The sequence below is a fragment of the Neltuma alba genome, unplaced genomic scaffold, assembly GCF_004799145.2.
Source record: "Neltuma alba isolate B1F8T4 unplaced genomic scaffold, ASM479914v2 tig00012074_pilon, whole genome shotgun sequence".
In the NCBI taxonomy this organism is placed as follows: domain Eukaryota; kingdom Viridiplantae; phylum Streptophyta; class Magnoliopsida; order Fabales; family Fabaceae; genus Neltuma; species Neltuma alba.
Window position 1 is genome coordinate 361,415 of NW_021636635.1, and position 65,330 is coordinate 426,744.

The 65,330-nt window shown below is 35.1% G+C and overlaps 4 protein-coding genes across 6 annotated transcripts; 2 read left to right on the forward strand and 2 right to left on the reverse strand.

Moving 5' to 3' along the window:
- The first annotated feature begins 4,105 nt into the window (after window positions 1-4,105).
- On the forward strand, window positions 4,106-4,815 carry LOC114721919 (oleosin 1). Its single transcript, XM_028907813.1, has one exon. The coding sequence runs from the start codon at window positions 4,106-4,108 to the stop codon at window positions 4,592-4,594; it is 489 nt and encodes a 162-aa protein (XP_028763646.1). The 3' UTR covers window positions 4,595-4,815.
- A 1,606-nt stretch (window positions 4,816-6,421) lies between these two features.
- Window positions 6,422-32,960, reverse strand: LOC114721912 (uncharacterized). The gene is made up of 14 exons (XM_028907806.1): window positions 32,689-32,960; window positions 30,524-30,614; window positions 30,194-30,278; window positions 29,515-29,599; window positions 28,640-28,709; window positions 27,375-27,444; window positions 26,719-26,764; window positions 26,391-26,640; window positions 26,110-26,315; window positions 25,902-25,976; window positions 24,687-24,756; window positions 12,837-12,917; window positions 7,627-7,706; window positions 6,422-6,799 (listed from the first exon to the last, which is right to left on the reverse strand). Exons 1-14 carry the CDS (start codon window positions 32,814-32,816, stop codon window positions 6,721-6,723), a joined length of 1,416 nt encoding a protein of 471 aa, XP_028763639.1. The 5' UTR covers window positions 32,817-32,960; the 3' UTR covers window positions 6,422-6,720.
- An 11,085-nt stretch (window positions 32,961-44,045) lies between these two features.
- Window positions 44,046-55,242, reverse strand: LOC114721902 (DNA mismatch repair protein MSH2). 3 transcript variants are annotated; one of them, XR_003738125.1, is made up of 14 exons: window positions 55,015-55,225; window positions 54,823-54,872; window positions 54,201-54,233; window positions 50,602-51,675; window positions 49,611-50,165; window positions 49,430-49,540; window positions 49,230-49,319; window positions 49,066-49,137; window positions 48,750-48,860; window positions 48,170-48,296; window positions 47,467-47,666; window positions 46,100-46,252; window positions 45,365-45,572; window positions 44,372-44,451 (listed from the first exon to the last, which is right to left on the reverse strand). XR_003738125.1 is itself a non-coding variant. In XM_028907794.1 (13 exons), the coding sequence occupies exons 1-13, from the start codon at window positions 55,061-55,063 to the stop codon at window positions 44,242-44,244; spliced, it is 2,835 nt and encodes a 944-aa protein (XP_028763627.1). In that variant the 5' UTR covers window positions 55,064-55,222; the 3' UTR covers window positions 44,046-44,241. The 3 variants fall into 3 exon arrangements, 2 of the variants coding, with proteins under 2 accessions (XP_028763627.1, XP_028763628.1); XM_028907794.1 differs by lacking the exon at window positions 45,365-45,572 and having other exon boundaries at window positions 44,046-44,451; window positions 55,015-55,222; XM_028907795.1 differs by lacking the exons at window positions 44,372-44,451; window positions 45,365-45,572; window positions 46,100-46,252 and having other exon boundaries at window positions 47,495-47,666; window positions 48,184-48,296; window positions 55,015-55,242.
- Window positions 55,243-64,348: 9,106 nt separating this feature from the next.
- LOC114721920 (uncharacterized) lies at window positions 64,349-64,894 on the forward strand. Its single transcript, XM_028907814.1, has one exon. It carries the CDS (start codon window positions 64,349-64,351, stop codon window positions 64,892-64,894), a length of 546 nt encoding a protein of 181 aa, XP_028763647.1.
- The last annotated feature ends 436 nt before the right edge of the window (window positions 64,895-65,330 follow it).

The window sequence follows — 65,330 nt, forward strand, 5'->3', positions numbered from 1 at the left end:
CATTATTGAAACTAAAGATGCAGAATTTTTTGAACACATTTTTCCTTTGAAAGCTGAGCGTATCCCTAGAGTTGTTGAAAATTCTTCTGAGCAAAACTCAAATGAAAACGTAGTCGAAAGTTTATGGAGAAGTAAAAGGAAAAGAAAGGAAACCTCCTTTGGAGATGATTTCTACACTTATTTAGTACAAGATGAACCTAGAAATTTTTATGAAGCGACCTCTTCTCCAGACGCACCTTTTTGGAAAGAAGCAATTCAAGCTGAAATTGATTCTTTAAAACAAAACAAAACTTGGGTTTTAGTTGACTTGCCTCCAGGAGCATAACCAATTGGCTGTAAATGGGTTTTTTGGAAAAAATATTTTCCTGATGGTTCTATCGATAAGTACAAAGCGAGGCTAGTAGCTAAAGGTTTTACACAAAAAGAAAACATTGATTACTTTGATACTTTTTCCCCAGTAACAAGAATTTCTTCTATAAGAATTCTTATTGCTCTGGCTTCAATTCATAAACTATTTATTCATCAAATGGATGTTAAAACAGTTTTTCTAAATGGTGATTTAGAAGAAGAGATTTACATGGTACAACCTGAAGGGTGCGTTGCTCATGGGCAAGAAAACAAAGTCTGTAAACTTGTGAAATCTTTATATGGCCTAAAACAAGCGCCTAAACAATGGCATGAAAAATTAGATCAAGTCTTAACTAATGGCAGTTTCACTACTAATGAGGTAGAAAGGTGTGTTTATACCAAACTTGTGAACAATGACTGTGTGATTATCTGCTTATATGTGGATGACATGCTGATCTTTGGTACTTGTCCAGATGTTGTGTTTGAAACTAAACGTTTTCTTGCTTCTAATTTTGATATGAAAGACCTGGGTGAAGCAAAAGTTATTTTGGGTGTTAAAATAACAAAAACTGAAAATGACATTTTATTATCTCAAGAGCACTATGTTGAAAAAATTCTTAGAAAATTTGGATGTGATGATGATCCGTTGAGTACTCCTTATGACTCTAGTGTGAGTTTGTTTAAAAATAAAGGGGAACCAGTTGCTCAATCTAAATATGCACAGATCATTGGGAGTCTGTTGCATTTAGCGAACTTCACCAGGCCAGACATAGCATATGCTGTGTGTAGATTGAGCAGGTATACTCACTGTCCAAGCAGTGAACACTGGGTAGCCTTGGTAAGAGTATTGAGATACTTGAAAGGTACCATAAGTTATGGTATTCTCTATAGTGGATTTCTCGCTGTATTAGAAGGATACAGTGATACTAACTGGATCTCAGATTTAGAGGAGACCAAATCCACTAGTGGTTATATATTCACTCTTGGCAGTGGTGCAATATCATGGAGGTCAGCCAAACAAACCATTCTATCTAAATCCTCGAGGGATTCAGAGCTAATTGCTATGGAGTTGGCTAGTACAGAGACTGAGTGGTTGAAAAACTTCTTGGCTAATATCCCATTGGGAAAAAAACCACCACCATCAATGTCTTTGCATTGCGATAACCAAGCTGCAATAGCTACAGTGAAAAACAAAACCTTCAATGGTAAAAGTAGACACATACGATTGACACATAATATTCTAAAGCAGTTGCTCAAAGACGGAGTAGTCTCAATCGATTTTGTGAGATCAGAAGTGAATCTGGTGGATCCATTTACGAAACCCCTGGGGAAAAAACAGATTATCGAAACATCGAGGGGAATGGGACTTAAGCCAACATGAAATTAACAATGATGGAAACCCAACCTTTGTAATTAGAGACCCCATGAAGAAGGTTCATATGGGAAAAACAAATCGTCTGTTAGTTCTGCTAGCACTATTGTAAATTCATAGTCCCTTCCTATGATGTGAGAAAGTGCTAGAATGCATTTATTAGCGAGGCTGAGTGAAAACTCTTAATGATTTCATAATCCCACGGGATGGTGTGCTCATTGCAGGTACACTTGATGAAATCACCTCTACGAATGTGGAGTAGGGCCGCTCCTATGAGATCGTGGCAAAATCTCTAGAGCATTCGTTAAGAACTGGGCACGCGCATGGCCGTCATAACGCGCAAAACCGTCGTAAACAGTAGAAATTGTGGGGGTATAATCTGACTCTTGATACCTCTAACGCATACTAAGAGCTGTTGGTTCATAGAAGTAGGCTTCACTAACATCTCTATGTGCTAAGTATTATTGGTCTAGATCTGGTTCATAGTCTGAAAGACACTAGACTCGAAATGGTTATATCCATGTGTAACTCAGTTGTACGTATTCCCTTTTGACACATGTGGGGGATTGTTGTGTATGTAAAGGGGTGTGTCAAAAGTGAAGTCTCACATTGCCCAAGAGAGAGGGAACTCAAGTGTATAAATACTATCACACATTATTGGGCTAGTAAATGGGCTAGAGGAGAAGGAGGGTCTCGCGCACGCAACAACAGCCTACCAGGAGGGAAACGCAGTTGAAAACTGGCGATTTCCCCCCTGCGCGCGAATTAGAACAATACCGGGCACCTTTTGTAAATCACTTTTGCAAAATTAAATTATAAAATGATGTTAAGAGAGTTTATCAGAAAATACTTCTTTTGACCGTTTATTTTTGTAACAGCTGAAGGTTACTGAATGTTGGGAGTTTTCAAACCGTGATTAATCCTCCATTAATCCTTAAACTGTTTCTCATGGGTTAATGTTTGGTAACGTCCGAAATTTATTTCTTAAATGTACCCAACGTTCATAACCGACAGTATAATTACAGATTAATGCAGTAACGTATGAAACCGACGAGTTAATCGTGTTTATGATGGTGCCCAATGGTTAGGTCCCCGAGGCCTATATAAAGCGGTCCAGGACAGTGTGTTCTGCACCCCACTCTTGAACTTTCGAGCATCTGTTCCTCCTCTGCATTTCTCTTCTTCCCTCTCTGTGTTTCTGTGGTGCTGGGTTATATTTTTCTACTGTTCTGTCATCCTGTTTTCTGCAGGAAGGGTTCGTTTAATCCTAGGGAGTGCCGCACTCACGTTTACCTACGATAGCAGAATAACTCTTAAGGACAGTGTTTGCCGGCACGACTCGGACCTAGCTGATACACACCTCCAGTTTCCTCAACACGTATTTCCCAACAAAGCAACAGGCTGCTTACATGAAATCATTTTGGAAAGTTAGACAGCATTTGACTGTTGAGACTTCATATTACGCCCCCCCGATGTTTATACTATAGCCGTTTTAACTTTCAGTGCCAATCGCAGGACTAAAACTGCTTCCATATATTATATGATTTTTTAGGTTGATACATTACATATTCCGTTTTGAATGTAAATGAATGGGAAAATATAATATTATCTCCTGTCCTAAATATAAGAGTTAGGTAACTAATTTGAGTAGATTAAGAATATAAGTTAAGTAAATTATTTGTATTAAATAGGTATTGTCTTTTCTAAAATATCCTTATTAATTAAGTTTATTAGTTAGAACTACTATTATTAGAATGACTATCTTAAAAAAAAAAGAGAAATAAAATGAATTAAAATTTTATATTTATAAACAAAATAAAAATCAAAATAATGAGGTAGTACATGATCATCATTATTGCTTCCTTCATGTTGAAGCGTTTAAGCTTTGGTGCTCTGATCTAGTCAGATTATTTGACAATTTTTTTTTCTCTCAATTCATTTTCCATGCCGCATTGATCTTCAGTTATTTCGATAGAGAACACTATTGAACAAAGAAAATCTAGTCGCGATAGTCTGATAGATCGAACGGAACGAACTCCAATGAGATTCCATAACCGAGTCTATCATGATTTATTTTGGCCATGAACCTATGCGGTAAGCTGAACAGGATCTATGGCTTGATCAAATCGCTAGGCTGCCGTCCTTGTCTACGCTAGAGCCCTGTACCAATCCTTCCTTAATTTCTTTTTTTTTGGATACAGAAGAATCCCTTTTATAAAAGAACGAGTCGGTCTCAAACCCGAGAATCCGTCCTCCACGTGTACCCTTGCGTGTCCCCAGTACAGGGCCCTCCTTCTCCCATCTGTCCCATTTAACACATTTTCTTCTTTTCCGCCTTAACCAGTCCCCTGTTTCTTCCTCCAAAGACCTTCGGCTCTTCCCATCATGGCTGACGGTTTTGCAAGCTCAGTCCACCATCAGAGAGCCACTGCTCCTCCCTATAACTCATCCACATTTCTTCAAAGACTTCATGAGCACGTCCCGAACTCCATCCAATTGATAGGAGTCTTGACGCTTTTAATCACCGGATCCGTCTTGCTCCTCCTTACGAGCCTAACCGTCGCTGGTGCCGTTCTGGGTTTGATCTTCTTTGCGCCTCTGATAATCGTATCGAGTCCAATATGGGTCCCGGTCGCAGCCGTTCTGTTCATCGTCCTTGCGGGTTTCTTGTCCATGTGCGGATTTGGAGTCGTCGTTGTCGCTGTACTCTCATGGATGTACCGATACTTCCGGGGGCTGAACCCACCCGGTTCGGACCGGATCGACTATGCTCGGAACCGGATTTATGACACGGCGAGCCATGTAAAGGATTACGCTAGGGAATACGGCGGGTATTTGCAAAGCAAGGTGAAGGATGCGGCTCCGGGCGCTTGATGCAGGAATGACGGGACCGCAGTTCACCGGTCCGGTTTTGTCAATCGCATTTCTTTTCATTGGTCAAACCGGGGATCTTATCTCGTTTTCTTGTTCTTGTTCTTTTTTTTTTTTTTGGGGCCCAGGGGATCATGGTTTGTGTTTAATCGTTCCTTTCCTTGGTTTGTCACCCTCTTCAAGTGGAAGAAAGCTTTATCCACGGGTTTTTGGTTGGCCCGTGATTAGTTTATGCGGTCGAATAGCTCCTTTTCTTTAACCGCTCTCCTCCTTTCTTCTCAACACGCACCAGCCTGAAAACTTACTTTTTGTTCGGCGAAATGACAATTAGCCATAAAAGACTAATTTAATATGCTACGAGATATATATGTCAATTCATTCTAAAATTGAATAAATGTAATAAATATATGAAATATATTTTCATATATCTTTATGAAAATTGGGGAGTGAGAGAGAGAGAATGGGTGGGAAAAATATAAGAGCCTGAAAAAAGGAAATAAAATAAATACTTTATTCAATGTGTGATAATTAATAAAAAAAAATATGTAGAGAAAATGCCGGAAAAAGAAGTTTGAAATGTCAATTGGGAAGTTAAGAGTTGAAAATGTCATAAATGATAGGTAATTTGAAATAGAAGCCAAATGATATAAATGCCTTTATTTTTCAAATACTTAGGTGTAAATCACTTTGTTAACACTAATAATCTTATATGTAAGATTTATTTTATATATTTATTAATTTTTTCAAACTAACTTATTGATATTCTTTCAATAATAATCAAACAGAAGAGGAAGGGAATAAATTAAGAAAGATGATTAGATATTTTAGAAAAACTATATCATATTAACTAATTTAACTAACATTATTAATTTACTCAAATTAATTAATTAGGTTTTATATCAAATACCGAAAAAGTAGCTCATGAAATACTCCCTCCAATTTTATTTATAAGCTTTAAATTTGGAGAGGTGTATGGTTCATTTTATAAGCTTCAATTTAGAGGTTGTTTAAGCATTTAACATATTTTTTTAATTTTAGCCTTAATTATTTATTTTCTCTCCAATATCACACTCTCTTATCACATTTCTCTATACATTTTCTTTCATTTTTAAATTTATTATAAAGACATATTTAAAAACAAAAATATATTTTTAACCTATTTATTACTTTTTAACTAATTATTCGTTATTCATAAATTAATTATTTAAAACTTATAATAAGAATAGAAATGAGTATAATCAATACCCATATCTAAGTTGTAAATCACCCGCCCCTCTTAAACAAAAGTTATTAAGTTACTAATAACTAATAAAATATTGTTAATATTCATATAAAAATTGCAAACAACCTAAAAAAAATAATTTAAAAAGAGTAATCTTATTACTTGTTAAATGAAAATTGTTAATAACTAATAAAATGTAAGCGTTGCATTATAAATTTATTGTTTTCTTATTTATCAGCTATAGATTTATTTTGTCAAACAATAATCTTTTAAACATCATTCAATAATTTCTCTGTTTTTATTATTTTTTTAAATCTAAGTGTACTTTTTTTTTGTCGCAAAATCTAAGTGCACTTCAAATGTTACTTTCCCAAAAAAAAATCATTTTTATTTTAATCTTTCAAATTATAAATGCAATCATAGAATCACCTCATTTATTATAAATGGGAAAAGCTATTACTTATTTGAATCTTTAAATACTCAAATCTAGAAGGAGCCTCATTTATTATAAATGGGAAAAGCTATTGCTTATTTGAATCTTTTAATACTCAAATCTAGATTAAAATTATATACAAGCAAAAATCTGCAGATGAAACCCAGACGTCGTGTGCCCAAACAAAACTTACAACCAACCCATTCATCCAAAAAGCTACAACTCATCATAGTCACCAATCGCATTAACATAGCCTGTGAGCATTTAGCATATACAAATTACACACGGGTAAAATCAAATTCCAAAGAACATCTGTATGGTGATTTCTCGTTATGCCTCTGTTAATTTAGACACTGCGTTGCATCGGTGTCGCTGCTAAAACTATACGGCATACTCATCCTGTTAAACTATGGTACACTTTCTTTAGCGCCATTTCTTCCACGGTCTTGAACAAAAAGTTAGCCACGTTAAAACCTAAACATCATATACAGGTAGTAGCTCCTCAATTGAGAGCCGGCAAACTGGGCACCTCTTACACTTCTCAGCACAAGTGCTGCAGGTCATCATGATTAAGCATAAGAACAGCGTTTGAATGCAACGAACACAGATCTTCTGGTCCAATTGGTACAACAATTGAAATGACATTCCGCCTTTTTTTTTTTTTTTGTATATGTCTACCATCCTTTTGTATTCATTTTAACGGATTCTATCCTTCTTAAGTACGAACCAGTGAAAAAATCAGGGATAAATAGATTAATTTTCCTTTGCTTCAAGGGAAGGAGAAAACATTTTTTTTAATCCTCAAAACAACTTTATCCATTATAATTCTCTCTATTTTGCACACTAAACGAACCCTTAGCAATCATAAAACGAAAAATTCTATCTATTAAAGTCTCACTCAAAAGAATTAAATAAAAAAAGAATCCTTAAAATCATCAAATTAATCTAAAGCCCCAAAGAACCTCATTGTAAAAGATTCCACTTGCTTAATTACTAAATTGCCCTCAACTTTTTTAGATACGTGTTGACAATTGAAAGGGAAGTCGTTAACAACTTAAAGTGTAACAATTAACAACTATTACGGTAAATATTAATAACACATTTTTTTAACACGTCACAAAGATATAATGCATGGGTTGTTAATACTTGTCACGATAATTGTAAATTATTACACCTTAAGTTGTTGATGACCGATGCATACTTTAAAAAAAAGATGAGAGTAATACAGTAATTGAACGAGTGGAATCTCTTGTAATGGAGTTTCTTGGGACTTCAAATTAATTTGATGATTTCAAATAACTTTCTTGTATTTAATTCTCTTGGGTGGACCTTAGAGCAATTTTCCCATCATAAAAGGCACAATAATGCATTTAGAAGTACCTGCAGAGGATTCTGTGCCTGCAAGGTAGCAATACAACGCTAATCTCCCCCTCAAAACAAATTCTGCACAACACTTTCTCCTGATTCATGCAACAAATACATGTACATATAGGTTAGAGTCATTTACAGAACTTGATAAAGAATGTTAAAAAGAAGACTCGAGCAAAGAAACCACAAAGAGCAGCGAGAATCATGTGACCAGATGACATTAACAAGTCAAACATGAATACCCTTTGAATGCACTTGATACAATTTAAAGAGGATACAATATAATCTTCATTTCCATCTTTTGATCTTAATGTTTCCAAAGGAGTCCGGATTCTCTATTCTCTCCATTTTTTTATCTTTTCATCCACCATTATCCCCATCGTTCTTCCTGTATCATACATGACTTTATTCCCGCACTTGTTTTTATACACACGCGCGAGCTTATTTCCTGTCCTTAATAATTATACATGAATGTCCTTAATAACTAATAGTATCATATATCTGATGGAATCCACTGCTTAAATGTAATATTAAGAAATGAAAAAGCTAGCCAGAGGGTAAGTCTACGTTAGAATAGCTACAAGATTCTAGAAAACAGAATAGCCACAACAGTGTCTGCTAAACCCCCACAAAACCCTTTTGCCCAAGTACGGATAGCACACAGCCTTTCCTCTCCCTCTTACCACACACACTCCACATAACCCAGCCTTGGCCAAGCAGATAAAAGCACATTAGTTAAGGGCTCATCAGTACTTGGCCCTCCGAGCTTCACCTTGTCCTCAAGGTGAAAAGTAGAGGCAAGCATTGGTGGCTTCCTTCCTTTACAGCTCAGCTTCTGTTTTCTTGTTCACACCAAGAGGAATAACTGAATTCCATATTGAACCTTTGATATGTGATTCAATCTCTTCAATGAGACTCTTCATAGACAACAAAATCAACTATAGAAGCCCAAGGTTCATTGAAACTAAGTTGAAAATCAGCTGTTCTTTTGCTGAGAGTCTCTTACAATAGAAATTATTGGCAACAATGATTGAACGGAAATGGATTTCCCAAGAAAACCACTAATTTTGATCAGTCCATTAATTATGTCACTATATTCCAACAGTCCCAAACAATGAACCAGAAATAAAACTACAATAATCTGATAGAAGGGTGTTCCAAAGTTAGAATCCATAGCTTGCGAAAATTCCAACTTTCGAATAGTGTTGCCATTATGAACTTTCATATTGCAAGATGGTATTTTCAACTTGAGACTTCCAATGTCGTACAACATTAATGTTAAGAAATATTCATGGTAACCATTCATGCAGATGAAATTAGTAAAATTATCCGTAAAGGTGTGAACATATTGAGCAATATAATACTAAAGATTGTAAATACTGGTATGGTACTTCAATTAGGTCATAGCATAACCATATCGAACCAAGCCTCACATTCAACAACTTGGACCTTGAAAGTCATTATTAGTGCTCATTGACCTGAAATTATGATAGCCCATACACTAATCTGCAGCCCAAGGACCCTTTTACTTGTTAAAAAAAAAAAAAAATCAATACTGAAGATGTGTGGTCATTCTCCCTTGGGGCTGTCCAAAATTCCCCAAAAAGACCTCCGACCCAAACCCACACGTTAATGTCTATGGCAAGCAATCCTTCCCCCGAGGACTAGACCAGACGCAATATAAACTGATGGGTGATTTCGAGCACACCAAATTCATCATTAAAGCTTCTGAACAATTCAAAAACATAAACAGGTACTGCTGAAATTTTATGTAGAAACAACACACGTCCCTTGCCTTCATTCCTTTCCTCTTTTGAAGTTGTTGTTGTCTCTTTTCTTTGTGTGTCAGCATTAGACAAGGAAGGAAACATGTTAAATGATGTGCTTATGAAATTAATTCACAAGTCTTGCTAGTAGTTAGTAGTTAAGTCTTATTAGCAATTAGTTAGGGGTTATAAGCTCTAGATGAAACTTTAATACCCTTGTATTCAAGTGAATAAATCATCAAAAACAATTTTTTCTCGACTTCTATTGCGGTGCTAGAGCCTACCCTTGTTCGTAACTAATTTTCATCTTTAGCCAAACCCTAAAACCCCAAGTTCTCATTTTTTGTTCTTAGAAAACCCTATTTTCCCTTTAATAGCCTCATGGCCCTAGACTAACATAGTCTTTTATGTCCTCTGTTCAAGACACACATCACAGCATTGTCTTCAGAGGATAGCAATCAATTGAAACCCCCTCACTGGGGAAGATTTTGACAAGGCACATGACACCATGTGTTTTTCGCCATTTCTCAGCACAGCTGCTTCTTGCTTCTCGCTTGCATGTCTGGCTTTCTTTCTAACACCTATTAAGCTCGTTCTGCTTGGAATCGAGTTCTCTCTCTGTCCTAAGCCATGATAGATGCAAAACATACCTCTAATAGTGCTAGGTTTTCCACAGTCAGTGTTATGATTGTTTTTTGGAGACTAGCAAAGTCTTTCGACAGCTTGCAAGTTGAATGGAACTAATTTTTTAAGTTGGTTTCAGTTCGTTCGCACTTTCTTGAAGGCTCGTGAGAAACTTAGTCAGTTGCTTGGAACAGGTCCTAAGCCAATTGATCCAAACTTTGATGCTTGAGATGAAGAAGACTCCCTAGGATTGTCAAACCTGCTTACTCCTTTCTCTGACAAATGGAATTTGGGATACATCTAACCTACTTAAAGGTAAAGGATGCAGCTCAGATTTAAGAAATCAAAACCAAGATTTCTAACACAAAAGGATGGAAGTAAATTTGTCAGAGAGCATTCTACTATTATGAAGAGCTTATGGCAAGAACTAGATCGATACCAGTATATCACTATAAAATGTAGTGAAGATGTTATCTTCAAAAGTTTTATTCAAAAAAGGCAGATCTTTGAGTATCTTGCAGGACCAAATGTGGCATTTGATTCTTTAACGATACAAATACTTGGGAGGGAGGCATTACCCTCCCTTAATGAGATCATTGCCATTGTCTTAATAGAAGATGGATGAAAAAGTGTAATGACGAAGCCTCAACCAATGGAAAGTTCTACCCTAGTCAATGACTCCCGATTCTGGTGTTTGCAGCCTCAAACAGGATGTAAACGCCATTTTTGCTCTCTACCGCAACCTTAAATCTGGTGACACCTTCACTATTTTCTTCTTCATTTCTCTCATATGGCAGCTCTTCCTCTGCTTCCTCAATTATATCATTAGCTTCCTTAACTTCAATTTCAACTCCATCTTTTTCCCCCCTCTTTCTCATCAGTCACTTCCTCTTCAGTTAGCAACTTTGATTTCTTCCCTATTTCAAGAGGCTTCTCTTCTCTCCTTTACTCTTCCTCTTTTAAACCATTCCATCGTCTGGTTGTTTATCCGTTTCCATGTCCTTCTCTTCCTTCACACCCTTATCTACTCCAAAAATTTTGTCCTCAGTTTGCACCTTCGCCTCAGCCTGTACCTCTTCCTTTGATTTTTCTGTTTTCTGTCAAAGCGTCCAATGTTTCTACCATATCATATAACTAGTTCAATAACTTCTCAAATATCTCATTCATTTCAAAACTTGCAAGCTCAACCTAAGAGATTTCCATTTCCCCTCCCAAATCAAACTGCTTTGACGCCAAAATTATGGAAGCCACTACTCATATATTATTTAAATATGAAAAATCTAGTCAGACTGTAAAGTCTAAGCTAAAATAGCTACAAGTTTCTAGAAAATAGAAGAATAAGGAAAAAAATTCACACACGTTGTATAAAAAATTCATAGCACCTCTTTTCATACAACTGCAAAAGCAACCCCTTATGAGTTGCTATGTGGTCAAAAACTTCTTATTCACACACCTTATTTACTCCATAATTCTATTTTAGAAAGGGTTGACAGAAGCCAAACATCATTTGCAAAGAGCAGTAAACATTACGAAGCAAAGGGTGGATTTGCACAAGACTGACTGAGAGTTTGCTATACCACAATGGGTATTTCTCACATTAGTCTTATAGACAAATCTCAGTTGCCTCTAGAAGTTCACAAAAGCTGGAGCCTAGGTACTTTGGGCCTTACAAGGTGATAGTGAAAATCAGGTTTGTTGTTTACAAGCTGGAATTACCTCCAGATTCAAGAATTCACCCTACTTTTCGTCTTTCACTCCTAAAACGTTGCCCAAACCCTACTGTTAAGCAATGACACCCACCACCAGTTTATCCAAAAATTCCTCCAGCCTTGGAACTAAGGAAAATACATAATAACTATAAGAGGACTGGAAGAAAAAGGACTATTACAAGGATTCTTGTGCAGTGGAAAGGCTTGATGGATGAAGAAGCATCATAGATACCATTATTTAACTTCCAGCAAAAATTCCCGGATTTTGTTATCACAGATCCTTGAGGGCAAGGATCATTCTTGGGAGGGGGGAATTGTTGTATAAATATAAAATTAAAATAAAAATAAAAAGTAGGCAAGCTAGCTGGGGATATAGTCATTAGCCTAGGCTGTAAACAAGACACTATTCAATCGTCAAACTTGCATACAATAAACTAGTGTACCATTCAGAATCTTTGTCTCTCCTTGATTGTTCTTCTCTCTCAGCCCCTCTATTTCTCCTATTTTCTTTCCCTCTTCCCTTCTCTCCCCCTCTTCGTCTATCCGAATTATAATCTTCCAACACACACACTTACTCATGGGTTCCCTAACATTCAAGAGGCTAGAGTCTCTCCTTTACAATACTCATTGTCTGCTTAAGCCCCCCAACAAACCCTTTTGCCCAAACGCATACAGCACAGAACCCTCCCTCCCCCCTTTGACCACACACACTACACATGACCTAACCTTGGCCTAATAGATAAGAACCCATTAGCTACAGGTCTATTAACATCATTACAAAAGGCATCTTGGAAAGTTTATTTTATCGTCAACTTAGTTATCATTTATGGTTGCTTTAAATGATAATGAAACTTTGATCCACATAAAAACAAAGTTGCATCCTATATAAAACAAGATACCAACACTTATAGAGTTTCGGGAAATGAATAAATGATTTCCTTGCAGAGACTCAATTAATCATATAAAATCCTAGGTGGCAAGACTCTTGTTAGCCATGTAAACATCTTAAACTGCATATGGTGACCCGCCAGATAGTATCTTAAACATCATGCAAGAAACTTCAACATGTACACAGCACACAAGCAAATAGGTACGAAGTACTCATCAGATATAGAAGTTGTACATTCTGAAGTCTTTCAAACTCCTGTTGACTGTATTTTGTAATTTCTGTTTGCTCCCCAAGAGCTGCCTGAAGTCTCCAGACCTAAAATAAAAAAAGTGAGTACAACAATTAATAGATTGCTTATTTGTTGTCCTGCTGAGAAGTTTCATGCCTAGTAACATGATAGACAAACAGAAAGAACTAAAACCAGCAGAAGTATTACACAAGTAGCACAACTGTATAACAATTAAGCATATGATTAAACTTACCATCATAAATCGTGCATAATTGCACTCTAAATCGTGTATATTACTATTGAGAAGGAAGCAATATATATAGGAAATGCTAGGATGAGGTTTGGCCAAATTACAAATGGGAAATTGGGAATAATAATAACTAATTAATCCTATATAATTCCACTAGTAAGAATCAAAGACACAATAAAGAATAATTACAAAAAATTATGCAATCATAACAACACTCCCCCTCAAGTTGAATCATGGATGTTCATTATGTCCAACTTGCTTATGTAGCCTTCAAAATTTCTTTTTACAAGACCCTTAGTTAATATATCAGCCAGTTGTTGTCTTGTAGGCACACAGGTCAAACAAATTCCCATTTTCAACAGTCTCCCTTATGTCGCATCTATCAATCTTAACATGTTTAACCCTATCACGTTGAATAGGATTCAAAACCATGTCTAGGGCAGCTTTGTTGTCACAATATAGCTTGATAGGTAACTTTGTTAAGATATGTAATTCTTCTGTAATAACCAAATGTTGATCTTCGGTCTCTAGTATTTCTGGCCCAAACTGTATCTTGTGTAGACTTCAACAAAAGAATTATACTGAAAAACAATCCTCAGCCAGGTGTTACCTTTAAATACCTCAACATTTGGTACAAGCCTTTTATTTGTTTTGCCCTTGGAGAACTCATATAGAAACTAGCTATACTCACTGCAAAGAAGATGTCAAGTCTTGTATGGCATAGATATATTAACTTGCCCAATAGACTCTAATTGTGTGCTTGGTCAACAAGTCTTCCATCCTTCCCATTTCTTCTTGCCTCAATTGGTGTCTCCAATGACTTGCATCCAAGAATACCAATTTCCTTTAATAGATTAAGTATGTACTTCCTCTAAGAAACATGACTCCCCTTCTTTGATCTAGCTATTTCCATTTCAAGGAAGTACTTCATCTTGCCAAGGTCCTTAACTTCAAATTCCATAGCAAGAGCAATTTTGATCCTACCAAATTCTTCTAAATCATCACCAGTAAGAACAATATCATCAATGTACAACAATAAGAATTGCTTTCTTGGCTCTGATGCTTTGAAAAACATGGTGTGATTGTACAAGCCTTGTGTGTATCTTTCTCACTTCAAGACATAAGAGAATATGTTAAACCATGCATTTAAAGATTTGTTTCAAGCCATACAAAGATTTTCTTAAACTTACATACTTGTTTACTTCCCCCTTCACCAAATCCCAATGGTACTATCATGCATACCTCCTCTTGTAACTCCCCATTAAGGCAGGCATTCTCAATGTCTAGTCGCATGAGAGGCCAATCACAATTCTCTGGTATGAATAATATTACTCTAATGGTATTTAACTTGACAACTAGGGCAAAGATCTCCTTATAATCAACACTACATGTCTGTGTGAATCTTTTTGCCACTTAACAAGCCTTGTAACTCTCAAAAGAGCTATAAAAAAGTGATTCTAACAGAATACCTTAGAAAAATGCATTGGACAGCACAAGGATCAAGTTTGGAATGAATATGGATGTGGACAAAGGCAGAACAACCGAAAACCTTTGATGGGAACCTAGTCTCTCACTTCTCTGTCCAAAAGTTCTTCAAGGGGTGAGGCAAAAGAGAGGACTTTACCAGGCATCTAAGGTAGGTACAGTAAGAATGGCATCCCCTAATAATATTTAGGAACATTACTTATAAACATAAGAGCCCAAGCTACTTCAAGGAGGGGCCAATTTTTTCTTTATGAAGTCCCATTCTAATTCTATTACGGTTGTGAACATGTGCTTTTATGAATTATTGCTTGAGTCCTTAGAAAATCCTTTGGGGTGTTATTAAGATATCCAGTGTCATTATTGGTATGAAGTACTATAATATTTGGTTTGGAATTGGCTTTTGATCATGGTAAAAAAAAAAAAAAATGCAAGTGCAGTTTTTGATTTACCCTTGAGTAAGTAAACCAAGCATAAACATGTATGGTCATCGATAAATGAAATAAGTGGTTCAGTATGTGTGATTTGGAATATGAGAGGGACCCCAAAGATCAATATCAATAGTAGAGAATAGCTCACTTGATTTGTGCTCAAAACGTTCAAAAGATGATCTTTGATGCTTAGCAAGCTCACATTCAACACATGAAATACCAGAAATTTTATTAAGACAAATTTCAGGAAACATACAATTCATATATTGGAAGTTCGGATGGAACATCCTCTTACACCACAACATGAGTTCATCATTCTACGAGGAGAAAGAGGCTTTATTACATAGGATTCGAGAAAACAAACTACTCATGATAGATTCTTCAAGATAATATTGTGGTAAATATTATATTATCTGTAAATATCTGTAAATATTAGAATTAGAGGAGGATATCTCGGCTCATATAAGGGAAAACCTCTAATATCTGATTAAGATTTTATTTTCTCAATCCCACTGATTATGGTGGTAGATTTCCTCTGTACCCTATTTAAATTAACCGGTCATCACCGAGGGAAATACAACGGATTGGTTTTACTCTGTTTATCCACATGGTATCAGAGTGGTGGACGTTCTCTGCAGTCCGATAGTTCCCTCAGTGCGTCTTCTCGGGTCGACTAGTCCAAACCGTTGCTACCATGGCAACTTCGACTGATGGGTCTTCCACGACTGCGACGTCTAAGGCCGGCGAGTACCACGGGTCTGGCGCTGTAGAAGGATCCTCTGTTTTTGGGTCCCCCGTCTCCATTGTTTCTGAACGGTTGACCCTCACAAACTATCGTGATTGGGCCCAAGCAGTTCTCCTCGCTGTTGAAGGTCGCGGCAAACTTGGGTTCCTCAATGGGAGTTCGCCGATGCCGTCAGATTCTGCCTCCTCTGCGATGGCGCAATGGAAGGTTGATAATGCGTTGGTTTCTTCATAGCTGATCAATGCCATGTCTCCTCAACTTAAACGGACCTTTATGTATCTTCCCACGGCCAAAGAAATTTGGGAAGCTGTCCGTGACTCCTATTCCGATACACAAGATCATTCTCGGTTGTTCGACTTGCGGTGCCAGACTTGGCGATGTGTACAGGGTCCTCGCAGTATCACTGAATACTGGTTCGAACTAGTGGCTCTCCGGCAGGAATTGGACTTGATCACCATTGAAGAATGGTCCTCTGCTACTGATGCTGCCAGAAATAAGAAGAATGTTGAAACAGAAAGGGTGCTCCTTTTCTTGGCTGGTTTAAATCCTGAATTTGATGATGTTCGGGCAAGGATTTTAGGTCATCGCACTCTACCTTCCACTAGAGAAGTATATGCTGAAGTTCGCCGTGAAGAGACACGGCGGGAAGTCATGTTGTCTGGTCCTAAAGCCTCGGCCTCGGATTCCTCTGCCTTTGTCAGTAAACACACTGATCATGGACCTCCTCAAACCCGTGGGAAACTAACGTGTGATCATTGTAGGAAAACCGGGCATACACGTGATAGGTGTTGGGATCTTTTTGGGAAGCCTGCAGATTGGAAACCCCGACGTAATAGGCCTCGGGCAAATCATGCTGTGCAGGACGGCAGTGCTCCTAATTCTGAATCTCTTCCCGGCATTAGTCCTGATCAACTGGGCCAACTACTGGAACTCCTCAAGACTTTGCCCACAAAACAAATTGCTTCTGCATCTGTAGCCCAGAGAGGTATTCCTATCGCTCTCCAAACTTCCTTTATGCCCTCCAAGTGGATTGTCGATACAGGTGCATCTGATCATATGACATCCGAAGCTAGTATGTTTGTCTCTTATTTTCCTTCCGCTGGAAACCAATCAATTAAAACAGCCACTGGTTCATCCTCACCTATAGTTGGGACAGGCACCGTTCACCTCAATGATAAGCTTCACCTTCAATCTGTTTTGCATGTTCCTCACCTTGCCTGTAGCCTATTGTTTATTAGCAAGTTGACCAAACAAACTAACTGCTCAGCTCATTTTTTTTCATCTCATTGTATTTTTCAGGATCTCTCCTCGGGGACAATGATTGGCACGGCTGAAGAATATGATGGACTCTACTACCTTGATGTCTCCACAGTTACCGCCTTGTGTTCAAGAATAAATGGATCTGCCTCCACTTCTCAAGACAGTAATTTTCTGTTATGGCATCAACGTTTGGGCCACCCTAGTTTTTCCTATATGCAAAAAGTTTTTCCTGATTTATCTCTTAATAAAAACAGTACCTTTCATTGTGACATTTGTGAGTTAGCAAAACATCATCGTACCACTTATTCTCCTTCCACTTATCATTCTTCTCGTCCTTTTTCGATTGTACATAGTGATGTCTGGGGTCCTTCACGCATTCCAAACCGCACGCATTCAAAATTCTTTGTTACTTTTATCGATGACCACACGCGGATGTGTTGGGTTTACCTTTTAAAAGACAAATCTGATGTCACCACCACATTTACAGAATTCTTTAACTATGTGAAAAATCAGTTCCACACATCCATCCAAGTCCTTTATACTGATAATGGAACTGAGTACTTTAATAACTCGCTTGATTCTTTCCTCAAAAATAATGGCATTGTTCATAAAAGTAGCTGCACTCACACCCCACAACAGAATGGTATTGCAGAACGCAAAAATAAACAACTTCTTGAGGTTGCTCGTGCTCTATTGTTCACGTCTCATGTCCCTAAATTCTATTGGGGGGATGCCCTTCTTGCTGCCACACACTTAATTAATCGCCTCCCGTGTCGTACTCTCTCCTATGTCTCTCCTCTTGACAGACTCCGGGAAACTCATGTTGTGTCTCATCTGGACTCCTATCTTCCTCTTCGTGTTTTTGGTTGTTCTGTCTTTGCTCACCTTCATCACCCTCCCTCCAAACTTGACCCCCGTGCAGCTAAGTGCATTTTTCTCGGGTATTCCAATTTTCAGAAAGGGTATAAATGTTATGATCCAGTCTCTAAGCGTCTCTTTGTAAGCCGCGATGTCACCTTTGTTGAACATGAGCCCTATTACCCACCTACTTCAATTCAGGGGGAGTGTTGGAGTGAATTTCAGTATGAAAATGTCCATGAACCTATTCCTGAACCTATACCTCCTGTGCTCTCAAGTCCTTCCACTGTCCCTCCTAATAATGGAAATAAGATTCCTAAGAAGAGTTTTGACAAGGTCTATACCCGCAAAGACAAGCAAGCACATGAGTCTGTCATACCTGAAGCCGTGCCACTCACAGAACCGGTGATAGATCCTACTGTTGATCCTACTGTTGAAGTTGTTCGTGACACTGCTCATAATGAGGTATGTGAACTAGATCTCCCTATTGCATTGAGAAAGAAGAGTCGGTCTTGCACTAAACATCCTATCCAAAAGCACTTGTCATATGCCACTCTCTCTAAATGTCATTATACCTTTGTTACAAATTTAGATAAGGTTACTGTTCCTAACAATATTTATGAAGCACTTGAGAATCCAGAATGGAAAAATGCTGTCCTGGAGGAAGTGAGAGCCTTAGAAAAGAATGACACTTGGGAGATTACTACACTACCGAATGGGAAGAAACCAGTGGGCTGTAAATGGGTTTTTACTCCTAAATATAATGCTGATGGATCACTTAACAAACACAAAGCAAGACTGGTGGCAAAGGGGTTCACTCAAACTTATGGGGTGGATTATCATGAGACATTTGCTCCTGTAGCAAAGTTAAATACCATTAGAGTCCTACTCTCCATCGTAGCAAATCTTGATTGGCCTCTGCAGCAACTTGACATTAAAAATGCCTTTCTTAATGGCGAGCTGAAAGAAGAGGTATATATGACCTTACCACCAGGCTTTGAAAAGGGAAGAAACAATCAGGTATGCAAGCTAAAGAAATCCATATATGGGCTGAAGCAGTCACCTAGAGCATGGTTTGACAGGTTTTCCGCTGTGCTTAAGAATGAGGGATATAAACAAAGTTTGTCAGATCACACAATGTTTGTCTCCAAGAATGAAAAACTCATCACTATTCTTATTGTGTATGTCGATGACATTGTCCTTACTGGAAATGATGTGGAGGAAATTGGCAGGATAAAGGCAGCGTTAAATAGAGAATTTGAAGTAAAAGATCTTGGAAAGTTGAAATACTTCCTAGGTATGGAAGTTGCAAGGTCAAAAGAGGGCATTTCCATCTGTCAAAGAAAATACATTCTTGATTTACTTAAGGAAACTGGGATGCTTGGATGCAGACCAAGCAAAGTACCTATAAGTACAAAAAAGGCAACCAAAAGAAGTGAAAAACCAGCCAAGACGGAAGCAGAAATTGCAAAGGAAAAGAAGCAAGAGAAAGATGAAGCTCCTACTGACAAAGGACGCTATCAAAGGTTGGTTGGGAGATTGATCTATCTCTCACATACCAGACCGGATATTGCATTTGCTGTAAGCGTAGCAAGCCAGCATATGCACTCACCAAAGAAGAAGCACATGGATGCAGCCTACAAGATATTGAGGTATCTTAAAGGGACTCCTGGCCGTGGCCTATTCTTTAAGAAGAATGACAAGAGAACAGTTGAGATTTACACCGATGCAGACTGGGCTGGAGACCAGGAAAATAGTAGATCAACTTCTGGTTATTGTACCTTTGTTTGGGGAAATTTGGTTACATGGCAGAGTCAAAAACAAAGAGTAGTGGCAAAAAGCAGTGCAGAATCTGAATTAAGGGCACTAGCCCAAGGTATTATGGAAGGGTTGTGGATACGAAGGGTTGCTGAAGAAGCATATTTTGTAGTCAACTCACCACTGAAGTTTTATTGTGATAACAAGGCTGCTCTTAGTATGGCTCTAAATCCTGTCCAGCACAGCAGAACCAAGCATGTTGAGATAGATCGCCATTTTATAAGGGAGAAGGTAGAAGATGGTATTATTAGTCTGTCATATATTCCTACCAGGATGCAAATCGCAGATATTCTTACAAAAGGGCTAGCTGAAGATGTATTTAAGAAGTTTGTCAGCAAGTTGGACATGATGAGCATTTATGATCCAACTTGAGGGGGAGTGTGGTAAATATTATATTATCTGTAAATATCTGTAAATATTAGAATTAGAGGAGGATATCTCGGCTCATATAAGGGAAAACCCCCTAGCATTGCCAATCATCTTCCCTAAGAAGAAATCCTTAAAAACATCATAGTATGGGAAAAATGAGCACTACAATTAGCTTGTTTAGTCAATTTGCTCATGGACAACAAGTTACAAGCCAAACTTGACACGTGAAGAACATAATGTAATTTTATAAGCTCTGTATTGTAATGCTTATATTTCCCTTTTTTTGCTATGGTAGACAATGTACCATTTGCCATTCGGATATTTCCATTGCCAACACATGGAGAATAAGACGTAAACAATCTCAAATCACTCATCATACGATCTGAGGATTCTAAATCAACAATCTAAGAGGTTGGCTTTGGAAGAAACATCAAAAAAATTACCTTTAGCAACTGTTGAAGTTATAGGCTTTTTTCTGCCCCAAATTTTGCAGTTCAATCAACCTTTCAAGAAGTTTCCTAAGTTGATCATGGGTGTTGTCAACTGGACAGTTTGATACCTCTTCTTGTTTCTCTGCACGAGTTTCATTAATAATTGATTTGTCCTTGCTTGGTTTCTAATCTGTAGGTTTACCATGAAGATCTCAACAAGTTTCCTCAGTGTGACCATTCTTTTTACAATGATCACGCAATAGTTTGGACCATTTTCTTTTATGGTTAGACTCAACGAAATGTCTAGCCAAGGTAGAAGTCTCTAGAATCCATAGTACTTCATATTTTATAATCACCTTTCTCTTTGATGTTTCATGTCAAACTTTAGAGGACGAAAACCTCCACATGTCATAGGCAGTCGAGACCGGCTTAAAATTCTGTTGTGGACATCATCAAGATACTTATCCAGTGCTGCAAGGAACTAAAAACATCTCTTTTTCCACTCTTTGCTTAAACTTTGATGTATTAGAGGCACAAAACCTTTCATACAAGTAGACAACTTGTTTGTACCAAAAAAAAAAAAAGTAGACAACTTGTCAAAAGAAACAAAATGACTAATAGGATATAAAGTGCATTATCTTGCCTATTTTCTAAGTGCAATTGGCCAACCAAGATTAGGTTGATTCTTGACCTTCCCTTGAACCCAAAAGATCCCCACTGTTTGTAGTAATTTCCTCTTCCTCGACCTCTCCTAGTTCTGCTTCAAATTCCTCAACTCTAGTGTCCTGTAAGACATCATTAGGCATTGTACTAGGCTCAGATTGTGAAGAGAAAGATTCTAGTTGAGGTTCTAGAGTAGGGTGGTCTCGGCTTCAATTTTAGAGTCAGTTTCACAGTTAGAAAGGCTTACGTCAAGCTCAGGTAAGGTTATAGGGGCAGGTTCAGGTCTGGTAGGTTTGGTTTCTAGTGTGTTTTCAGTTTTTTGAAGTTTAAAAACACCCATTCCCTCACATTCACCCCCTAGATATGTACTAGGCCTAGTCTTCAACAAATTTAACATTTATGGTAACAAAAAACTTTCAAAAAGAAGGAGAATAACACTTGTAGCGTTTTTGGGATGATGAATATCCTAGGAATAAGCATTTGATGGCTCGAGGGTTAAGCTTCCCTCCCTCTTTATGGTAGACAAAGGTTAGGCACCCAAAAGCTTTCAAGGGTAGGTTAGTGGCAAGCAAGGTGTTAAGGTAGGCTTGGGTGAGAAGGTTCATTGGTGTCTTAAAATTAAGGATCTTGGAAGGCATTCTATTGATTAGGTATACCGCTATGAGGATGGCTTCACCCCAATTATTGTTTGGGAACATTATGAGTGGACAAAAGGGCTTAGGTCACCTCTACAATGTGTTTGTTCTTGCGTTCAGCAATTCCACTTTGTTGAGAAGTGTCTACACAGCTAGTTTAATGAATGATGCTGGTTTCCCAAAGGTAGTTTTGAAGGGCTTGACTCGTGTATTCTTGGCCATTGTCACCGTAGAGTGTTAAAATTTGTGTTTGAAATTGTGTTGTAATCATTTTGTGAAAATTGATTAATGTGGACGGAGGCAAATATGGTCATCAATAAAGGTAACAAACCATTTAGTATGAGAAAGAGAAGGTATATGAAAGGGTCCCTAAAATCACTATGAACTAGATGAAAAGGTTTTGAAAAATGATGAGTGTGGTTTATAAGTTGCTCTAGTTTGTTTGGCACATTGACAAATTTTACAAGTGAAGGAAAAATCATTTTTATTCATAAGATGAAGAAACAATTTTGACATGTAACGAAAATTGGATGGCCTAGCCTATAATGCCATAATAATGTCTCTTTATTCTCATAGCTAGTAGATAAAGTTAAAGAAAATTTGATAACATTTTGCATAGGGTTAATGCAATCCATCTTATACTTCCAAACGGTGGAAATCTTCTAGGATCTTACCTATGCCAATTGTCTTTCTTTTCCCCAGATCTTGAAAAACACATTCAGTAGAAGTGAACACCACATTTTTAGCTTTAGGTCATAGTTGTTACAGATGGCAGGCTACATTTTAAACCAAAGGTGTGGAAAACATTATACAAAACTATTTCAAAAGTTATATAAACAATGCCTAGGCCCTCAACTTTCAAGGCTTTACCATCTGCTGCCTTCACAAAAACATTGAAAGGGCATGGCCTTATATCTGTCAACAAATTTGAATTCCCAGTCATATAGTCAGTAGCACCAGAATCCACTATCCACAATCTTTTATGATGCGCATTAGCCTTTCAAGCTAGTATAGTTTTACCCATATGGTGCCTACTCAGCCTTCTTGCCTTCTTTTTTTTTTTTTCCCCTGGAAGTTTGCCATGTAATTTCCAGCAAACTTCTCTTGTATGAACTTTCTTCTTACAATGATCACACCATCTGTTTTGCTTCTTGTTGTCATCTTGAGGTGCTCCTTTGGATGCTAGAGGACTCGCTTGGATTGATTTAGTAGAGCTGGTTATGTCACCATTAGTCAATTTCTTTCGGCTTTCTTCACTGCATACTGCAAAGAAAACTTCTTATAGTGGAGGCAAGTTTTCGAGCCCTATTATTCTGCCCTATACTTCTCCAAAAAAGGGAGGAGGCATCCAATCCAAGAAGAAACTTGAAGATTCGTTTTTCTTCTTTGATTTTTGCATAAAGTACTGCATCTCCAATGCACTTCCAAGCATGTGGCTCATATGAATCAAGTTGCTGCCATTTAACAAACAATTCAATATAATACTAGGTCACTAAAAGATTACCTTTCTCAAAATCATGGAGGAAACATTTGATCTCAAGTATGGCAGCCTTGTATTTGACAGCAGCGAACATATCTCTGGTAACGTCCCACACTTCTCTCACTATTGGGAAGAAGGAAAAATGGGCACTAATTTTAGTGGTTATCGAATTAACCAGCCATGCTTGCACCATGGAATTTTTGGCTTCCCAGGTGGCATATTTTTCATCATTAATTGCTAGTTTCTATGCAGCTCCAATAATGTAGGCATACTTCCCTTTGCTCATGATGAAGAGTCTCACACTAGATGACCATTGGAGATAATTTTCTTCATTTAGGCAATAAATAGTAATGGCAAAATAATGGGTTTCTGGTCGAACTGGTTGTTGCCGCCAAACTACTAGGGTTCTTCAGCAGCATTCTAGGGCTGTTTTGACCTTTGTTGGGTAGGCCCATACTGAATGTCATCACATCACTCTAATACCATGAAGAACTCTTAAGATTCTTAATTGTATTTTATTCGAATAGGAAGAGTGAGATAAATAGATTACAGCAACCCTAATTAGACAAGGGTGATAAGTTGAGATCCTAGTGATACGCCTAGATTCCAGGAAATTCAAAAAGATACAAATTCAAATAATAATAATGACAAAACAGAATAATATTCCTAGATACTAGGTTGCAAATTAGATACTAGATTTCAAACTAATGCTAATTAGGGTTAGGACTTTTTAGGCCCACGGCCAAATTCTTCTTTAGCCGCCAACACTTCTCTTGATATGGGTATCATAGTGTTGACTAGCCATAATGAGACAAGATGATTGTCAGCATCCCGTTGTATTATGGCTGTGACTGCATTTGGCATTTTGCATAGTCAGTGATCAGCCCAAGTTTTCCACATCCTCCAATGGCCCACTTCATTGCTTGAGCTCACTCATGATAATTCTTGCCATTTAGTTTCTTAGTCATGATCAAAACCGAAGAACTTTCTAGTCCAAAAGTCAACCTAGAGGGACCTCGAGATGAGTTCACTGTTGAAGATTCTTCATTGCCACCCATCAATGACAGATGATCGCACAACAATGCACAGACAAATGCAACTGGGCACAGGTGTAGTGAGTGCACATGATAGAGACAAGTGCGACTGAATGTTTCACACATTATGACAGTCTGCCGCTTTGATCCTATGAGCATAATTGCACTTTGAATTGTGTTGTATTATAATTGAGAAGGAAAGAACATATACAGGAGAGGGCCAGAATCAGGTTTGGCCAAATTAAAGATAGGAAATTAAGAAGAATAATAACTAATTAATCCTATATAATTCTATTCCTAGAAATCAGGGATATATACAATAAATAATAATTAGAAATAATCATGCAATCATAACAACATAAATATTATATACAAATATGATATAAAAACTAATATCACCTCCTCAGCAAGATCCTTTTTAGGCATTTTCTTAACAACATCAGGAGGATAACCACTGAAAGTGTTATACCTGCACAGTGGAAAACCAAAAGTACAAAGATCAGCAGAAATAAATATTAGCATAACATAGTTGGCAAATATATATATATATATATATTAGCAGAACATATGGCAGGCGTACCCTGTATCATTAAGAAGAAAATAGGGTAAACAAGGAGATCATTGGCCCATTTAATATGATACTTTGGCAAAAATACGCACGCACAAATTTAACATGGGATAGTTAGAAAATGCACTTGCATTGAGCTTTCAAATTCAAAATTTCACAGGCAAGAAAGCAGAGTAACACCAACAAGCTTATCTCACCTGTCATAAAGATGAACTGGCCTAGATTTCAGGCGACTGCCATTATTTACATATACAGACCAATCCATTCTGTGGGTATGGGTAAAAAGAACTTCCAAGAGATATGAAACACAAGACGCACTTCAACACTAACAGTTGAAAAGTTTCTACAATCATGCAATTACTATCAATAATTCCAAAGCCATGTCATCATACAGCTTCAGTTCCCTTAGATAATTCCATCAAGGCTCTACTAACATTTTTTTTTTCCAACTACTAAAATTTAACTCTTGCAACCACGTCGTATTTCTGCAGACGTTTAGAACTATTTTCAGACAGACTGCCAAATATCACCAACAAATGAAAAATTGCTCAAAGAAAAGACATAGGATGAACCTGTAGGCTAAGACAGCAAAGAAATCACCTCACCTTGTAATAAGCGCGTGCACACAAATTGACACCATTGTAAGAATTAACACTTTTGCATTCTTAATATTTCATTATAGGAAATAATATTCATCAAGCCGACTTTGGATCAGAAATTGTCACTAAACTGATTTTCCACATGAAATTTTATAAAAACCAAAAAGTTATGAGTATGCAATTTTTCTTTAGCTAATACTTTCTTTCAGTTGGAATGTATGTTAGATGTTAAAAAACAAAAACGTTGGATCAATGCCAAATTTTGTGAGGATGAAATGTTATGAGCTTTAAATCTGACGGTGAATTTTCCAACAAAAAAAAAAAAAGTCCAATAAAATGTTATCCAATGGTTTAAGAATAACTTTTATTGACCCAGTACCAATTAATTCCTCTTTTACATATGTGTGATCATGCATATAAGATAGCAAACAATGAAATAAATCTTACCCAGATGCCCTCTCTTGGAACAATCGTGCCTGTTCTTCTCGACTCCCTTCATCAATGGACCACCAACCCAATAACCTGCTTTTCCAAAGTATCAGATGCAGCAACAGTAATGATATGGTTATGGTAATTCAGCATTATCACAACTTCAGGAAAATAGACATTCACATTGGATTTATCATGTTTGATAGTGATAGTGCGAGTTCATTACCTTGAACCATGGTGCAAAAACCCCAAGCAATCATGAGCTCTCGAAGAATATCTAAAATATATTCCTACACCAGCTCCACTACGCAGCAGAAGTATAAGTTTCTCCACTAACTTAGATGCAGCAAACAGTACACCAGCACCTTGCAGTAGAAAAAGTGGAGAGAAGAGAACTAAAAGTGGCATATGTCTAGCACTAGCAGGCGTTCCCTGAAATTTAAAACAAGTAACACATGTCAATATGGTACCTTAATAACTGGCCAAGAACACAAATTAATGGCTCACCTCTAAACGCATACAAAGAAGAATCTGGAATCCAATGACTGGAACCTTCATAAAGTGACCTCCTATGTCTTGTAGGCCACACATTCTCTCCTGATGCTGATTGTCCTCTGAAGAAACTACTAAGCCACTATTCCAGTCAAGATATCTAATCGTACTAGAAGATGAACTGGCTCCTCTTGAGCGAGAATTTCTATGAATGATTGGATTTGACCACTTTGTACATACAAGAAAGGAAAAGCACTCGGCAATACTGCAGCAAGACAGATCAACCAAAACATCATAAAAATTTGCAAAGACTGTCAACCAGATCAAAAGATGGGAATCCTACCCAAAGTTTATAAACAAGTCCCACCAGCCAAGAGCACCTACATCACCTGGATCCGACAAGAATAACAAAAGATGAGTATCTGAAATATAAAATAACTTAATTGTTTAAGAACGAGAGACCAAAAAGTAATATAAGCCACTTAGATGTGTCATAGCAGGTTCTGAAATGGTCAAAATTCATGACACAGGTTCTGTATTTCTCCTAATGACTATGCTTGTATTAACTAACCAAAAAAAAAAAAAAAATCATACTTTGTATTGATGGATCATCCATTGCTTGAATACAAGTCAATATTTTCATTGTACAGTCTGCAGTCAAGGTGGTATTTTTTATGTAAAATTGACCTCAGTTTTCAAGTTTTTCCATATAACAAAATAAATTTGACCATGCTACTCACTGCTGTCAGAAAAAATAAAATAATTTTGCTTAGTTGTTGTCCAGATAAACAGATTTACTAAGTTTGGTTTCAGACCCCAAAAAAAAGATTTACTTAGTTTGGTTCATATATGGGGCATTTAATTGAAAGGAAATCACTTTTGTTTATCATGAAAAGTCCACAAAACTGAAATCCAGTATTGTTATAATTGGGGAGAATAAAAAAGAAATACAGAATGCATAATAATATTCATCAGCTACACTCAAAGATAAGAAATTACCGCACAGTTTTAAGAGTGTGAAGACTGTAGCAGCAACAAAGAAGACCATTGAGATTGCGACCCAAAAGTGCTACAAACATTAAAATATATATATGTAATGAACCTCTAACAGCCATGTGATTCAAAAATAAACACCCAGATTATAATGTTTATAATGTTATTGACCAACATAAACTTTAAAAATATATCCAATAAATAACAATTACAAGAACAAAATGAGAAGCACGAACATGTAAAGATTCATAAGATAATAATCAGTCACAACTGCTGGAAAAAACAATTTATTCTCGGCCAGGCACAAGATGAGCATGCACATTCATATATGATAATCTGATGTCTATAGAGAGGGGCAAAAAGAAAGAGGTATGGAGTAAATGGAAACTACAAGCATGCAGAAAAGCTAGACAACAAGGACATGATCATTTCAACTAAAACTTCCGCTTAGAGCATTATCAAGGTATTCATACATCTCAATTGCGCCAAGTAAAAAGCACTTGAACATACCTACTGACCCAAAAGAAGTAAGGGATAACAAGGTAAGTCAACCCACACCATTGTCTTATCAGTCGCCACTAAAGGTTCAGTTCCAAGAGTTCCCCTCCAATATTTAGAAAATATTTTTCAAAATGTAATGATGCAAGCAAGAAGCCATTTCATGTGATTTAGAAAAGAAAGAAGAATTTGTAAACATAAAAAAATAAAAAATAAAAAAAAATCCTGCCAGACATCTAGTCTATCAACTGTTGTCAATTAACAGTGAAAAAAAAAGTGCAATCAAAATTATATAATTTTATGGGATGCTTAGGGTCGCATCTACCAACTATAGGTGGGCAATTTCTATTAGAAGCATAAACCAATTAGCAATCTTTTACAAGCCAATATCTGCATCTTACTGCCGTTGAACATAATTGATTGTCATATTCAGAAAGAATATTTCCTAAAGTTAATATCATTCCCTAACTGATCAATGCATTATGCAAGAAGTTCCTTCATAGAAGTCAAAGGACAATTATAGTGCATGCACAGCTTTTCCTCCCGAGTAAGATTAAATTATACATTATCATTGGCAACAGGTTCCCAAGCATGAATGCAACAAAATCAACATTCTTTTTATATCTCTGATCTATTTTAATCTGTTAAAGCTATTAGAAAATCTGACTAAGACCATGGATGATGACATGGGAAGTAAGATATATATTAGGAAAAATAAAATGGCCCACATCTAATGCATATTTCTTTTATAATTTGTTAACACAAATCCTTACAGGAAGTGTTTCCCATATTGCCTCATCACTCATGTTATCTTCATCCCCTGGCATTAGAGCCCTACACATTCTGCACAAATAACAAACATGGGTTACAACTAACTGAACAATTGTTAAAAATCAGCCCACATTAATAAATCATGGCGAATCATCATAAAGCTATGAAGAAATGGCATGAGGGTTAAGGCTTTTAAATCACTCATTTGAAGAACTCAAAAATTAAAAACAAAATCAGAAAAAGTTTGTATTCGTCAATACCTCGATAAATTTTGGAAGAAAAATGTATATCTTGTTCATCTAAATGGTAAGATACATCCAACGTTATACGCCAAGGGAAGGACAAGAGAGTAAAGACTAATACATGCTCATAAAACTATAAAATCAGAAAATATTTACATTAAAGGATATTCCTCCAAACCTAAAGCATGTAATAATGCACTCAAAGGTGTGATCAATTATTGGTAACTACACAAAGCAGAGAAGGAATTCTAGCAGCTGCTGAGAAGCGTAGGCAGACAATTTACACAGGCATGGATGCCATTATGCAATGTAATTTGTTGGGTGTGCATCTTGTTCAGCATGAGCATCTAGCACATCTAGGACATGGATATCAAGCCTATTCTTTACGTGCCCCCACATCATACAACTGCAATGGAGATACAGCTGCACAATTTCTAAAACAAGTATGTCTGGGATAAGGACATAGATCCTCTCAAGTTTCCATAATTCATACAACTGAATGTAACATATCATTTCATATTAAACATTGCTGTCCAAACAACAAGAAACATCCCCACTCTCTCTTTTTTCCACAAAAATAAAAAGAAAACTAGAAGTCATTAATTAATGATTGAGGAAATTATTAAGAATTTTACCTGAAATTGTCAATTAGAATAATGATTTCAAATGTTAGTAAGGGAAGGAACACGATCTTAAGATTGACAGCTGCAAAACCATGAACTGCATAAAAGAGAATGCATTAATTTAGAGTGATAAAATGTTGCATAAAAATCATCCCAGGCATTCAACTCTGTTAGCACAACAAAATTACTTTACGTCAAGACACTAAGACATGGTATTATGCCGACTGTTCAACAGGAGGAATTCTTGAACATCAGTCTAATTATATGAATATGGATTACCAACTCAATATTTCTTTTAAGGTTATGGTGGAAATTTGTCTCGTAGTAAGTTTATACTCAGAAGAGCTAGGCACCCCGAAGTTTTTTTGGTACAAATTTGCCCTAAAAGTTTAAAATTGTAACAATTTTGCCCCTTACTATTAAAAAACTAACATTGACCATTAAAATAGTAACACTGACTGTTAACATTTTTAATTATGAGGGCAAAATTGCTAGATTTTAAACTTTTGGAACAAATTTGCACCCGAAAAAAACTTCTGGGCCCTCCAACACTCCTGAGTGAAAACTTATAAAAACAAATTTGCAACTTAATATTTGCTTTTAAAACACTTTGCACAGAAAACTAACTAAATGCACGAAAATTGATCAAATCTACAATCATGTAAAACCGAGGCATGGATAGGTGGTGTACCATATAAGCTCTCAAGATATATACAGAGGAGCAACTCGAATGCAATAAGCAATGGTATTGCAACAACGGCATGGCATGGTGCCCACTGTCACAAAACAGCAAATCAGAATTTTATATACTAATCTTAATAATGGAAAGAAAAAGACCTTCCATTGGATAATTATTAGATAGATAGGGAAGAGCTGACATCCCCATTTTGAAAAGATAAAAGGTAGCAAATTACAATATTAGACTTCATAATAAAGCCACATTGCCCAATATCCATAGATAAGAAAAGGGAAAAAACTGGTTTATGAGTTTGAACTTGTAATAAAGATAACAATTACTTACATGTCGATTACGTGGAACTGATGGCGCAGGTAATGAGAACCTTCCTCTGGCCACAACAGCATGAAACATCCATAGCGGAAAAAATATTATCCTGCATATTAAGTTGAATTGAGTGCCTAATAATCATTGTCTTCTTAGAATCCAATATATATTGCCTTCTTTCCTTAGTATGTAAAAGTTTCTATGCTTTGAGTCATTAACAGAACTTCCATAGAAAACTATAAAACTCCCATGATTTCACAGTTTTTCCATTCTTCCGTTGCACAGACCATGATTTTAACAAATTTAACTCCAATAATTCGTAGTAATGTTCTAGATCATCCCTACACTAACTTGTTTCTAAAACTATGGACTAGGTTTATAAATGATTTCAAAAGTAGGGTTCTGATTATTTTATTGAATCCTGCAGTCAATTCAAATATTATTGACTGTTTGAGGCACAAAATATTCACTTAACCCCAAAGGTGGGACCAACTATGAAAATGCCACAAGATCATTTTGTCAGCTTTGCAATAAGCAGAGATGCTTTCAATTCCAGTTGAAGCAAAAGCTTACACATTCTTTGGTTATCTTAATCTAAAAATTACTGTACCTTTATGATTAAAAAAATAAAAGAAAAAAAAAATTCATATGGCTCATCAGGCTCCAATTCTTCTTCTTTTAAATGAATCATTAACCGATTGTATGTTTTGGTAATGTATAATCTTCCACACCCATCTTCATATCTTTGAGTCATACGTCTTCCCCCAGCCTCCCATCATATCAACAAGAAAAGAAAATCAAGCAAAGGGGGTAAAAGGAATAACACCGCAGTTGCAGACAGGGGGGAAAATAATACAGCCCAAACTAAGCGTTTTATATCGAATCTGAGAAAAAGTAAAATCTTCACCTCGAATGAAATTTTTTCATGCCAAAAACCATACACGACACCACGATAGTTAATTCTCAGCCACACAAATTATTTTGGGGAGGAGAAGAAAAATGGAAATTAATACTAACAACAGTTCTCCACCCACAAAACTTGGGAATAAGGTTGCTATGATTACCGTACAGCACTTGTTTACTCTTGTAACAATTTGATACGGTGTATTTCTCTTATGGAGATAGGCATCACAGACCTTCACCATAGACATTCTAGATTTGCTCCATAAGTGTATTCAGAACCAATACACTTTGTCATTCATTTACAGCTTACCATTTTATGTTGTGGCAGAAATACAAAAAGAGGGAACTTAGGAATATGCCTTGCCAGCTTTTAAAATACAGTTGTGTAGCAATCAGAACGACGCAAGTTTACCCCCACGCTCAGGCAATGATTAACAAACTTATGTTTATGGGGTTATTCATGAATTTGGATGCTCTAAGGTACTTCATATGATAACAAAAGAGAAAATTCAAATATGCGGGCCCACTTGAGAATGCTCCACCTCGGCTATCTTAAATTTTAGGGTTAAATTACATTCAATATCCTAAAGTATTTTTCTAGTAGTACTCAATATTCTAAAATAATTTTTGGTGCACCCGGACACTATTTTCTAGTAGCACTTAGTGTCCTAAGGTTTGAGGTGCTCATTGTTATTGAGGACAAAATTGCACCGAAATTTCATAGGATACTACATGTAACTAGAAAAATACTTGATGGCATTGAATGCTCCAAAAACTATTTTAACATAGAGTGCTATTGAAAAAATATCCTGGATGCAACTTAACCCTAAATTTTACGGTTTAAATTTCCTTCAAAACTTTAGAAGGTCGAAGGTACAAATCCAGTAATAACACGCAAGAGAGGCGAAGACACTAAATCCCGATTCTACTAATCAATAATACTTCTCTCAGACACAATACTAACACGCGAGGAACTCATTCAGAACAATCATGAACACGTCGTCATCTCTGATTTTTTTTTTTTTTGGGGAAAACAAGAGATTTATCTCATTAAATCGACTGTTCAAGATTTATCCCACGGCCCGGTTGACGCCTTCATGAAATAATCAAAAGTCCCGGAGTACACTGATAATCGAAGTTCATACTAATTCGAGCAAAAGGAAACCTCTTATACAAATTACAGAATGGAAAAGGGAAAAATAATCTAAATAATCCAGGCTGCGTGCTGAACTCAATCACAAAGTAGATATTCACTTGATAAGATTAGAGCAAGAACTGACCACCAAGAGCAGGAGACAACATGATCAAGCTTGAAGACGAGGAGAAGAGTGAAGCAGAAAGGAAGGGTATGGGCAGCGAGCGCCTGCACAGACTTCAATACTCTCCGCCAGCTCATATTTTCCCTCATGCCTTTATTTCAACAATCAAGCGCAGACAAATCCCAGAAAAATATGAGAGAAATAAGAACGGAACTCCTGAATCGTGCCTACACAGCTTAAGAATATTTTACGTCACGAGACGAAAAACGAAAGCCGCAGAATCAAAAGGCGCCATTTGAAAGAGCACAGATAGCGCAATAACCTCTTTCATTAATATATATAAAACCAAAAAGCAGAATCTGCGCCTTCTCTCTCTTACGGTTTGATGTTTTTTCCCCCAAACCTCTCTTGCAGTTCTCTTTTCTTTCCTTTTTTTTTTCTTATTTAAGAAAAATAATTCCTAAATTTCCTTTTTTTTTCTTATTTAAGAAAAATAATTCCTAAATTTCAAAATCCTCAAATGGTTACTTAAATAAGTAAAATTTCAATTTAGATATAAATGATCAAAATTGCGTTTTGTAAATTTATTAAAATGACTATATTATCCTTTGTTTAAAAAAAAATCAAATACCCTTACTGACCAGCAAATCGCCAGGGCTCCGGTGCGATGGAGTTCAAATAGGTCACCGTCAACTTCAACGGCCAATAACTTTTTTTGAAATTTTTACAATTTTAGTAACGCAGTTAACAAGTTCTTTAAAGCTATTAATGAGTTTGGTATAGCAATTAACAGCAAGTTTTTCAAAAAATTCAAAAAGTGACATTTTTACAACTTCAATAATATAGTTAACAAGTTCTGTAATGCTATTAATAAATTCAATATAATAGTTTACAACAGATTTTTTCAAGAAATTTCAAACAGTAACATTTTTGCAACTTTAGCAACTTAATTAATAAGTCATGTAACGATATTAACAACTCTCGTAGTGCCATTAGCAAAATTTCTCAATGAGGGTTTATGTTTTTAATATTAGCTCCATGTGAAGGTTGTAAATCAAATTTTTTTTTCATTTATCAGGCAGTTACTATGGTTATGAAAGTTATTAATATCATTACATAACTTGTTATTAGGGTTATTAATGGTATTATGAGTGTTGTTAATATCGTTACATGATTTACTAACCGAGTTACTGATGTAACATCCTAGGTTTTTAATCTTGAGGTTTAGAGATTGCTAAGCTTGGATTCGGATAGTTAAACTGGTTAATCTTTTGGTCTTGAGGTTAAGGCATAGAAATATAAATGATGATAATTGAGAGCAATATCTCTATACCTTTTTTAGTATTCTTGGAAATTAGGCATTTTCAAAGGTTAAATGATCTTGTTTTTGATTAACTCTTTCTGTATTGGAAACTAGACGCATCAAATTTTCTAAAGAGGCTTAATTTGTAATTTTTAGAGATTCATGGAGTTAATTATGAATTTTCAAAGCCAAACTTTTTTTTTATTTGTGTCTTTCGCTAGATGTTTGCTATAACAAATAACACAGTATATTGATTGTGTCGTTTGCTAGATGTTTACTAAATATTTGCTATAGCAAACAACATGGAGTATTTACTATGTTGTTCGCTAGATGTTGGCTAAACGTTCGCTATAGCAACCACGTCAAAATCTGATTTTATAAACCAATTTCAGATGTGATTTTTAGGAGGTTTTGGGAGGAGAACTCATGGGGCTCTACTACGGTTTGGTATTTTCAGTCTACGGGAGTATATTTGAGCTTCCAAACATCAAAATAAATATTTCTAACCTCATTTCTACCATTTCCTATTAGATTTCTGAAATTTGAGATAGTGGAAATCAATGGTTTATGATGAGTTTTGACTGGGCTAAGGTTTTCACCAAATCTTTTAAGTTTAAATGACTTAATATGAACCAAATTAAGAGTTTAATCAGTTTAGTTTTGCTAGATATGAAGTTATATGAAATTTTGAGCTAGTGTTTGATTTTTGAGTTAGATTTTGTTAAGTTACGATAATGTAGTGGTTTGAATTGAGGTTTAATGGTTGGGATATGCTACTGCGAGTTATAATTGATATTTAATTAGTTTATATTGTTAATAGAACTTAGAATTCTCAAATGGGTACTTTGAGACTTAAAACCTAAGTGTGAAATTGGGGATTTTGCTCGAATTGAGTAATTTGACGTTAATGAATGATTTAGATGAGTCAATTAAGCTATTAGGATTCTAAGTGTAGTGTTGGAATGGTTGGATTATAATTATGGCAAGAGTTGGACTCTAGAAGAACTTTGAGTCTTCATGCTTAAGGTGAACCATTCTATTGATTGTGAATTAATATGGTTACTTGCAATTGTTGTAGATTGATTATAAATTACTCCCTCTGTTTCTTATTATAAGAGACGAATAACCGAATTACGTTGATAAAAAAAGCAGTTAAAATTAGTTAAGAACAATCAATGTGTAAAAAGTATAATTTTTTTTCTAAAAATACCCTCATTAATAAGGAGAGAGAACATGAGAGAGAATAATGGTAAATTATTAAAAGAAAGAGAAGTGGGAAGGAGAGAGAGTGTGAGTTGGAAACAATAAATATGGGTAAAATAGGAAATCAACACAAAAAAGTAAAGACAACTTTTAAGTGTCTCTTATATATAGGAACATGCCATAAGCATCAAATGTCTCTTATAATAAGGAACGGAGGGAGTATTAGTTTGAGCATAAGGCTTAATTTGATTGTGGTATTATATAGTTTTGGTAAAAAATAACCACTTTCCACTTGTTATGCATGTTTGCATGATGTTATGAGTGATTTTGGATTACATTTAATTTGTCAAAATGCCATTGGGCTATTATTTGAGCCATGAGATATATTATTATTGAAATTGCCTTGAACTACTTTATGCTATTAAAATAAACCTATGAAACTATGATTTCGCAAAATTGTCTTGTGGGACATGATTTTTTTGAGAAATAGATTTGTGGATTAATGTTGATGAATGAAATTGGAATTGTTGATTTTGGCAACAAAAAAAAAGAGAGTAAAAAGTGATTATATTGTTAATGAATAATTACTCTATAAATATATTGAGTAATAATAAGAGGGGATGGTGAATGTTGTTTTTATGAGAGGTATATTAAAGAGGAAATAAGGGGGTGAAATATTGTATACAAAAGAGAAAATAAGGTGGTGGACTTCGAGATGTATACTGGTTGATCCTTTGGCCATTTTCATGTGTTCTAGGGTATATGAGTCATGGTCCAGCCTTGTGATCTATGGATTTTGGCCTATTCACATCATTTGATTGATGAGCTTGTTGTGTTGAGCTACCAATCACATGAATGAGTATTAGCCCATGGGTTCAGTCAAAGAAAATAAAGTGGAATTGAGATTAAAATAGTATACTTTGATATATGTGTAAACTATGTGACAACTGTGAATGTTATGATTTTTATAATTGTCCACTTGACATCTCCCAAGCACTTACATGTATGCCTAATAAGTAGGATTGTTGGTTATTGAGACTATTATATGACTTCGTGGTTTAACATTTTAGGTGACAGCTCTAAGGCTGGTATGTTAGGGAAGACGCTGGAGGCTTAGCTATTAAATTAATCTTGTATAGTCTTCTTTTATTATGCCACAGGTATTTGTATATTACCACATAGGATTCATTTTGCATACTCTGATTTATTTGAGACTGTTTGTATTAACTATATACTTTTGATAAACTGTTACTGGATTACATGCTGGTAGAAGGCCAGAGGCCTTTAGGTGCTCGCATGTGTTTGTAAACTATGGATTCACATGTCTTTTGAAAACATTGAAGTACTGTTGGTTTGAAAAGTTATAAAAAATATTATTCAAAAAATATCTTACTATTGGCTTGCAGTTAAATGTGACATGTTGGGCTTTGTAATGCTCAAGGCCTAGTTATTGTTAAGCATTGTTTCTCTTGGTTTACATGTGACTATTGTAATAAAACTCTAATATCTATAATAGCTTTTAAATGTTTTATTTTGATTCTTTTTTATCATGGATAAGTATTTAAAGATGAGTTTATTTCTTTTAACCATCATATGTACTTTCAAAAATTAGTTTATCTCTTTTCTATCATGGTTAACATTTCTTGTGATTCAAGCTTCTTTTATAACCATAGTAGCATTTCCAAATGTTATACTAAGTTTTTTTTATTACTATAGTTAGTATTATTAAATGGTGATTTAAAATGGTTAGTAACTGATCCAGAAGAAATGTTGTTATATTAAAATTATAAAAATGTCACTTTTTGAATTTTCAAAAAAATTTATTGTTAACTATTATATCAAATTTGTTAATTGTATTAGAGAATTTGTTCCGATGATGATAGCCCCCCCGAACTTCGGCTACCGTACAACCGGTGGGGGTGCTTGGTATTTTTGAAAAGAAGAATAAAGTGCAATATAATCATTTCAAGAAATTTGCAAATTCTAATTTGGTCACTTATACCTAAACTGAAATTTTACTTATTTAAATAACCATTTAGGGATTTTAAAATTCAGGAATCATTTTATTTTCCTTTTTTTTTTGTCATCGCTAGCTTTCACAGCAGAAAGAGAACCATGTTTAACAAAATAAAAAATAAATAGTTGGCCCATGGGTCATGTTGGTAAATAATCTGGAAATATTTCTAAATGTTGTTTAAATCTGGAGGCATGTCATAATTATGATAAGTTTTTAGAACTTAACTTATCTAAACTTTTATGTATAAAAAGATAAAGAAGAAAATTCTAACATGTTTTGACCATAGTAATTTTTTTTTTTTTGCGCCAAATATGAACAGATATATTTAATAAAAAGTGTGCTGCGTTTTGTTTCTTGGCCAATAGTATGCTATGTTTTTTAAAGTTTTCAATAAAATATCTACTTGCAGAAATTTTTTAATTTCATACTTACCTCCAGCCCTTAATATAAAATCTTGTTTGACTTTTATTTTGGTTCTAGATATAAGACCTCAATCCATTTTGTATATCATATTTATCCATTTTTTCCAAGATAATCCTTCTAATATGATAGTTTTAATTAATACATTTAATTAATAAAGATATTTTAGGATGGATAATACATATTTATTATAAATAACTAACTTAACTTATTTTTTAATCTACTCAAATTAGTTAACTAGCTCTTATATTTAGTACCGGAGGTAGTATATTAAGACAAACAAAAATTATTTTAACCAACAATTTATTTAGGGAAAATTGTAAATAAAAACCCTCTAATATGTAAAATTGCGATTTGGGACTCTGAACTTGGAAAATAGCAAATAAAGACTAGGTCTCACTTTTACAAATATGAAATGCGGGTGAAATGTTTTAAATGCCTATCAACCAAATTGCGATTTGGTCTATTGAAGTTGTCATTTGCTAAAATGAACTTGTCATTTCCCATAGTCAACTCATCATTTGGCATACTCTCAGCCAAGTTGTGATTTAGTTTACTAAAATTGTTATTCGTTAAAGTGAACTTATCATTTCTCATAGTCAACTTGTCATTTAGCTAAAGGGTATTTCAGACATTTCACCACGATTTCATATTTACAAAAGTGAGACCGGATCCTTATTTGATATTTTTCAAATTGAAGGTCCCAAATCACAATTTTACATATTGAGAGGTCTTTATTTACAATTTCCCATTTATTTAACTTTAAATAAATTGACTTATACGTGTATAATTTTAGTGCCTATTTGCTTGGGCTTTTTAAGGATAAAAAGCAGGTTATTTTAGGAAGAAGCCCGATTGGAAATTTTTTCCTGTTTGAAAAGGCTCAAGTCCAATATAGTGATTTAATAATAATTTATAGAATACGAGGTAAGTTTGTGAGAGGAGTTTTGTCTTTGTTTATATAAAACGTGCTTATAGAAGATTTCTACCATTATGCCAAACGGGGCCATAGCTTATCTGCTTAAGCTCCTTGAAACATGCGTTCCCATATAAGTCCACAAATTTAGCTTCATGAAGAGCTTATCTACTTATTTACCGGACCCATTATTTTTCTCCCGCTTCTGCCATATTCCCTCATAATTCACTTGTTCGTTTTTTTTTTTTCACCTCAGAGCTCTCCCGCGACTGCTCTCCAAAACTGATCATACGCCAACGCTACTGCCTAATGCAACTCCAAAACTAGGCCAGTTTGGTTCACTGATATGAGTCTTTGGGAAAATGGAAGAGAAACCAAAACTGCGATTTGACTCTGAACCATCTGGTTTGAAGAAGCTATCCAACATTCCCTTCCTGCCAGAAAGATGATGGTCGCATAAGGAGAGAATCAAAGATAGGATGGTGGTGGCGGTGGTGCGGTCGAGGGGCCGCACAAGTGGAGGTGCTGAACAGAGTTGGTAGGTGGGTTTGCGACTCAATGCGGGGAGAACTCAGCGTTGGAGGCGGCGCTGATGGCCGGTGTGCCGGTGATCGAGTGATGGCAGCACCTCAACAGGAACTTGTTTGGCGGAGGGAATGAAGACAGCAATTGGGTTGGTGCACCAAGAGAGAGATGAGTTCGCGGAAGGGAAAGAATTGAAAAGAAGGCAACTGGACTAATGGAATCGGCGCAAAACAGGGAGGGGAGTAAGAGGCCGCCGAAACATTTTTTTTTATATTATTTCTACATGTTTTTAGATTTAATTTACTCGTTAAATTTACTTCTTTATATTAAATTAATTTAAATTAATTATATTATATCAATTTATTTTTTTTCATGTTTCACTTTATATTTAAAATTTTTTAATAATTTTTTTAAAGTTTTAAAATTTAATTTACTTATTAAATTTGATTTTTTCATATTAAATTATTTTATTTTCATTATATTATGTGAAATTATTTTTTTAATCATGTTTCATTATTTATTAAAAATCATACATATTTTGGTTATTTTATAACTAAACTTACTTTTACTCAACCATAATTCAAATAATCTTTTATCAATATCACTTTTACAAACTAACTTTTGTGAACTCCAATCCAAGCACAATTCAGCTTATCCAATTTAGTTTTTACTCAGCTTTACTTTTCTATAAGTCAAATTGATAATAAGTTACTTTTCCAATTACTAATTCAAACAGACCCTTAAAAATAATAATTATCAAATTTTTGAATCATTTAAAATTAGCCGCATAACAAAACATATGACAAACTAATCTAAGTAAAAATTTATCGAGTTAAAACTTATGTATATACTACCTCCGGTTCTTAATATAAGATTTTATTTAAATTTTATTTTGGTCCTAAATATAAGACCCCAATCCATTTTATTTCTTATATTTATGTATTTTTTGTTAAGGTAGTCCTTTGAACAATAGTAGTTCTAATCAATACACTTGATTAGCAATAATGTTTTAGAAAAAACAATACATATTTATTACAAATAACTTACTTAATTTTTTTTTAATCTCCTCAAATTAGTCAACTAACTCTTATAATTAGGACTGGAGGTAGTATAATAAATTGCATGCCACTTATTTGAAAACTTTGTGTAATGCTTCGCGAGGCGGGTCGCGTGTGGGAAAAAAGAACCCAGGCAAGGCCCGTCAATTCACTTTAATACCACCTCTTATAATTAATATAAGAGTTAGTTGGGAATTAAATTTAGTCCTTACAACTCAATTTATTTTATCCCTTAAAATTTATAATTCATTCTCTAAAATGTCCCTATTTATTATATGCGTCAAGAAATTTCTATTTAAAAATAGTCATGATTAAAAGGTGTATTTTAGGAAATCAATTATATTTGTTACAAATAACTAAATTAATTAATTTTTTTAATATATTTAAATTAGTTAATTATATCTTATATTGGGAGATGGTATTGAATTTGACAATTTTAGTGGTGATATTTTAATTTAGAAAAAGGCCATGAATCATAAATATCTTTTTTTTTCTTTTTGTTAATACATGCATTCTTCTTGCAATTTCAAGAGCAAATGTACGTATTCCTATAATGATTGATACTCATCTGATCCTATTTATAAGTTGTTTTCAACATGTTTTACCAAAACTAAAAAAAGTCTTAAAATTTAATAATTTTTTAATTTTATCTTTATCTAATATGTATTATCCTCGATGAGAACAAAGTTGACATAATAATAAGTAAAAAGTAAAATTATATATTCATATGTGACTTATAAATAGGATAAAAAAATTTTACTACATATTTTATAAATAGGATCACAGGAGTATGCCTTAAACTACTTTTTTTTTTTTTTAAGTTTTGTTATAAGATACTATAATTTAATTTTACTTCTAACTAAATGTCATTTCAAGAATTTGTCAAGCATGTGAGCCATTAGTATCGATATTTTAAGAACAAATTTAATTACATTTAGGATGTTTGAGAGTAAGTTTATTTTAAATAATTTTTTGCTGTTTAAGATAAGTATATAAAAAAAGTAGCGCAAAATTTAATTACACTTAGGAGGTTTGTCAAACAAACAATCATAAAAATTATGTAGTATAATTAGAAATGGAGGGAATACTTCTCTTATAATATATAAATGAAATATTTCATTTCTTCAAAAATATACAAATTGAGTCATATAAAAAAATTCCTTGAAATATGGAGCTTGATATATACATATATATACACACTTTTTAAACTATTCATTCATCATGAATAATAATTGTTTTAGTTGATCTTTTTTACATGATTTTAATTTTTAATTTACTTCAAAATTTCAAATTAATTTTTTAAACCAGCTTTTTAAGTTGTGTAACAAGAAAAAAAAACTCAACTTTCTAGTTTGTTAAATGTGTGAAGCATGGATTGAAATCAACTCTAACCAAAATGTGAACCACTCTGGTTATGGCTATTGATGTTTGAAAAATGGGACAATCAGTGAATTGGCCATTTGTACAATCTAGTTCATTTTCTAAATTAAAGAAAATTTTGAATTGGTATAACCCGATAATAACTCGTCTAAGGAATTTCATTGCAAGAGATTCTACTTGTTCAATTATTAAATTGCGTGTCTTTTTTTTAAATACGCATTGACAACTAAAAGGGTAACTATTAACAATTTAAGGTGCAATGATTAGCAATTATCATGACAATTATTAACAACCCTTGCATTTAATATTTGTGATGAGTTGAGAAAAATATGTTGTTAATAACTTAAGATACAACTGTCTTTTCAGTTGTCAATGCGTGTTTGAAAAAATAAGAGCAATTTAGTAATTGAACTAGTGGAATCTCTTGCAATGAGATTCTTTGAGTCTTCAGGTTAATTTGATGATTTTAAGAGATTTTTTTGCATTTAAGTAAAATCTTAATGTAATTTTCCCATATGAGAAGGAGAGGAAGAAAAGAAAGAAAATACTCCTCCAGTCTTTAATATAGGACCCAATTATTGAATTGGTTTTAGTCCTAACTATAAGACCCACTACTTATATTTATTAATTTTCTCTAAACTACCCCTATAAATACTCCCTCAACCATAATCAAGTAGAGGAGGGAGAGGAGGCATTAAGAAAGATAATTATGGTGTTTTAGAAAAAGCATATCACATTTTTATAATTAACTAACTTACCTAACTTCTTTAATCTAATCAAATTAGTTAAATAGGTTTTATATTAAGGATCGGAGGAGTAGAAAAGGAGGTGCTAAAACAACTTGCAGTGAAAGCACAGGTTGTGACAAACAGGGATGGAGAGACCGAAAAATATCAAAGATAGAGGGGAAGTAATCCATCCATTAAAAATGAATGAAGGAAAAAGAGAGAAGACAAAAGAGAAGGAGGAAAAAAAAAAAGAAAAAGAATACTGATACAGATAGAGAGACATTGAGGTTGCTGCCACTACAGCAAATTTATTTTTAATAGCATGGAAATATGAAATTTCACTATACCTTTTAAAAGAAAAATGAAATTAATTTCTGGAATTAAAAAAACCTAAATGCTCATTTTAAAGGTGAATGACCTATTTTCATTGTAAAATTCCTTATTCTATTTGTGAATACTCTTATTTTGCTTGACAATACTTAAGTTTAGTTAGATGTAATTTATGTTTCTTGTGAATGACCTTGTTTATTTTGTAAAAGTTCTTGTGTGTCTTGTAAATAGTTTTACTTCCGTTGAAAACTTCTTAATTTCTTATGAATGCTTATTTTATTTGTAAATGCCTTACTTCATTGTAAACACCCTTCTTTCGCTTGTTATTTGCGTTGTAAGATCCTTTGTATATCTTGTGAATCTTCTTACTTTTATGATAAACTCCCTTCTTGTGAATGAAAGATTATTTAAGGTCATTTTGCTTCAGAAATTAATTTCATTTTACCTTCAAAAAAGTGCGGTGAAATTTCACATTTCTGTGGGCTATTGGCAGGCAAAATGCCCCCCAAAAAAGTACTATGGGTGTGTTTGGATTAGTGGTGGAGAAGTAACTTTTTTTTTCAATCGGATAAAAGCAGCTTTTTTAAGCTTATTGTATAAGTCCGTTTCAGTAACAGAAGTCAAATTGCAAAAATGTGATTCCAAATACATCCTAAATAAAAAAAGCTCTTTTTGCCGGTAGAAAAGTCAGTTTAAAAGTCCAAATGTAATTCCAAACACACCCTATATAATAGACATTTTAGTATTTTGCCTGTTTATTTTATAATGAGTGATTATTAATATTATTATATTTTGTTATTTTCAATTAAGTTATATTATTTTAATATGATCAGTTTAATTTCAAGTTGGCCTCGATATAGCTTATTAACCCTTGAGCCCGTTTCGAATAATTTATAAACAACTTTTTAATTATGATTTATAGAATATGAGATAAGTATGTGGAAAAAAAATTTGTTTCGACTTATATGAAATATATTCTGTTCTAAACCAATAAAAAAATTAGTTAAATAAATTATTTGTAATAAATATTATTATTTAAAATATCTTTATTAATCATATGTATTAGAATAAAAAGACTTTTAATGTGTAATTACCATAATAAGTACTTTGAAAATAAATAAATAAATATGAGACATAAAATGAATTAAAATTTCATGTTTAAAACCAAATTAAAGTTTTTATATTTAAAATCTGTAATACTACTATTAAAATCCCTTCTCTCTCCTTTCCAGCCTTCTAATCAATTTAAACGAGGTAATATTAAAAATTCCTCTCACTTCCTTCCTGAGCCAAACAGACGACATACACCGCCAAATTCCTTTTGAAATAATTGAAATAAGTGAACACCTTTTTAAGAAAAGAAAAACTATGACGATACTATAAAATCACCAAGCTAAACAGAATACATCTCTCAGCTGACGCCCAGGCTGCGCCAGAAAGCTCCGCGCACGCCCACAAAATCCACACAGAAATGCAGCCAAAAAACACAGGAGAAGACTTCTGTGAAGTTCGGTTGCAAATACCAGAGTGCCATGATTTTATCGAAGAACAAGGTAACAAATACCATAGAACAGGTACTAAAATTCTAAACGTCATCCGCACTAGAATGCATTAGGCTCATCAACAGATCATGTACTGCATCAGGCACTACAAAATTCACATCATAAAAAGGGCTACCAGAAAACTCTCATTGTTCAAACTTGCTGCAAGAATTGCTGCAGCCAGTAACAGTTTTTTGCGTCATTCTCTAAATCATCCACCAACTTTCTTATTTCCTGCAGAGCTTGTATTTTATCCATAGTTCCCAATGGCAAAGCAGCAAAAGCTTCAAGAAACTGCCTAGCCCTTGCTGCCCCTTTATAGACCGCATCAAGCTCAAACTCTCTCTTCCTTTTAGCGCCCACCTGCAAATTATATCTACAAAATTAAAACCATGCATTCTTTTGTTTTTTTTTCTTTTGGTCAACGAAAGATGCATTCTTTAAAAGTACAAAAATCATTATCATTTCATTTTTGTAGGGAAAATTGAATACTTCAGTAAACGGTGAATATATGAAATAATCAAATACTCCTCCGGTCCTTAATATAAGACCCATTTAACTAATTTGATTAGATTAAGGAAGTTAGGTAAGTTGGTTAATTATAAGAAAAGTGACACATTTTTCCTAAAACACCATAATCATCTTTCTTAATACTCCCTCTCCCTCTTTTACTTGATTATGGTTGAGGGAGTATTCATAGGGGTAATTTAGAGAAAATTGATAAATATGAGAAAGGGGTCTTATATTTAAGACCAAAACCAACTCAAGAATTGGATCCTATATTAAGGACCGGAGGAGTATCAAATATCAAAGAATAGAGAAATAACTAAATAGAAAGGCCCCAGAAGAGACTAGCCAGACAACAACTTCCAACATCTTAACCAGATGATACTGAACACACTGAGATGGTCAAAAGAACATAAAAGGAAAAATAGCTCAGCAAGGAGCAAGGTACACGAGACAGTTATATCGTTAAAAATTAGAATACAAGGAGCTGTGTTGAGTCTATCAAGTTGAACGAAACAACTAGAGACATCTCCCATGCAATGTATAAAGTACGGATTCAATCTTCCAAGGAACAAATTTCTTCTAGTAATTTATATATTATGAATGCTTTTAGCATTTTCATACATTAGCAAGCTAATATCTTGAATAAGTTTATCCAAATCCTGTCACTATTATCACCAGAATCTAAAGAACCAATTAAAACTCCTTATTTACGAAGAAACTTAGGAACACGCGATGGAAGCTTAGGCAGTACGGGATGCCTGCATACAGAATTTTTTGAATGGTAGAGAGTATGGCTGCTAGGACATCCACCCTCCGAGAAGATCCAATTGATGGAGATTTAGGTAGTATGAGATGCTCATGTCCCACATTGAGTAATATATGATGCTCATTACAAGTGGGTTCTCCCATCTTAATAGCTAGCTTTGGGGAGAGTTTCTTATCCCACTTGAATACCCATCAACATGAAACTTGATTTAGAAAAGGAAATAAACAGAATGACAATTAAGGATCTTGTATGAAGAAGACTAATATAATATAAGGACTTTCGTGTTGTAAATATAGAAGTTGGAGTTGTAAATTTCAAAATTTCAGGCGTATGGGTCCTCATTTTACACTAATTTTTGTACAAGGTCCTTAATTGTCATTCTCTCAAAAAATTTTTTTGCAAAACATGGATAGTGTGTTTGGGCTGACTAACTATATGTTGTAAATAGAAAATATTTAGTTTAACATTTTATTGATCATAGGAGAGGATATATCAGGCAGATTCATTGTATATCATAGGAATTTATTTTCCCTGATTTTCTCCTACTTTCGGGGGATTCACATTCCCTCAGCTGTATACATCATGATGTAAACCGTAGTCAATCAATAAGAGAAGTAGACGGCTTCTGTTCTACAGAGAGGACTAGAATGGCACCTAGCCACCAACACAACGCTTGCAAGTCTACAATGTTGATACCTGACCATATGAACCACAATTAAACATTGCAAAATATACCTCCTGTGCAGCATCAACGAAGCATATTGCAGACGGAGAAAAATCTTCCAATTCTGCTGCTTTTTCTCGAGCCAGAGTGATGACCCTTTCTGGGAAATTTGCAAACTCAGCAACATGAATACCAAAACTTTGATCACAAGCTCCTGGTTCAACCTAGAAAAGGGAATCACATGATAGGGCATGAGCTGGCTTCATGCAAATGCAGATCGTTTTTAACAAGTGCGCTACAGTTATAAACAGTGTGAGTTCAAGTTTCTTAAGATGATATACTATCACTGCCAAAATTATGACCAGCTAATGTGCCAACTGCTTTCAATGGATGCAGTGCACAATCAATGAATGCCTTTTAAGCATCATTCAACTTGTGGAAGCTTTTAGACTCATATGATTGGATTGTCACATTGGGGCAAACTTCTAATGAAAAATTAGAGTAAAATAATATTGCTTTTTCTCCACACAAATTACATAGGAGGGGATGGAGAATTACTTAGGGCTTGTTTGGGTTGGCAATTATAAGTACTCAAAAACATGTTTCACTTAAGCTGCAACAAATTTCTCTCACATACTCATCTTGTATTCCGTAAATCACGATCCTTAATCTGCTTATGATCTTGATGGATCCTGTTGGAGACTGAAAGGCCCCTATTTTGGCCCATAAGTCAATTACGCTTATCAACAATTAATTTCGTTCCTACCTCTTCCCAATACATAGTTCTAAACTTGTTGATTAACGGATTATTAGACGTATCAATTTATGGGTTTCTACAAAACCAAAACATGGTTTATGGCATTCTACTTGAAGCTGAGCTCGTGTAAAATACTCAAAGGAGTTGCAACAGTAGAGACCAATGTTCAAGCCACAATATTGGGGCCAAAAAAAACTAACTACAGGAAAATGGAAGAAAAGGAAATAAAATAATGGGCCCACATTGAGCCACCAACTTGTCCACAGAGGTATATGTTAAAAGTATATCTCCAATAAGTGCTAAAAGATAATCTCAAAATTCCAACCATTAGATCAAAATAATACCATACAATGCCAGTTCTGGTCTTACAGCATTTCAAGCTCAAAGGAGGTTTTACCCAGGTGAATGGTAAATATTAATTCACTCAAGACAATATTAAGTGTAAGATAAAACGCAATAAGGTCCTCTTCAGGCTTGCAAAGGTCCCGTTCCTTCTCTCTTCCCCTTCAGACTATTTTAAACACAACATCAGTCCTACCAAACGAATTCCCACTTCTATTTTTACCCTCTGAAAATGAATAAGCTTACCAATTAAGATAATGCAGTTCAATGAAAGAACACTACACAAAAAATGCAATAAAGGCACACAGGATATGCATAGAATTTAAGGAATACATTTACCTTGTATAGCATAGTCAGCTTGCGAGTTGATGAGTCAATATGTGCACTGACATGATAGTTTGCCACACCAACAGTTTTCCTCTGTGGATCATCATTTTCTCGTTCATATGCTAAAGCAGTCAGTTCATGAAAATGGGTTGCAAACAAAGTAGGTGCCTTGATCAGTTCCACAATGTGCTCACAAATGGCCCAGGCCAAACCTGCATACCACCAAAAACTTTACGTAATGCTATTATTCATAAGAATCATCCATTGAAAAAGAAGAAGAATTGATGTTTCATAAGACTCATCCTATTATTCACACTTGAACTTGTAGACACAAGCATACCATACTACTAAATAGAAATGAGAAGGCTGAAGGATAAGCTTTTGGGTTGTTTTTAGAATTTGTCTGGCAGTTTACAAGTGTTATGCAGTTATTTATATGTAATTATATTTACCCAATTCAGTTATAGGTGTCAGTTTTAGTTTTATAAATTGCAGCTCCTAATCTAGAAGGGACATGTCAGATTTGAACACTATCATATTTAGAGATCCTCCTACTCTTTATTTGAGATTGCGTATAGATTCTAGTATTTGCTATCTGGTAAACTCTTCTGAACACAGATCTTAACAAAGTTATTCTTTCCATCATATTCTGGCAATAACTCATATTTAAGAAATGGTAACAATACATTAAGAGCCCTCCAAGAAAGAAACAAACCAAATCCATCATAAGTTGATGTTCCACGTCCCAACTCGTCAATGATTATCAAGGACTTGTCTGTAGCTCCTCTTAATATAGATGAAGTTTCAAGCATCTCTAGCATAAATGTAGAGACTCCTCGAAGCTGGGCAGATAGTAACATGCGCATTCTCAGAACATCACAGTAATGGCAAGATTTTGTTTTCATAGAAAAAATGCATTTTATGGATGCAAAGTAGCAGAAAATAAACTTAAGCTTGCAATTTCATACGGCTAAACTTCTAAAAGGATAGAATAATAATATAAGCAAAAACGACAATTTGGCAACTGGCATTACCACTATGTGATGGTCACTAACATTTGACCAGTTTCCAAAATGCCTTTTTTCTGTTAATTGCAAATTAAAGTTGAAGTCATTAATATGAAGACAACTCAAATTTTATGCATTTCAAACAAAAAAATCCAATCCTGACAGATAAAATTAGAGCTATTCAATTAGTTGCTTAAGTCAAGTATAATTATCAGGTCAAGCTATTCCAGAGGAAATTATGCCAGTATTTTATTATCTAGAAGTTTAGGATAATATGGTATGACTCACTTGGCAGTCACCTGCACCAACACGAGCAAAAATGCAATCACGGACAGATATGCTGGCCTTGTCACAAGGAACAAAAGAACCAACTTGTGCCATCAAAATATTCACACCCACCTACATATAAATAAAATTAAAATTAACTGATGTTTGGGCCTCAGGCAACATATATGTAAGCATTTGAACTCATAACTATATCTGAGGACTGAGGAACCAAATATACAGATGCATGCCAGACACCACAGTTGATGGTCAAATCAATATTACTGCAAAATAGGATAGCCATTAACTTCTCAGCTAAAGTGGTATGAGAGATAAGCACCTGTCGGATAAATGTTGATTTTCCACCCATGTTAGGCCCTGTTATTATTTGAAACCAACTTTTTCCTCTGATCTGATTTGTGACCAAAAAAAAAAAAATCAATGAACCCCTTCAATATTAAATTAAGAACTTGTTCTGGTTCCAAAGATCTCATGAACACTTACGAGCTTGCAATCATTTGGTATAAAATTCACCCAGTCTTGAGCCTCAACACAAGGGTGTCTACTGCCCTCTAAGATAATATCTCCTTCATCCTATTGCACACAAGATGACAACGGTGGAGGAAACAAAAGATAAAGGGGGCAAAGCAGTAAAAGGATACAGCATATATTGTGAAAGTTGTAGCTAACCATAAAATAAGTACCGATGAAGTGATGTCAGGCCTTGTGTAAGGAGTAGGACAACTAGAAGCCAAATCAGCAAAGCTTAGTAAGACATCCAATTCAGATAGTAATATAGCCAAAGACTCAAACACCTGCAGAATGAAAAATTCTTCAGTCAAGTGCACAAACAAAGAAATGAAAGAAACATAAACAAATAAATACCTCGGAGAAAGTTGCAACAGTTCGAACTACTCTATTAACAAACTCTCTTTGACAGTTCTTGTACTCCTCAAGTATCTTCTGATACTGATCCCCTAGTCTCTTAAGCTTCGAGTTAACAAACTTCACTCCATCTTTCCTGGTCTCCAATACTATAAACTCAGTGCTGAGCTTCTTCCTAATTTTTGGCTCTTCCTTTTTTGTGATTCTGAAGACATGTCCAAATTGTGTGCTTTTGTCTAACTTTAATGCTTTATCAATTGGTAGATCTAGATCCTTTGCAGTTTGTTTGTGCAAGTCGTGTATTAGGCTCTCTTGAGATTCTTGTTTTTTCTTCAGATCAGTTAATGTAGAGTCATAACTTGGAGCAATCATATATTCCCCGTTCTCCAGTTGATCAAGGTCAACAGCAGCTTCTACGAGACCAATGAATTTGTTTAGGTGATCATCACTGGTCCATAACTCAAGAGGTTTGAAATATCTCTCCTTCATTACTGAGGAAAACTGTCCATCATATCTTTCCAGTGCACTTTTGATGTAAGGTAGTCTTATACAAGACTGCACAGTAAAAATTACAAAGTAGCAATATGATTAACCTAATATGGACAAGGAACAAGAATCTACAATATCGATTATTGAGGAGGAATTTTTCGAGCTGAGCTCCTCGGCTCTATAGAGCATACCACTGCAAATACACATATGGAGTTAAAAACTCCTTAATGATGTTTCACCCGTATTGGGTTAATACTCGTACCAAATGACTTCTCAATTCTCACCTTAAAAAACATGAAAACCAAATGGTGGGTTGATGGTTTATTTTGGATTGCAACATTTGCAATCAGCCAAAACCTCAACAGTTAAATATGAAAAGGCTCGGGCTCATGAAAAATATTAGAACTTCTTGAAGTAGACCACAAAGAAATTAAAATTCATAGTCATATTAGCGACAGGAAAAAATGTTTTAATGGCAACCAGAAAAGGCAAAAAATTTTACCTGATAAAGTTTTACAACATGGTGCAGACCAGCTCTTTGCTTTTGAAGGCTTCGCACCAGTTGCTCAATGTCTGATATTCTTCTCAGATGTTGCCTCAGATCTTGACAAAGCACAGTATCCTCAACAAATGCTTGCACTACATCCAGCCTAGAATTAATTTCTTTTACATCTAATAGGGGTTGTTTAAGCCACCTGTGCAACAAACGTTTCCCCATTCCAGCTGTGCAGGTTCTATTCATGAGACCATACAGACTGAAATTTTTGTTTGCATCAGTTTTGCTTTCCAGGACATTAAGAGCCTTCATGGCAGCAGAATCTAACCTCATGTAGCGGCCAAGATTGTAACCTTGAACAGTATAATTGCCATAACTGCTTTCATCTGCAAGTAACTCGGCATAAGACAGTAATGCACCCAAAGCACCAGGTGCAAATTCAAACCCAGACACTAAATCACGAACTGGTTCAATTGAACCTTTAACAAGCCTGCCAAGGTCCTGTACCAGATCCCTGGTTTTATACTCAGATTTCTTTCTCTCTGTTAACATCACACCACACCTAGTCAATGCATCACACAACATCCTATTTTCATTAGATTTGCTACTCTCTGTCGGCAGAAGACATTCCTTGCAACCAAGAGCAATCAATGCAGACTCCACATTTGTAAAGTGACTATCATCAAGAAATTCACCCATCCCAAGTACTCTCTTAGTTAGATCAACAAATCCCAACCCAATGGTACATCCATTCTCCCGAAAGTTGGGTGATAGTGCAACAACAACAGGGGAATCTTGCATTTCACTGCTAGCAAACAGAATTTCTTCAAAACTGCTTATATTACCAGGTGTTCCGCTTTTGATTAGTCTCCAGTTAGAGCCACTTCCTTCATAGAGCTCAAGAGTATGGTCTGTTCTCTCCAGAAGTAGATCTCGGGCAATTGTTTCAAACATGTTCCTACTGACACTAACACTGGATAGTGCATCAGATCTGCTACCCAGTTGCCGTAATACAGTAGTGGTATGGTAATAGGTCTTAGCAATAAAAATAGCATTCTCACCATGAGCAGTATAGTAGTCCTGAAAATTTTGAAACAGATATCTAATGCGCTGATGATCATCATCATAAAGGATGCATATATCCAAGGAAAACAGAACTGGAATATCCCATTAATAAAGCATAAACATAACTACATTCGCCATGAAGCTTGATAATTACATATTTTATATATTTTTCTACACTTATGACGCACTTTTTGTGCATGAATTGATAATAATCCGATTTAATTGAATAAAATTGGGTCCATTTGGATTTGAAACTGCAATTGTGCATTTCAAAATTTTATTGCATAAACTGTGCCATTTAATGATTTTATTTCCTAAGTGACATTATAATTTCATGGTCCATTGATTTTATTTCATTTTGATTAAGGAAATTATATAAAAGTAAGCAAGAGGTGTGATACATAATTGTAATAAAAGGAAAAATGTTGGTTAGAGTCAGTTAGTGGGGTTAGTTAATGGATCCCTAGGCTAATAAATATGACGGATTGGGTAGATTGGAATTAGGTTATGAGAGAAATAATGAATGGAATAGAATTTCTCTTCTGGTTCTCTCGTCTTGCTCTATTTTTTTCTATCATTCTCCTTTCTCCCTCTTTAATCAGCAACAAGGTGTGACATAATATGCAAGGTCGACCCAATCAAGGGCAGAGATTAAAAGCTAAGATTAACTGAAGATCTAAGGGTGCATGTAATTCTTACAACAAGAAGAGGTGGCACCAGTTTTAGCAAATCAAAGGTCAGGATTAAAACATATCTCGTGCAAAGGACTCAATAGTAGAGGTTAAAGAAAATGAGGACAAAGATGGTAACTGGATTAGTCTAGATTTGGATTTGGATTTTTTTTTTTCATTTTCAAATTTGGAAATCAAATCACACACTCAACAGCATTGGACACTCACTCACTCACCCTCATATACATCATCATCTTCAAGCTCCCTTTTCTCCATCCCCATCATCTCCATTCTTTGCATGACCATAGCTCTCTCAATTCTTCCTTTATAATTGGTGTCTTTGAGTGGCTAAGCTCTCTTGGTGGCTGATGTTGGATGACAACTACTTGATCAATATTTGAGCCCGCTACTTCAACCAAGACTAGGCTAATGCTCTCATCTCTTCTTTCTTTGATGTTGCCATATTCTAGGTTCTATTGATCAGGTTTAGTTGGTTGGAATTTGATTGAAGTGGCCATTTTGGATAGGTCTAATCTCTTGGACTTTCTGCTAGAATTTTTCAAGAATTGAAGATTTAGCTTTGAAGCTTAAGTATTTGAGAAATTGCTCTTCAATTGGTGCACTATTTCACCTTCTTTAATGCAATTTTTAGTTTAATTGTGCAATGGTTATTATGTGATTGTAGCTGGAACTTGTTCTTGATTGTTGTCATAGAGAATTCTTGAGGTTTAATTGGCGAATTAGCATAGCAGGCAGATTGTCAAGCAACCTATAAGAACATATAAGCTCAATGCCAGGTGTGTTTTAACTTTTAAATACAAGTTATAAGCACTTGGAAGTGTAGCAGTCACAAGCTTCTAAATGGTTAGGCACTTTGTATCTAGATTGGTCATTTGAGAATTCATTTAATGAATGGACCAACGAAGGGGAAATTAGGTCCAAGTCTTAGGCATATCTAACTAGAGCAGGTATAATTGAAGCCACAGGTGGGTCAAAGGTTAGCAACTTCACATTGTTAGTTGGTTGTCATCACTCTAGCTCTAGATTCAATTTCCTGCTGTTCTCTTTTAATTCATGAATATTCCAGCACTTTAAACCCCCTGTTTCTAAGCTCATTCAGTGGCATTTGGGTCTAATTCAACCCTACGCACCATTCATTGCGTTTGCACTGACCCAATTCGCATGTTTCTTAGATTTCTAGTGGTTTAGTTGTCCTGTTGTTTGCATTTAGTTTGGCACACACCCTTAGTTTAGGTCCCATTTAGTGTTAATTAGAGTCACCCAAGTCCTATTTCACATGTCTAATCACTAGCTCAGCGGGAGACAACCTAGGTTGCACTATATTACAAATTTATGAAAGATTTTTTATTCTTACTTAGACGCCAGGGTTGAAGCCTTATTGGAGATTTACAAGAAAAGAACAGGAACTCTTTAAAACATAAAAGACTGATGTGGCAGTAAAAAGCTTGCTCATCAGATCAATTCAATAAATCTTTTTCCATGAAATAGGCTTTTTTTTCATGTGAATAACCATCATACATTGCATCTATAATTGCAAACTCATTTTCTAAAAAAGTTCACCTTTTGAATAATAGTGAATAAGCATTACAATAATGTTGGGTCAACCATCCCCAAATAACTTCAGGATTCAAAGATAGCAGGGTGATTAAGAGGGGAAGGGGAATGGAAGGAGTCTCATTAAACACTACTAATTAGATATTACGTAGCCCAAAAAAGAAAGACACTGAAGCTTCTGTGACCACAAGCTGCCTTAAAACAGTCTCAGATATGCGTGAGATCTACCAAACAAATCATTACTAAGTATTAACAATCCTATACGGCAAAGATGAATGAATTACATAAACTTACCCGACGATCAAAGAACCGAATTGCCCTGGGGTCCTGTAACAGACATGTAAATAAACAGAACAAATGGCAAATGGTTGGTACCAATGCAGTACGTGCCAAAATCAAGTGATTAATGTAAGAGAATTAAAAAGAAAAAAAAAGAAATTTGTTTACTAGCGCCAGTAGGCTCACATGTCTTACATTTTATATGGCATTGCTGGAGGAAACGAAGAAATAATTAAACTCAACTATGCGCATACATTCCGTAACATATGGAGGAAGCTAGCAAAAGAAGCACTATAGGTTTTCATTATGCCTAATCATCGTTGATTTTTTTTTTTGGGGGGAAAAATAGCTTCATCCCTATTACTGTAACAAAACACTACCAGTCTAATCATAGTAAGATTCCTACTTAAGAGAAAACGCACGAGAAAAACAAAGCAAAACACTGAGGATATAGTTTTTATGCCGAAGTTACCGAAGAAACGACTTTAAAAGAGAGCTACAGAAATTCCGACGAACCTAAGCTGTTTTGGAAATTGAATATAGAATTTCACATAAATGCTACAGCCGCCATCTAATAGAGAGCCAGTCCCATTTTGAGAGAGATTACCAAAAGAAAGAAGGAAATGAAAGTACTTACATCAGGTAGGGTTTTGAAAAAATGTAGAAATCCCTGGGCTTGGCTAGCGTCTAGAAACAATCATAGAGCAGCGCAAAAAAAAAAAAAAAAAACAATAAGAATCTTCATTCAACAGCAGCACAAAGAAAATAAATAAGATAAATAACAAAAAAGCAACTGAGCAGAATTTTCTTTCCACTGACTTCACAATACCTAATTTGAGCTCAGGAAGCTTGTTCTGTTCCCCAAGATTTTCATTCATAGCTGAGAGTAGGGTTTCAACAGGGACACGAATTAACCTTGATGTTCAAGAACTACGCATGAGCAATGCATACGATGATCTGATGCTCATGATTATGTAGGGCCTGTGGCGGGAAATACTGGCGGGATTTGGAGGGTTCGCGTGCTCATACGCGCCAACTTTTAGTAAAATGTTTTTCCTTTTTGATAAAATGACAACTTTTATTCAAACAGAAGTAAAACGATAAGAAGCATTGGGCCTTTACAGGATTATCAAAGCAATGCAAAGCAAATGAACCCAATGCAAAACGAACTGAACAAGCACCCTAGTCCAACTAAAAACAAAGGCCAAAAACAAAAAAGCTGGCCCAATGAGCCGTCCAAACCGACCAAGAAAGGTGGCCAGTTATATAATAAGTATGTGCGCCTTCTTGGTCAGCAGTGGACCATGTTCTCCATTTATGTGAAGGATTAGAAGAAAATCACTTTATAGTAGAGGCAACAAGGTTGAAAAATAATGAAGGTAATATAAAATTATTATTTATAATTTTTTAATTTAAGTAAATAAATATACATTTTGTTTTTAAATTATTTAATTGTTTGATTGTAATTTTTTATTTACTTAATTAATTTGTTATTTATAATATTTTTAAATTAGTTAAATGAATATATATTTTTTATTTAAATTACTTAACTATTTGATTATAATTTTTATTAATGTAATTTATTTTTATTTATAATATTTGAAATTAATTAAATGAATATATATTTTTTATTTAAAGAACTTAATTGTTTGATTATAAATTTTTATTTATTTAATTAATTTATTACTTATAATATTTTTAAATTAGTTGAATGAATATATATTTTTATTTAAATTACTTAATTCTTTGATTATGATTTGTTATTAATGTAATTTATTTTTATTTATAATATTTTGAAATTAGTGAAATGAATATATATTTTTTATTTAAATCACTTAATTGTTTGATTATAATTTGTTATTTATTTCATTAATTTATTACTTATAATCTTTTTAAATTAGTTGAATGAAAATATATTTTTATTTAAATTACTTAATTATTTGATTATGATTTGTTATTGATGTAATTTATTTTTTATTTATAATATTTTTAAATTAGTTAAATGAATATATATTTTTTTTAAATTGCTTAATTGTTTGATTATAATTTGTTATTTATTTAATTTATTTTTTATTTATATTAGCAAAATGAATATAAGTCTTTATTTTTTTAATTACAGAGTAAATTTATACTCGGAGGGGAGTTGAAGGCGGATACGATCAAGAGACTTGGGGTGGCATGAAAAAATAGGAGGGCTGACCTATGACGGGAGAAGAAAGGTGACCGAGGCCCCTGCAGGAGATACTGGCAGATATACCTGGTGGAGTGTAGGAGCAAGACTGGTCGAGTTATGTTTATTTTAGGATGTCGGCTAACCCGATGGTATGATAGTATTGCATTAATTATAATTTTTTATTTTTTGTCTAATTTGATTAATTTAATTTTTTTACATTTTGTTTAGGCTCTTTCCCAGAGAAATACTAGGAGCGTCAGGTAGCAGACAATATGTCATAGGGCTGGATCCAGGAGCTTTGCTATCGCCTATGAAGAGACTGTAAGTACTTGAAAAGAATTTGTTAAATGTGTATATGTATTTAATTTGTAATTAATAATTTATTTCATTTCATTTACAAAGGGAAAAGACGCGACAGGAGAGGGGATAAACGCTTACCTATGGCTAGATGTGGCCGACTCTATACAAGCCTCGAGACGGGTCTCCTACTTCATATGAGGTTGAGGAGATAGCAGTGAGTAATCAATTAAATATTAATATCATATTGCAGTATAAATATTATTTCGTACTAATTAATATTTTTATTTTAATTTTGATAGGCGCGGATAACTCAGGTCGATACTGAACTGCAGGAGTCTCATGGGTTTGCCTTGGATCCCACTGCCTCACTTTTAGAGGGTCGTGGCCAAGCGCAGCACCCTGATCGAGTTAGTGGGCTCGGTCTTGGACCCACACCGACTACATTGCCCCGCTCAGGTTGCACTGGCCCTTCATACACTGTGGGGAGCTCTCAGGCGAGCGCAGGAGTGAAGCGGCCGGGTTCCTCGTCCTCAAATGAGCTACTATAAGAGATCAGGCGAGAGATGGAGGCTAGGATGGAGGAGCGTGATCGTCAATTCTAGTTACAGCTTGACTAGTTGAAGGCAGCTGCTATGGCTATGCGTGATGTGGTGATCAGTTTCGCTCCAAACATCTCGATTCTCGAGATCCCTGACATACGCCTGCCACCAGTCCAGCCCCTGCATGACTAGCAGCCAGTCTAGCCCCAGTATGATCACCAGCTTGCCCACCCCTAGCAGAACCAGCAGGAGGATCCAGTGCCTGACGATCAGGATGATGCTGTTTCTGCCCCTCACCCCTAATTTCCCCTGTTTTCCATGTATAGGATTTTATTTGGATTTGGATTTTATTATGTTATATTTTATGTGGATATTTATTCAAATTTAATTTTTATTTGTTTACTTTTATTATTTATTTCTATAATTTTATTTATATTAATTATTAATTAATATATTGTTACACCATATAAAACACGCTAAACATATATCCTTTTAACATTAAAATTCTTTCTTGTAATATGTATTTTAATATTTAACATATCATGGAGTTTTTTAAATTTTATGCATACATATATTATTTATACCTTTTAATACCTATTTATTATTTTATTATTTTTGTAAAATTTTATTTAATAAATATCAATTTATTGCATGAAACTAAAAATTGAATTGGGTTAAAATCTTCTGCGCCAAAATAATTATGTTGAAATGAATAAAATTGATATAACTGTAAAAATATAATTTAGGAATTTCTTAGAATAAGAAGTAAAATAGTAACTAAATTTTATTTTAATATAAATTATGGTTAAAAATAATATTTTTGTTAATTTTTTTTTCAAGGACGACGACATTTCTGACGGTTACAAACCGCTACAAACGTTGGAAGAAATTTGATATTCTAACTGACACTTTCTAGCGGTTATAAACCGCTACAAAACTTAGAAAAATGTTAACTAATTCAAAGTCACACCATTACAAAGAAATTCAAATTTCACTCCCCTCGAAATTTCTATCGGTTATAAATCGCTAGAAAATTAATAACCGTTGGCCAAAACATTTCTAGTAGTTATAAATCGTTAGAAAATGAATAACCATTGGCAAATTCAATTTTCCCTCCCGCCTCGAAATTGCTAGCGGTTATAAACCACTAGAAAAGCAATAACCGCTAGAAAAATGCTTTTGAATTCAAATTTCTATCGGTTAAAACCGCTAGAAAAAGTTTTTAAACGTTAGGAATTTCTAGCTGTTTAGAACCGCTATAAAAATTTGACCGTTATCTATCCGTTGGTAGCCTACTTTATAAGTTGAAGTACTCCATTTGAAATTCATTTTAACTTCTCTTTGAGCTTCCCATTTCATATGTTCATGAAATTTGAGCAACATTAGTGATGGATAGGTCATGGATCAACTTGTACCGGTCGACTCCACAATACTTGGCTGGTCTAAACTATTTCTTGGATTTTGCTTTCGCCAATGCTGCCGTAAACGGTAAGATTCAGTGTCCATGTCCTAAATGTAATTTCAAGAAGTGGCATCCCAGAGATATTGTTAGAGAACATTTGATCTTTAAGCCATTCCTGCGAGAGTATGTATTTTGGCAACTACATGGCGAATGACCAAATATGGGTGCTGAGTCAGTTCCAATAGTTTCACGGATGGGAGTTCTAGTGGAAGAAGCTGATATCGTGAACGATGTTGTGCATGATGCTTTTGGCGTTCACCAAAGTGAGGATCCCAGTGAAGATGAAGTAAAGGGGTGTCAATCGGAGTTTCTTAGAAATGAAATTGATAGGGAATTTTTTGACTTCATGAGCGAAGCTGATAAGCCTCTTTATTCTGGGTGCACAAAGTATTCTAAGTTGTCATTCTTGGTAAAATTGTATCATATCAAATGCTTGTGTGGTATAACTGACAAGGTAATGTCCATGCTATTGGAATTACTAAGAGATGATTTCCCTCAAGCTGAATTCCCTCCATTCTTTTATGAAGCAAAGAAGATTATTAACAAGCTTGACTTGAACTACAAGAAGATAGATGTATGCCCAAACGACTGTATGTTGTACTGGGAAGATGATACAAACAAGGAGATTTGTACGAGATGTAAGACATCTCGTTATAAGTTGGTACAGAAGGGGAAAAAGCAGAAGAAGAAACCAGCCAAAATTCTCAGATACAATTCATTATAATGTGTTACTTGTTCCATCTCTAAATATTTGATATTTGGAATTCTCAATACAATTGATTATAATGTATTACTTGTTTAGTCTTTAAATATTCGATATTTGAAATTTTTAATACATTATTTCCTTAGATACTTTCTTTTGAAAGCATGGTTGCAAATAATGTATACATTATCAAAAATGGCTCAGCACATGAGGTGGCATGTAACTGAGGAAAATCCAGATGGCAGGTTAAGGCACCCACGAGATTTGGAAGAGTGGAAAACATTTGATGCAAAATTTCTAGACTTTGCCAGTGATCCTAGAAATTTACGTTTTGCATTGGCAACTGATGGTTTTAATCCCTTCGGAAATATGAGCACAAGTTACAGTATCTGGCCGGTGGTGTTAATTCCATACAACCTACCACCTTAGATGTGCATGAAGTATAGCTCCTTTTTGCTTTCCATAGTCATTCCTGTCAAGAAAGCAGTGATCAGACTGCACTTTTTTAGATGGAAAGGGAGAAGTCAATAGTAAAAAAAGAAAAATAATGAAACTCACTTGTTACAAATAATTAAATCAATTTTTTTTAATTTTTTCAAATTACTTAGCTGGCTCTTATTAAAACAGTGATCACTTGTTTAGATTATATGATTATTCGCTAATTAACTGTCGTCATTCACTTTGTTGTTTTAATTATTTCATATATCTCAAAACTTGATAGTTATAATATATACTACCTCTGATCCTTAATATATGGCTAGGTTGATTGATTTGGAAAAATTAAAAAAGTTATTAAATTTCTCTATTTATATTCATGGTTTTTCTTCAAACTAATTTGTTTCACTTATAAATATAATTTAATGATTCACATAAGTAGTTTAAAGAGATTATATAATATATACTATAATTAAGTAATTTAGTAACTTATTTAATTTCTCTAAATTAGTCGAATGGATCTTATATTAAGAAGAGAGAGGTATTATTATCATTTTTGCATATCTTATAAGAAGTTTTAGCGGCAGTCGTAGATTTACTAAGAAGACAGTTTTAAGGCGTGCTCTGAACGTCGTAAGAAGATTTCCGACGATGTAACATCCAATAACCGTAATTCGTAAAGTACTTCTGAAAATGGTTTGCTATCCCCCTAAAAGTTGTCCAACCACCGCTATTAGGGCGCTGCCCACCACTAGCAGTGGTTGCTGGGAATAAACAAACGTGGGAGTTCTTTTCAAGGAACAAAAAAACCCGACTGGACATTCAACCAGTCGAGATAGTGGATCAAGGGTTAATAGATTAGATCAGGATTAAACTGGTCATATTAAAATAATATAATTAATTAACAATAACAAAATAAAATAATAATCACTCAACAAAATATAAAAACTAAAAAAATAGCTTCAATATTTAGACATCAGAGTTTTTTTTTTTCCCTTTCCATAATCAGACTGCACTTTCAAAGGTTTATGAAAATGAAATTAGTAGAGTTCTATTGTGTTCTTCAACAAATTTTACAAACACTCTCTATTTCAAAAAAAAATAAAAAAAAGATAGGAAATATCATACTAACTGATACGCTAACTAGTCTGATACTTTTGTGCTTGAAGAATTTGTTGAGATGAAGGATAACAGAGAAAACCTCTTAGAATTTTCTTCGTTGGCTTTTCCTTTAATTATTCTTCATTCGAACTTATCCCTACTTCTATTCTACACCTAATCCATATATCTATAGAACAAAGCCAATTATTCTCTCTCATGAGCGAGAACATATACTTGTTGCTGGAATCTTACAAAAATGGCACTTGAAAGCACCAAAATCGTAGAGATGATTTACCATTTAACAGGTAGAAGGAGACAGTGGAATCTTTCAGTCTATGACCGTGAAGAATAGGATGACTTGCGACTGGGATTAAAGAATAGAACAGGCAACTTGCGAGTTGCAGTCGTGAAGATTGAAGGTTGAAGATTGTAGTGATAGAGCAGAAATATCTGGCCAGCGATTGAAGGATTGAGGCAATGAAGTGAAGATTGATGATTGAAGATGAGAGGCTGCCGCCAGGATGCTAGGGATTTCAGATTTTGGGAGGGAAAGAGAATACATCAAACGACTGAATGAACGGTTAAGAAATTAAGAGAGGTGCCATTCGACTTCGACTATTTATTTTTTTAAATTACACGACGTCGTTTTTGTAAAGGGAAAATGCCAGAAAAAAATGCACCTCCAACTCCAAAGCCCAAAAACGTCCGCCGAATTTCAGTATTCCGTTTTGGTACCAGCAGACCATTCGGATTATTTTCTTAGACAAAAAGACCAAACCGCCCTCACCCATTACAAAGCGTGGGCACCACATGGGCACCACAATAAACCGCACACCGAAGGAAGATAGGCGGGAAGGAAAGGAGAGAAACGTGCGCGTTCCAGCAGGTCGAAGGTGAATGACGAAAACGTGGTGGTTCGAAAGGGTAAGTGTTTTTCTGGAATCATATGACTGTTTCATCCTCCATGCATGACTGTTGCGGTCTGTTTTCTTCATTTTGGTGGTCCTGCGTTCTGTATGTGGCGTTGAGGGTTCAGAGTAGGTAAGGGGCGGCATTACGTAAGGCATACGTTCTTCATATTGGGGTGTTGGTTTTTCCTTTTTTAGGTGTGAGAATGGTCATCAATCTGAACAAATGAGTTGATTACTGTTAGATAAGGTTAGGGTTCTGGCCAAGTTAGTTTTGTCAGCTTAAGAGGGAGACGATGCTGCAGCAATCGTAAGTTGATTCATCTGGAGGTATTGGTTGTTGTTTTTAACTTGTGGGAATGGAACGTATGAGTCGGGTAGTGAGTGATAGAGTTAGCTTAGTCTGGGACGGTGTTTATAATGATCTGTTTTTGGGATAGCAGATGGTAGCTGAGGGAAATTGGAAGAAGCGCTGCGATGATCACGTATATAAGTAGGCTGAATATCCATAGTAATGAGGTTGTGAAGGGTGTTGTTAATAGTTAAAGTGGAGTTGTGAAACGATATATTGAAGTTGTTAACTTTGAAAGTAGCTGTGTTGGGTTTATGAAATATCCTTTTTACAGAGATGACATTGTGATGAAATATTTTCCTTGTTTGTTGCAGGGTATAATGCAGAATGAGTTGCAATATTGGGTCAACATATTCAAAGACACTTGCGTTGATTTTTCATCTTGGTGGAAACTTTGTTAATAATGTTGAAGGTGAAGTGAAATGAGATACAATGGTGGGAGTGTGAGAGTTAGAACGATAAAACAGGGGATAAGATACGAAGAGTTGAGGTTAATGATATTGGAATGGTTTGATATAGATGTTAATATTTGTGACATGAAATATACAGTGAGCCTCGATGATAAGGCATTAGTAGATTTGGTTGATGATAGTGAAGTTGATAATCTTTTTCAGTATAATGACACTAGTGCACATGTGTATCTAGCATTGAAGGAGAGTACACCGGAAGTAATGGATGATCCACAAATGTGAGACTTGTTTTTTTATGGTTATTTTAGTTGTTATTTGTTATATTGTTGTTGTGAATTTGCTAACAAAAGTTGTAATTATGCATGCAGCATTGACAACTACTTGGGATTGTCACAACAAATGTGTTTTTTGTCAAGTAGGGAGAATAATATGGACGGAACAGTTTGTGATGAAAATGGGGGTGACTGTGTAAGAGAAGGCGGTGGGGGATGTCATGTGAGGCTAGTAAGTACAGTAGAGATTGCACCAACACCAATGCCCGAGATGAATGCTGTGAAGTGGAAGGAATTGTTGTTAGGAAAGAAGCAAACTTTTGCAAATGCCACAGAATTCAGAAAGGCAGTATATAAGTTTAGTATTGCAGAAAACTTCGAGTACAAATATGTCAAAAATTGTGAGGAATGTGTGCATGTGAAATGCAAAGTTGAAGGTTGTCCTTGGCGGATAATAGCAAGAGTAGCTGCGAAGAGAAGTCCTTTCCTCGTTGTAACTCGACTGAGTAATGAACATGTGCATAATGCCCAAGAGATGATGCAAGTTACACATGGTGGAAGAGCAGCCTTGACATCATCAATTATCATTGAGGAGGTAAGGGATCACACTGAAAAGCGTCCAAATGAAATAAGGAGGACCTTGGCAAGGGATTATGGTGTGAAGTTGACATATAAGCAAGCATATAGGGCTAAGGAAAAAGCATTAGAGGAAATACAAGGGAGGCCTGAACAGTCATACATGTTGATACCATGGATATGTCAACGATTGAAGGAAACCGATGAGAAGACGGTAGCTGAATGGGTAGCAACTGTTAACAATATATTTGAGCGTGTTTTCATAGCATATGGTTGTTGCATAGAGGGTTTTTTGTCTGGGGCAAGACATATACTGTACATAGATGGAACACATTTGAGTGGACCATATAGGGGAACACTGCTATCAGCCTCAGCATATGACGCGGACAATGAATTGTTACCATTCGCGTATGCTATTGTGAAAGGAGAGACTTATGAGGAGTGGGCATGGTTCTTAAACATGATAAAACAGATAGTTGGTGCAATCCAATTAATTATTGTGTCAGATCGTCACAATGCAATAATAGGAGCTGTTGGAGCAATATTTGGAGGTGACCGTCATGCATACTGTTATAGACACGTGAAGGAAAATTTCAGCTCTGAAATGAATAAATTATACAGAGGTAGGAGGAGAACTAGTGGTATTAGTAAGGAAGTTGGATTAAAGTTGCTTGATGACATTGCATATGCAAGGGTTAACGTTGAGTTTGATAAGGCAATGACAAGGATGGGAAATTTCAGTCCTCAGTTACTTCAGTGGCTTAACAATCATGGTGATATTCATAAGTGGGCAATGAGCAAGTTTGCATATAAACGGTGGGATAACATAACAACGAACATTGCTTGAGTCATTCAATGCTTGGATTGTAAAGGAAAGGCAGCATAATGTTGCCCAACTTATTCATGAACATCGTGAGAAGGTTGCAAGGAAGATGTTCGCAGCAAGTGTGGCAATGAGGAACTGGAGAAATGGTGTGGGTCCAAACATTGATGGAAAAGTGATGGAAAATGTGGCTAGATCGATTCATATGCATGGTGAACCTTATGGAGGTGGCAGGGTCTGTGTACATACTTCGCGTGGAGCCTTATATGTCAATGTTCAGTCACATGAATGCACTTGTGCTGCATGGCAAATGACAGGGATTCCGTGTCCACACGCTTGTGCTGCAATAAGGGTGGTTCATGCAAATGTGTATGATTTTGTGGAGGACTGTTATAAAATAACATCCCAAGAGAAGATTTATGGGAACACCATGATTCCAGTAGTGACAATTGACAGGCCTAATCCTAATGATTATATGCTGCAAAATATAGGAAACCAAGTGTGGCTATACCCACCTACAACTAGTAGACCTTCGGGAAGGCCAAGAATTAGGAGGCGGGAATCCCAATTCCAAAACAGGAAGATTTACCACTGTGGACAGTGTCATGAACCTGGGCATAGTAAAAGAACATGCAGAAATCCAAACCCAAGTTAAAATTGGTAGTCCACGTGTGGTTTATTTTGTAAAGGTTATTTTTTGTTGTGGCTTGTAAATATTTTGCAACTCTTCATATTTTTTTGGATGAAGGGTTGTGTCATGTGGTAAGTCGACATCGTAAGTCACACATAGTCAGTGAAATGTGTATTTTGATGTCAGTGACAAGAAAACATTAAGTGGGGATGAAATATTAATGTTAGCCTGTCACTGATTGTAAGTACTGTCAGGAAGGATCTGGTTATAGGAAAATACCTATATTGAAGTTGTTATTTCCTTTAACTGTGTTGTTAACAATGACAGAAGTTGCAAGACGAGTCCCCTTATTATTCATGTTTGATATTGTTGCCTTATTTTATTTTTAAGTATGATCATCGTATATGAACTTCATTTGAACTGAGTTAAAAATATGGGTATTACTGATCATTTTGTTTTA

Bases quoted from the DNA above. Each gene is read 5' to 3' on its own strand.
- LOC114721919 (XM_028907813.1), top strand. From the start codon at position 4,106: ATGGCTGACGGTTTTGCAAGCTCAGTCCACCATCAGAGAGCCACTGCT.
- LOC114721912 (XM_028907806.1), bottom strand. From the start codon at position 32,816: ATGAGGGAAAATATGAGCTGGCGGAGAGTATTGAAGTCTGTGCAGGCG. The intron at 30,279-30,523 runs GTAAGTAATTGT...GTTTTGTGACAG, and splicing joins CAGTTCCACGTAATCGACAT to TGGGCACCATGCCATGCCGT. The intron at 29,600-30,193 runs GTACACCACCTA...TCTTTTATGCAG, and splicing joins ATATCTTGAGAGCTTATATG to TTCATGGTTTTGCAGCTGTC.
- LOC114721902 (XM_028907794.1), bottom strand. From the start codon at position 55,063: ATGAATGAAAATCTTGGGGAACAGAACAAGCTTCCTGAGCTCAAATTA. The intron at 54,873-55,014 runs GTATTGTGAAGT...GATTGTTTCTAG, and splicing joins GCTTCCTGAGCTCAAATTAG to ACGCTAGCCAAGCCCAGGGA. The intron at 49,320-49,429 runs GTACTTATTTTA...TGTGTGCAATAG, and splicing joins GGCCTGACATCACTTCATCG to GATGAAGGAGATATTATCTT.
- LOC114721920 (XM_028907814.1), top strand. From the start codon at position 64,349: ATGTTCGCAGCAAGTGTGGCAATGAGGAACTGGAGAAATGGTGTGGGT.